Source organism: Crassostrea angulata, chromosome 8, assembly GCF_025612915.1.
Source record: "Crassostrea angulata isolate pt1a10 chromosome 8, ASM2561291v2, whole genome shotgun sequence".
Lineage (NCBI taxonomy): Eukaryota > Metazoa > Mollusca > Bivalvia > Ostreida > Ostreidae > Magallana > Magallana angulata.
Window position 1 is genome coordinate 13324933 of NC_069118.1, and position 72089 is coordinate 13397021.

At 33.6% G+C, this 72089-nt stretch overlaps 3 protein-coding genes across 5 annotated transcripts; 2 read left to right on the forward strand and 1 right to left on the reverse strand.

Annotated features, from left to right (window-relative positions):
- The first annotated feature begins 2519 nt into the window (after window positions 1–2519).
- LOC128159186 (serine/threonine-protein kinase TBK1-like) lies at window positions 2520–15980 on the forward strand. Of its 3 annotated transcripts, XR_008240128.1 has the most exons (21): window positions 2520–2676; window positions 3275–3390; window positions 3776–3916; window positions 5531–5660; window positions 5988–6078; window positions 7247–7337; window positions 7506–7587; window positions 8227–8302; window positions 8505–8615; window positions 9224–9403; window positions 9606–9811; window positions 10008–10158; window positions 11959–12199; window positions 12629–12744; window positions 12909–13025; window positions 13170–13271; window positions 13382–13478; window positions 13899–14236; window positions 14390–14506; window positions 14711–14831; window positions 15067–15980. XR_008240128.1 is itself a non-coding variant. In XM_052822251.1 (20 exons), the coding sequence occupies exons 2-20, from the start codon at window positions 3280–3282 to the stop codon at window positions 14724–14726; spliced, it is 2514 nt and encodes an 837-aa protein (XP_052678211.1). In that variant the 5' UTR covers window positions 2520–2676; window positions 3275–3279; the 3' UTR covers window positions 14727–14940. The 3 variants fall into 3 exon arrangements, 2 of the variants coding, with proteins under 2 accessions (XP_052678211.1, XP_052678212.1); XM_052822251.1 differs by lacking the exon at window positions 15067–15980 and having other exon boundaries at window positions 14711–14940; XM_052822252.1 differs by lacking the exons at window positions 2520–2676; window positions 3275–3390; window positions 3776–3916; window positions 15067–15980 and having other exon boundaries at window positions 5559–5607; window positions 14711–14940.
- Window positions 15981–24652: 8672 nt separating this feature from the next.
- On the forward strand, window positions 24653–34943 carry LOC128160462 (methionine aminopeptidase 2-like). The gene is made up of 12 exons (XM_052823786.1): window positions 24653–24827; window positions 26829–26903; window positions 27383–27442; window positions 29158–29263; window positions 30180–30285; window positions 30426–30481; window positions 31637–31818; window positions 32161–32255; window positions 33063–33159; window positions 33446–33549; window positions 33823–33938; window positions 34361–34943. Exons 1-12 carry the CDS (start codon window positions 24680–24682, stop codon window positions 34611–34613), a joined length of 1398 nt encoding a protein of 465 aa, XP_052679746.1. The 5' UTR covers window positions 24653–24679; the 3' UTR covers window positions 34614–34943.
- A 5394-nt stretch (window positions 34944–40337) lies between these two features.
- On the reverse strand, window positions 40338–54919 carry LOC128159316 (uncharacterized). Its single transcript, XM_052822372.1, has 28 exons — window positions 54652–54919; window positions 54320–54486; window positions 53174–53299; window positions 52893–53045; window positions 52563–52774; window positions 52288–52380; window positions 51590–51913; window positions 48763–49505; window positions 48481–48540; window positions 47748–47858; window positions 47508–47638; window positions 47167–47298; window positions 46713–46781; window positions 46478–46566; window positions 46016–46142; window positions 45567–45669; window positions 45239–45297; window positions 44791–44913; window positions 44458–44540; window positions 43611–43659; window positions 43150–43316; window positions 42865–43039; window positions 42545–42608; window positions 41838–42207; window positions 41645–41705; window positions 41382–41513; window positions 41013–41099; window positions 40338–40906 (listed from the first exon to the last, which is right to left on the reverse strand). The coding sequence occupies exons 1-28, from the start codon at window positions 54782–54784 to the stop codon at window positions 40808–40810; spliced, it is 4242 nt and encodes a 1413-aa protein (XP_052678332.1). The 5' UTR covers window positions 54785–54919; the 3' UTR covers window positions 40338–40807.
- Window positions 54920–72089: the final 17170 nt, after the last annotated feature.

Below are 72089 nucleotides of genomic sequence, written 5' to 3' on the forward strand. Positions count from 1 at the left end.
TGGATGCGAACTCTGTTAGATTTGATAAAATGACTTGATTTGCAAATTGTACTAGTTTGTCTCAAAGCTTCCAATGATGTGTTCGTTTTCCCTTTAATTTTTATAATTATATTCAGGAGTACAGTCATGTACTTCAAATTTAAAAGTACGAATGTCTCCATTTTTTCTAGAAGCATTACATGTATCTTATTTTTAAACTTTTTTTTTTATATTTAAAACGAACACAATTTTAGACACGGAAAATAAAGAAAGAAAAAAACTGGTCACACGGTAAGATCAACTCCATTTCATCAAGTTAAAATACGTAGATAAATTTTATCAGTTAATATTTATTCTAACTTTAGTTAAAGCAGACACAGGTGTACATGTACATGTATATGTATTGACAATAAACAAATTTAACAATAAGATTGTGGGACGACTGTCTTAATTAGATTTAGGTATCCTCTTACATTAATTACTTTTTATAAATATTTTTAAAGATACAAATGTAATAATTGGCGCGGTATATTTAGAGAATGAAAAGTTTCCCAAGGTATTTTATGAAAGTAGTTCTTACGTCTGCATGCTTTAAGGATGTTGTTTACTCAGGGTTTGAGTTCTCAAATCCGGATTGTTAAAAAGTTCAATTTCATGAGTAAAATTTGTTTTAAATACAAAAAGTATTTATGAAATGAATTATTATTGATATAACAATCGATATTTTTACTAAGTTATGGAATTAGGCTTTAACAAAGTCTGACTTTTAGCAAAACAGAGGAAATTCGGACTAAATTTTTCAGATTTTGTTTTCCACTGAAATATTTTTGGTAGTACTATAATATTTAAAGTTAAGATTTTATTTGTTAGTCAACATAATTTTGCATATTTTCTGTTGGTTTTATCTTGCTTTTTCGTTTAGATAACCGTATAGCACACACAACAAAAATATTGAGAATGCTTGAATATGATAAAAGACACCATATCTCAAAATTTTGATCATTGACCTCATATAAATTTTATGCCAGCAGAGAGAGGTCAATATACTTAGTTTAATACTATAAATGTTTTAGCATTATCATCATTCAGTTTTTAGATATATTGAATCAAAAATGGGTAGTAATTTGAAAACTGATAGAGGAAATTCGGACTAGAATATCTATAAAAATTGTGATTGAAAACTTAATGCCTTGCATCCATTTAATGTCACTACCATTCATAAACTGTATTTCATTTGTTAAAGAGTTAAGCAATTTGTATTATTTTCACATTTAAGAAAATCTTAATCATAGGGTAAATTTTTTATGCATTTTTCTTAAATTTTCAAAAAATATTCAATGGCCATTAACTCAAAAAGTAAGTCATTGACCTACTTTTTTGAAAGTGAAGAATAACACTACCATGTAAGGTCTATAACACACCATAGGTTTTTCATTATCATCAGTGGAATTTTTTTATATTCTGAGTAAACGTCATCCTTAAAGGGACTTTGACTTGATTTGAGATGAAAATTTTATTTTTTTTAATTTTTTTTGGTATAAAATGTTTTATTTGTGTAGTTTGAATGATTCACTAAAATCTAAATGTGACTTTCAAATTTGACAAAGCATTAAACAGATCCATATTGACATTTCTAGACATTAAAATGAAAATTTTTTTAAAAAATATTTTAGCTCAAATCGTTTTTGAGTCCCTTTCATTTCGCAAAACATGCAAGACGCAACAAATTAATTAACTCGCTGACAGTCTAAATTATAAGTTTGATCGTGATATGTTTCTTTTATACAGGCACTTGTTCCTTCAGCATTTGTCAAATTTTAACGTCTATGTATAATCCAAGTAAGTTCCTAAGAAATATATTCAGTGTTTATGTAATCATTCAATATTATTTCACAGCAAGGATATATTTTAATGATAACTCCCATCGACTTGGATCCGCCAAAGCGTGTCCATCACCTTACAGTACTCTCATTTTCGCTATTTTGGGCTTGTTTTTATCGAGAATGAAAGTTAAGGTTTTTGATTAATTTTTCAATAATAACTTGTCAGTTAAAATTCAATTATACCTTACGGACATCATCACACATGTGACGTGTTGAAATACCAAAGGTGTAAGCAAGTACTCTGATGCAGGCATTTTGTAGTTTATTTGCAAAATGCCTTAACCTATAAGTATAGATTCGACTTCTATCTCTGACATAATTATTTTGAATTTTAAAAACTCGATGTTTTATTTGAGTATTTAAGAATAACACTTATTTTTTCACGTATGCAAATTAATAAAACATGCTTTGAACAGCAAGAGTAAACATTCGGAATTCGTATCTTCAGAAAGATCGATATTGCAAATTCAAATGCGTGTACATATGCATAAACACGAATAAGCATTATTATATACCGAAGGTCTTTCCATACTTTCCACAAAACAAAAGTAGGTTAATCAGGCACGAAACGTAAATATATGTCAGTCATACTTCGAATGTTAATAATTCTGTATAACTAGACTAATACCCTGAAAGATATTGTTATACACTTAAATATTGGATTGTTTATATCTAACCCGGAACAATTACAGAGACGTATAAATGTCTATAGGTGGGTTTTCCGAAGGGGAATTCCCTATTTCAATGGCCATGATGCGAATCTGAGGCAGGCCCAAGTATGTCTGAGGATATTGCGGTGCGGATTGTCTAAAAGGTATGGAAAGGAGTACTGTTTTAGGGGCTCAGTTTCAGTATGTAATCAAGCGGAACGGGGATGGGGTTTTATGGGAAAGAGCCCCCCCCCCCCCCCCCCCAGCCTAGAATGTTCTTACCGGTTGGTTTTCTCAAAAGTAACATGCATCTATTGGTCTTTTGGTGCGTGTGGTCACTCAGATTGTCCCAGATTTGTTTTGATTTGTAAACAACTGAGCAGCTGCTAGCTAAGGGGGCGTCACAATGCATTCACTGTCATGCGCGGATCTAAGGGGTGGGGACGGGGGTCTGGACCAGACCCCCTGAACAATTCAAAATCAGAATATCCTCAGACCCCTCCACCGCCTAAAAAAAAACTAATTATTTCTCGGAATCCCCTTGAAAATGTTCTGGATCCGCGCATTTATAAGTGCCTATTTTTCGCAAACGTTAACTGTATGATTTTCCAAATCTAAATTCTAACTTTATTTTTAACACATTTTCATTATTTGGAAATTTAAGGACATTTCTATCCGCGTGACTGTTACAATTATAAATGCAGTTATCTACATACATTTACTGTAAGTTGATACATGTATTTTGCAATGATGTCTGTTTAGGCGATATGTCCTCCGTCCCAGACAGAACTTACAGTTCCTGTCAGAATTATTCCTGGAGCACTACTGACATACTAGGGCGCGGGGCGACAGCTGTTGTATTCAAAGCCAGAAATAAGGTATTCTTACCGAGTTCTACTCCTATACATCTGTTTGCTCTCTCTCTCTCTCTCTCTCTCTCTCTCTCTCTCTCTCTCTCTCTCTCAAAATATGAGGCAAAACATCAAACGCTAAAGACCTAAAATTCTATAAGGATTAGCAACTTACGCAATGTCACATTATTATAAAAAAACAAGTTGCAGGTCTGTAGCTCCTGGTCAGAAAAAAATCGGATGGTCCATCCGAATTTTTTCCGACCGGGAGCTACAGACCAACAGCTACCCCCCCCCCCCCAAAAAAAAAAAAAAAAAAACTAACAGAATTTGACGGACTTTTCTCCTCCCAGGTTTTGTATTCTTCTCACTTGTATTTGTGTCCATGCAATATTACTTTCGATTTCTGCAGACATCGGGGGAGGTGTTTGCCGTGAAGGTGTTCCACGATCGTGTCTCCACCTACCATTCCTCAGTTCCCGAGCGTGAACTAGACCTCCTCCGAAGAATGAAGCACCGCAATGTCATCGGCATACTTGGGCGAGAAAAAGAGGTAAAAAGAAGCCATGCAAAGTTTGGACTTTGCAGTTTATTATTTTTTTTTTATCACAACGCTAAAAGCTGCATTTAAAGTGAAGATACAAAGTAGCAAAGTGCAATAGCCTATTTTTCGGTCATCTAAATTTAACCAGTCCTTGGCAATAAACAGAGCTATCGTCACATGATTACTTGGTAATTTGAGTATAAGTATATTTATTTACCTAAGATACCCTAGATAAAATAATTGTTTTGTAGACCTCTTCATATGGACCCGAAACTGAAAGTCTTACAATGAGGGCACTTAAACAAACACTTTATTACAGAAATTAGCATATTATACAGGCTGAACTCGAAATAGATGGTATATATATCAGCTTGTAATATTTCATAGTAATAAATAATTTATAAGGTCATTTGATACTTTTGTTTTTACCGGAAACAGCCAAAAATTTCAATTTTTAACATAAAAGAAATATAGAGTTGTGTTATAAAAAGACATTTATTTTCGATCCAAATCAGTTGAAAATTTGCCTAAATCTATTAGATGACATTATTATTATTTTTTTTTTGCAGTATATGGTTTATTGAATGGGGAAAGTTGAGGAATTGAGTCTTGTATTATAATTTTTTAAGTTTAAAGTATATATCAAATATCAAAACGTTGCAAAGGACGAATACATAGATTAAACATGTTATGTAGTACTTTATGTACTTTTTTATCTCGTATGTTTGCCTGTTGATTTGTGATTTCGATGTATAAATAAAAGTTTCGATAAAGGTTAAGTGGTTAGTGTTAGAAGAGGGAGTTTCTGGAAATCAAAAACGCAGAATTGACATTTCCAGTTAAATATTAGGTTAGTGATATTTGCCAGTCTCGTTCCTTGGAAAATTCCCAAATTGATTTCCCAAAAATCCTTCTGATCTGACTCGAGAAAAATGTCCAGGTGATTTTTTTTTACTAATCCGTAATCGCGGAATGTGAGCTTAAATGTCCAATTCTTCCTGGTGCTGTGATAAAATTTACTTCCGCATTCCCTCGCCGAGCCCTTAATTTAATTTCCATAATTAACAGCAAGTATTTTCATAAATTTCAATATGTTAACACATACTTCTTACTTGGTTGTTTTAGCTCTGGACACTAGATTAACGTTGAAATTAATTATGGTCAAAATATCTAAAGAATTTTCATATCGATTCAGTAAACCAAATAATTAGAAGAAACGGACCGTAAATATCTGTATAGCTGTCAGATTCAAAATTTTCAAATTTTCAAAGAACTAGCTTTCTGTCTTTAGTATTTGATTCAAAATGGGTGTGAAATGCATGATACATTACGGTGCCTTAATTTTAAAGGGACATGGTCACGATTTTGGTCAAATTCTATTTTTCTGTTTTTATTATTTGAAATGCTTTAGGATTGCATTTCTAATGATCAAATGAAATTTGGGTGCCAGTCGTTGAGTTTTAAGCAAGATACAGGGCTTTCAATTCTTCGTCATGTAAACAAGGCTCGTGCTCTGTTTTTGTTTACATAGGTTCAATATACCAGTAAAAATCTTTTTAAAGCTGGTTTGTCTATCTTATTATTCATTTTAAACATATTAACGAAGCAAATTCAATTCTTCAGATAGGTACCGGAAATGACGTCATCGTGATGGAATACTGTTCGGGTGGAAGTCTATACTCGATGTTGGACAAACCTAAGTATGCGTTCGGATTTCCAGAAGAAGAATTCCTTATCGTTCTACATGACATAAGTAATTATTAATCATAATAAAATGTAAATAATGTCGAAAGATATGACAACACAAATGAGAAAATCCGCACCTGTGTTCATAACTGTGGATAACCAATCAATAGGAATATTGCATGGTTTTGTCAGAAAAGAATGCTATCATGTCATTTAATTTAAACCACGTTTCATTCATTTTTAATCAGTAAACAAAATTTCACGAAACGTTTAGAGAAATTCAAAATAAAGTTTAAAGCTGAAATATTGATGTCTCTTCATGCACTTTTTCCTCTGTTTTGATGATCAGTTGATATTGTTATAGCTGATTAATTAATAATTGTTAATTGATAAGGTGACGGTGTAGCATACCTCCGAAAAAATCAAATTATACACAGAGACATAAAACCTGGGAATATCATGCGGAAAATAGACGAAAACGGAAGGTAGGTCTTTCATAGAATTAGTTCATTGATCATGCATGCTCTGAATTTCGTGGAATTATAAAAACGCGGCAAAAATTTATTTTTATGAATAGTAATACATTCATTAAGTGCCCTTAGTTGTTCAGTAGTTTTTCCCAGAATTTGTTGTTAACCTTAATACACTGTGCGTCTTATACTTAGAATAATGAGATGTTTCAGAGAACTACTCGTATCTATGTACATATTTTTGTACAAATGTAACATTCTTGAAATGTATATAAATAGATACATACTGATGTAATATGATATATATAGATCTTGATATTTTTTAAGACGTTGATATCTTTTAAGACGTAGATATCTTTTATGCTATTGGATCAAAAAATGAAATAAGGACGTTCTTGAGACCTTTCAAAAATGACATAGTTTTGGTTTCGTTTTCGAAATTTAAATGAGCTGTCAAGATATAGGTTAGTCTCTGTAATGTCCTACAAAAGAAACAAGGTCATGCTTTATTTGGACTTTATTGACAGAAATCGATATTGCGGCATCTACTTTTTTTTTATTTCGGGCAACACAAAAAAGCGTTTTATAATTTTGTATAGATCTAGCTACATGGAGTTCTAAATGGCTTTATTCAAGCTGCAAGTCAGTAGCTTTCGGTCTGGAAAAAATTCGGAGCTACAGACCTGCAGCTAGGCTTTTTATCTTTGCTATTAGTTACACTTTGTTCAAATTCGAGCTATATTCGAGCTATATTTTTGCATTGTTGAGTTCTGTACTTTACTTTGGTATTGACGGAGCTTCTGGTAATATACCGTTTAGAACAGAACAAATCTTGTCGAAACAGTTTTGTTTCTATATTTGAGATATCTGGGTATCTCGCAATTCTAACAATAAATGTTAACGACACCCCCCCCCCCTTCCCCGGTTTTATGGCAACAAAGAGTGCACCGAAATACTGCGGAGAAAAGTACAAATACAGTTTTAAAATTTAAAAAAAAAATCCCTTAAATCTAAATCAAATAAATAAATACTTTTTAAATTTATTTTATTCCTCCAAAACTATCGCGTGTTCTAAAGTTTCTTCTCTGTTTAAAGTGATATTTTAAATTTTTGTTGCATGTTTAATTAAACCTCTTGAGAAAATGTTTATTCAAAATTCCTCTTTTTCTCGCCTTACTTGTAGGTCAGTATACATGCTGACTGATTTCGGGGCCGCTAGAGCTCTCGAAGAGGAAGAAACGTTTACGTCCATCTATGGAACTGAGGAATATTTGGTAATAATAGACCTTTAGTAGTTCTTTTATTTCCGGACAGCGAAATAATTTTTACGTTAACTTTTTCTTTTTTGTTCTCTTAAAGATTTAATTAGATTTATTGAACGTTTTTCATTTTTGAAATTGAATATAAAAATTAAACATTGAAATAATCATTTTTCTCATCAGGACCCTAACATGTATGAGCGAGCTGTGTTACGTAGAACAACGGGAAATGTGTACGACGCGGACGTTGATTTGTGGAGTTTAGGTACTACATTTTAAAAATTCAAATTCTTAGTGCATGGTCGATCAAATGTTCCCAGTACACACTTACTGTATTTGTACTTTATATTCGTTAATGCACTTTAATGCTCGTTCCTTTCTCCATTACAGTAGTTAAATGGCATGCAGTACACATGCATGTCCATACATTATACATACAGTTCGTCTAATATTTGAAACCGTCACAGGTGAAACATGTGACGGTTTCAAATTTTACTTGTTACTACCTCTGTCAAATTGTTGTTTTTTGAAGTCCAAGCAAGACTACTGTGCATTGCATTGGGCGACATAGTCCAGGCTTTTATTATGTAACATATGTACTTAACGCTGATGTAGGTCTCCAGGCAGAACTTGTTCGATCGTTTTATGTGTTGTAAAATTTTATGCCATCAAAAAAGCATGCGAACTTGTGGGAATAAAATTACTTCAAATGTCAAATTCTATCTAACGTGAGTTCCTACCGTTGGAAATTGCACACATATATGCCACCTTTGTGTATGAATTAGCAGAGGAGGTACGAAATGGGTGTGTGTAGATAGACAGAAAAGAAATATCCAGTGACATGCTCATTAGAAGTAAGAGAATAGATCTTTAACAAAATATTTGTTTCATCTCTGCTGTACAGGTGTCACCATATACCACGTGGCAACAGGTTCTCTCCCCTTTCAGCCCTACGGAGGAAGAAGCAATGCAACTACTATGTAAGAATATAATCGAATACGCTGTATTCCCACAAAACTGTGTCCGACACCAAACATAAATAATTTGTAAGAGGTCATCAGATGGATAATGCACTGATGCTAAAATAACATATTATATACCAGTATATTGTAATGTTACTCTTATAGAAAACAAATCCAAAAATTATAAGACTTTGATAATTTTTTTAAAATGTAAATATAGGCACTACATCACAAGTGAGAAAAAGTCTGGAGTGATATCCGGAAAACAGCGATCGGAGGGCGGAGATATAGAATGGAGCACTGAACTTCCAAGGACGTGCTCTCTATCAGCGTACGTATGGCCCATACCTGTTTAAAAGGTATCAATATAATTTTATGAATTACACTCCTATAAAACTGTTCTTTGGGCATTGCCTTTCAGTTCTTGCCTGTAACGTACGGGAAATCCCACTTATTTGGACAATATCTTTTACATACATGTATATATCAAAAGGTAACACCTTCACACGTTTAACTTAGCAGTACAGACTTTGTGCACCACAACAATTTGGGCAATACCTCTCAAACGTAAAAACTACCGAACAATATAAAACGAGGCAAACTAAAACATTTCATGTAACACTTATTATATTCTTAATCACGTTTAAGTGCAAGAGTTTGGACTCTTGTGAATTGTAGTTTGAATTCGACAGGTGTGCGGGACATTTTCAAAACACTGAATGAGAAATTGGGAGAGTAATATAAAACCCGCTTCAATATTTTCACTTTCAAGCTTGATACAATTTTATTATCAACGGCTTGGTATTACAATTCATCTGCAGGGATCACTTCACCGACTTTTTTAAAAATATATTAATATCATCAACTATACTTATGCAAACAAACACAGCGAGTTTTTTTTTTTTTTAGAAAATTGATCTTTTTTATAATATCCCACAGGTCTCTAAAATCCTTTGTAACCCCAATGATAGCAGGCCTGTTGGAAAGTAACCAGAAAATGAGATGGACGTTCGATAAATTCTTTAATAGTACCAATGATATAATGAATAAAATCACCGTAAAGGTCTTTGATTGCTCAACTGGAATCAATAATAAACTCTACATCGATAAAACGGACCGGTACGTATGTCATGATGCAATTCATTTATTTTGAAGAAAAAAGAGATGACTGTAAATTCTGAAATTGTCTTAGTATTTGCTATTATGATAGCAATTTTAAGAAACTTCAAACTTATGTAAAATAGATTCAGTTTGAATGAAATGCCTTTTAATGTAAAACGGTGCAGATCCATCTTAATGCTGGTGTGGTTTTTTTCTTCAGATACGCCCAATTTCAAGAGGCTGTTGCAAAGACTACAGAGATAGCAGCTGGAGAACAGTTAATTTTATTCCATAATAGAGAACTTAGTGAAATTATTGAAGGGACTATACAAATGCAAAACTGGCCCAAAAACTTAATAAGAGGTCAAGTGTATCTGTATCAACGAGAGAAACTCGACCAACAAAGACTTGTGTTACCGGAAATACGTAAGACACGTGACACATACGTAATCATGACATCACTGTTGTGTTTTCGATTGGATTATTTACTTACAAAATTACTGTCGTGTTCGATGCATACAATTTTATCAAATATGGATCTGATTGATTGCGTACAAAATGCTTTGTTTTCAATTAAGCGTTGAATGTGTTGTTTTAAGTAAAATGTTTTTTATCTTTAAAGCACCTCTACCACAATTTCCTTCCAAAGTTACGCTCGATCGAGATTGTTATGTAGCTCATAAAATGGCAGCGATATCTTGTTTAATGGAACGCTATATTGCCATGTGTATAATACAACAAGAAATCATGTTGCAATCTGAAAATTACCTACGGTAAGTCTTGTGCAATAGATATCCTGGAATTCCGACATATAAATGCAAGTTTTTTGGTCCTTTTTATTTGAACAAAAACATGTCAAAATGGTTGGGAGGATAGGAGGAAATTCCCTATTTGGTTTCTTTAAAGGACACGACCCGGGAAGTTTAATCATTTATCGAATAAAAGACAATATTCTTCTTCCTAGTAGCAAGACATTGGACGGGAATGGCTTATTTCAAAATTTCTTTATCCTTTTTTTTTTTTTTTTTTTTTTTTTTTTTCATTACAAATGAGACGTTACAAGGGATTTTAAAAAATAACCACTTGAAGTCTATTGAAAAGAAGGAAGTGGTTTTCTTGAGAAATTCAATCATGCGTTAGTACTCGTACATGTACATCATTACATTTGTATATCTCGGATCATGCCTTGAGTGAAGTTTTGAAATCATATTAATTAAAATTAAACGTTTCATTCTTGGTTCGTGTCGCATGACATTATTTTCATGACATATCTTTCATAATTGTGAACCATTAAAGTAAAGCTATTACAAATGGTGAAACAAATGCAACATTATATATATATATATATATATATATATATATATATATATATAAAAGCACTAAAAATAACCAACGACACGAGCAATAAAGTAAAATATTGTCAAATTTTCGGGACAACCCGTCCCTTCTTCAGGACAACAAAATAAAAACTACATAAGAAAGAAGAAAAACATCTACAAAACTACAAACTAAATAATATATAAAAACTAGATAATGTATAAACACCGGATCAAAACGTGGCAGCTACATCTTTATATTTAAAAATTCGAGCCCGAGAAAGAAAAATCCCGTCCGACGCTAGTTTTGTAGATGTTTTTCTTCTTTGTTATGTAGTTTTTATTTTGTTGTCCTGAAGAAGGGACGGGTTGTCCCGAAAATTTGACAATATTTTACTTTATTGTACGTGTCGTTGGTTATTTTTAGTGCTTTTTTATATCTCATCTTATAACCGTGTATCTTTTGATCCGACACTTTAGATAACGAGTGTTGTTGGTTTGCTAGTGCTTCTTATATATATTGAATATTAATGATATACCGTGAGTATTTACCAAATATGTACATTTTTTTCTTATGTCCATATAAGCATATACGTTTTAAACATTTGTCTTTATTTCATAAATGTTTAAAACTTCTATGCTTATATGGACATAAGAAAAAAATGTACATATTTGGTAAATACCCACGGTATATCATTAATATTCAAAAATGTAAAAATTTTGCATTTGTTTCACCATTTGTAATAGTTATAATTTAATGGTTCACAATTCTGAAAGATATGTCATGAAAATAAAGACAATTTTACTTCTTCCTAGATGCAAGACATTGGATAAGCTCTACCTTTCGTACTTGACAAATGAGATATTTACTAGTGCTTAATAAATACCACTTGAGTCTATTTATCACGAACCAGGAAGTGTTTCGTTTAACTAAAATCTTGCATTTATATATAATTATGTTTCGGGTCACGCTTTGCGTGAGGTTTCAAATTCATAATTGGTTCGGGTATCATGAATACCATTAATTTCACGACATTTTTTTTTTCATAATTGTGCACGATTAAAGTATATCTATAACAATTACAAATGGAAAACAAATAATATTATAGCATTAATAAACATCGATTATATGTTTCCCAAATTTGTACATGTTCCTCGTGTTCAAATTTGAAAATTCAGAAATAATCATAATTGTAGTTCTAAACCGTCCACGTACCTTCTATTTTTTAATTTGAATTTTATAAATGTATTTTCTAGGGACTATATTCTAAGGATAACACGAAAAATAAATAATTGTATACCTGACATGTGTAAGATGCTGCAGGAACACAAATCCCGCCAGAATGTGTTCTACAACTGTTATGATTCCCAGCTTAGGATGTGTGTAATATTGAGGAAGCCGAACCCGACCTCCACCACAGATGCCGAATTCTTGCGATTGTTTGATCGTCTCCATGAAGTAGTCGAGGACAAAAATCCCTGGACAGTACTGAATAAGGTAAAAAATAGATATGATTTATGTATGATTTTTTTTAAAGGATATACAGTATCTGAGTTATATCTGTAAATGTGTATTCTACAGTAAAATTATTTCTTGCTAATTTTCGTTTAGGGTAGGTTTTTGTATAAGACATAAGGCACGTAAAAAGCGTCATTTGTAAAACTATGTCAAACTTTTCTATGAAGTATTTCTCTTAAACAGACCATAGAGACAATTTTCTTTCTAATTCTATACTAAAATATGTGACTCCTTTATCCTACATTTATTTTGAAAGGATATAGTAACTCCAAAAATCATCAGAAACATGAAATACTTTATTTTCATATACATTGATTTAAAATGTCAAATAATATAAGTATTTATTTACATAACCGATAATTTACCATTTATAGTTCATCATTACTTTACATATAATCCCTTTAATAGGCCGAGTCCAGGTCACATGAGTGCAAAGTTTACATGGAGGTTCTAATGCAGAAAATAAAAGAACAAGAGGACGAGGCTATTGCGGTGTGTGTCGGATGCTTGGAAGAGGATCATTGGTATAGTGTTTGATATTCAATAGTTAAATATGAAAATATAAAACAGTTATAAATACTTTTGAAAGTAGCTAACAAAATTTAATGTGTATTGTGTATTGTGTAAAAAAAGTTTACGAAGTGAGCGTTAAATATGGTTGGAAAAACTTTCATTGCTATTTTTTTAGCATGCAGAAAGCTGAGTATATAAATTCTAAGGTCTGTGATATCCATTTGGTGTTTCTCCGTCACAAGAAGCAAAGGATACTCCCGGAGGAAGAAAGCTTTGGTCACGAGGCCGATAGGTTTGTCCCAGAATGCAATTTACCATCTCACGTATTCGTTTTTTTAAACTAACAAATTATAGTTATGTTGAATATTCATATTTTACATCAATTTTCTTTAAATCTATTAATGGAGGCAATGAGCTATATTCTTTTTAATTGTAGAGCAAAGCTAATGGATCTATGTGTTCAGATTGTCTCCCTTTTACAAAGCCATTGTTTGTTGAATCTTACCAGAGTTTATAATGTAGTTGGGAAACAGTTATCGTAAGTTTATCAATCTCACGTCTAACTGCATCGGATACATACATACATACATTTAATCGGAACAAATTAACAAAGATTAAATGGATTTTATTTAATTCTATTCTTTTTAGATTATTGTTAAAAAACTTACAAAGAACTAAGAAAGTGGAACAAAATATCACTTCCGTCACCGAATGTTGTGAAAAACTGAGCAAACGGATGGAAAGGGTACGAAATTATTAACTCTCGATATTATCGGCTTTTAAAAGTTTGGGCGTATATAGGAATCACCCTGTCCATATGTCTGTCCGTCCATTCGTCTGTCTTTCTGCCTGTCTGTCCCTCTGTCTGTGCAATCGTGTCCGGTTCATATCTCTCTTACGGAGAAACACTGAAATTTCTTCCTTCACACAAAGGTTGCTTTTGACCTAAGGGTGTGTCATGATTTTGACTGAAGGGTTTTTGGGCAAGTTCAAGGTCACTGGAAGGAAAAGTTAAAAATTCGTGTCCGATCTATATCTTAGCGGGGATAACATTTCTGAGCTTGCTCACAGTACCTCTAGTTATAGTTGTTAATTGTAACGCCGTGATATTCGTATTTTCAAAGGGATCTCAGGTTATACTTTCAATAACGTTTGTGTATTTCAGATGGAAACGGAATGTAAAGACCTTTCCTCTAAGTTAATCCCTGCAGTGCATTCATTGATGATAAATAACAAGTCCATTGGTCAAGGAATACCAGAGACGACCGGACAGAAACCTGGCAATTCCGGAACTGATTCGGGGTATGGTACAAAGGAAGTATCCTCCACATCTGGAATCGTTTCCAAACAAGCTAGCCAGATGTCCAGTGATCCTGGTTATTATTCTCCTCAACAATCCTCTATAGGACAATCTGCTCTTTCAAAATTCAAGGAAATGACGACATCGACATCGCGATTCCCATCCTCGGGCTTTATTAGTATTGCTCATAAACTAGAGTCGGGGTAAGTTTACCTAATGCATGGGTTGTTAAATGTAAATACATGTACGTGTTTCACTTTCCTGTGTCAAACTGAATGGAAATACTAATAATATTGTTAAAGCATTTTCAGACTCGAGTTTTAGATATATGCAAGTTTCTTTTTATACTATTACAGATTTCAGTCTCTAAACAAAGACAGCATAACTGTAAGTCAGAATTTAGAAGAAAATACCAAGATTTTGGAGGAACAAAATAAAATGGTTGCACAACTGAGCCAATTAGGACTAGCTGGGTAATAACACATATCTTTTCAAAGCGATTAAATTTTTTAAAAAATCAACAGATTAAAATGATTCTCATACGAAAACGAAAAAAAAACCCAACAACAGAGAATCATTCCTTAAAATTGTTTGTTGAAGATTTGTGAAAATACAGAACAACTTTTTACATGTTATAAAACCCTTACCCTTTTCTCTCATTGTCTGTTTCATTACAGTTCGGAAGACACATAGGCCTTAAAATATCTAGCAAACTAGACAGGAAACGCTCATATTTCCTTTTGCGTAGATGGTCAAAAGATTGCATCGGAAAATCCCAAACAGACCTGTTTTAAGCCAGTAAACTGAAAATAAAATTAAAATCTTAAACAATATTAATATTAACTTGTAGTTTCTTTTAAATTATGTTTGATTAATACTTCGATGAAAATTTGGCTGCAGGTTTATTTATAAAAATATAACAGGTGAAAGAAATAACTTTTTCTAATTTCGGAATAAATGATAATCTCTGAGCAGATACAAAAGGTAACACTTCTCTTTTAGTGAAGTATATTCTCAGTTTACTGTTTTGAAGCCTGATCTTGAATCGAAAGTCACAACGGATAGAAGAAGGAAAAATACAATGAAAATGGAATAAAATCAGATGCGACGTATGGCATATAAACATGGGAAGAAACCCCAGAAGACATTTAAGTCATCTAAATGTCGCTTTCTTCCAATTTTTCAACAGTCTAGTCTAATAAGCTGAAAAAATTAATTGATTATTAGAAGATTGAATACTGATTCAATTGCTGGTGGGACTTTAATCCTTTTATTTGTATAAACATACTAGCTTTCAAAATACTGAAAAAAAGAAGCTAATGAATGCACCAGTTTGTGTTTGAATACACCAACAAACAAAACGTTTAAATTCAAAAAGGATTGACACCATCAAGCAATAGGTTTTCTAAAATGAAAACGGAACCAAGCAGTATAGAAACATTCAAAGCTTATTAAACATTACGGAATACTTGGGACATTAAAATATGCGGTATCCATTGATTCCATTACACCGATACATCTTCAATATAAGGATATTACACTGTGTAATAATATACTTGGAGTTATGTTGAAACAACAACGATATGGAAGGAAAGAAACCATGATGCATACAGAGCAACAGTTCAACACCAACTGGTTTGAAATATGTTGATATGTCTCATTCCAACAGCAATAGATTACAAAGTAATCAAGTAAACCAGATACAATATTCGATACAAATTAAAACTTACCATTGACCAACTTATTAATCTAGTGACCGCCTATTCACTTGATCATTTTGCGGTATCTAATCGAGTCTTGGAAACTAGAAAACAGACAAAGGAACAAGACAGAATATGATATATATGTATTTGTATATAGCGATTTATCTATCAATTATTTATGCATTAAGATATTGTTGATGAAAAATTCAGGTTATACATTTGAGTAAAACACAACATTTACATGTATATACGAGGGTCAATCAAAAAATACGAAGACTTTTGTCATAGCTATGTTATTTAACGTCATATCATTACTAAATTTGGTAGACATAATTTAACAATAGTTTCAAAGAATTTGCAAGAAAAAAAGTTAATAAATTCCTTTATTTCTTAGAATTATTTAGAATCTAATCCTGCAAAAACGAGGTCACGGCGCACGGTCAAAATTTGTGTTATGTCAACAATAAACCATATAATGTTGAAAGTAATATCTCTATAAAATGGGCTTAAAACCAAATAATATTGAAACCTCAAATTAAGTTTTGTCTTGGTATTCTATGTTCCAAATAATGACGGGATATATTGTTTTGTCGAACAGATATTAGTAACTAAAGACAGATAGTCCTCTTTAGCATTGACTAAAAACATCGACGTCGCCGGACGTCACGGCGCAACGAGAGGTACAAACAAAATGGATTTAACCCAGGAAAAAGCCGACACAAGCTGTAAAAATGCTCAATGGTGTAAAAAATAACACAACAATTATTTGCAAGTTTGTATTTAACTGTAATAAATTTTGTGGGGGTGGTGGTAATTGTATTTTGAATATAAAACAGTCCGAAAGAGAGTAGATTATCTGTAAATATTTGGTCAAAAAATAAGTAACGTCAACCGACATTCAGGGTTATCGTTACTGTAAACCAAGAGATAGAAGGTTAGAAAATGAAAACTTTGAAGAACTAACTTATGATTCTCGAACAAATGTGTGCAAATAAGATGTTAAGTGGTTCAGAGCAATTTTAAATTGTAAGGAGAAAGGCACAAGAGACTAAGCGTGATATAAAGATGGGGTTTATCTATAAACTGTGTGTGTTTAATATTGACGTCATGTTTTGAACGTTAATACCGTGCGCCGTGGTGACAAAACATGTTGTTTTTAAAAAGGGGTAACAAAAATACCGTTTCATCAAATGGACTAAAACTTCGCATATCAATAACATAAGTGTTGGTGCACAGATTAATCTGTTGAATATGACTTTCATGAAAGATATATGATATACAGCCACATTGTCTTCGTATTTTTTGATTGACCCTCGTAGTTTCTAAATGAAAAAAAAATCATTTTGAAACTATAAAATGTTGTATTTAACTACCGTTTTAATGACAATTGTAACTCTAGTTATGAAGAAACCCCCAGTTTTGTATATGTATATGTGCTTGAAAATTAAAACAACTGTGCAATTTTATTGAATTAAACGCTGGCTGTGATATAAAATTAGTTTGGCAGCAATACTTAGCAGAAATATTCTAAGTATGATTTTTACACGGGTACAAACTCCTTGAGAAGACTTTAGTGTGCAGACTTGTTATATAGTCTATAATTAACGTACTAATCAGATTTGACCATTTCATGTAAAGAGATCAGAGGCGTACCGGCATGTTTTTTATATTGTTCAATTTTTTTTTTATTTTCAAATTTATATTTGTTTGTGTGTGTGTGTTTGGGGGGGGGGGGGGGGGGGGGTTACGTGTGTGTATGTTGTGATTGTGATTATTTTGATGCTTTGAACACCATGAAAGCATATTACGCTAGCATATAAGTTTGTGAAAATTATGTCATTGTATAAATTTGTTATCATTGTGCTCAATGTTTGTATTATATTAATTGGGAGAACATACTAAATGTCACTTATTTTATGCATGTATCTTCTACTTTAAAAAAATATATTGTTGCCAAAAAAAAAAAAGAAAAATACAAAAAAAAAAGAATGAAAAAGAAAAGAGAAACAGACCCCTCCCCCCCAAATTAACAGCTGGTTATTTCCTTAGTTGTCGAAATGTTTATATGACTGTTGTCATAATTAAAAAAATTATTTTTTCATATTAAAGGTTCTGGTTTTTTTTTTAAAGTTTGGTTTAGTGGAGCAATGTAAATATTATGCTGACGAGAAAATTATCAATAAATCGGGAGTTTACCTTTTAGGTTCATAAAATACGAAAAAAATTAAAGTCATCTAATGTACATTTTCATTAAGCATTATAACTAGTGATATAAAACAATTCATTGAATGCTTTGTGCGGTTCATATATTCTCTAAAATTGATAATTATGAAGAAGAAACCCCGTACTGTGCAGAAAATGTAATTTTAAGTAACTGTCGATTTTTTATGAAATCAAATAAAACCCATTAATTAAGAACTGTTAGAAATTTTAACTGTAAAATTGTAATTTATGTATCAATCTATTTTTAGATAATTTAAAAAAAGAAAAACAAAAAAAAAAAAAAACAAAAAACGTCCTTCTGTACAATAGTTAGTTGGGTTTTTTTTGGTTTTGTACGTCTTTCTTAAGATTATCAAGATTGAACAATTTGTTTTAATCATAGATGTTGAAGTTTCAGATAAATTTAGCAGCTGAATTAGAAAAAAAGTCAAACTATATAACTCACATTGCTTTAATTAAGAAACTTAATAAATTATGAATCTTTGGTTACGGTTGGGTAACTCATCGTACGTCGTGGGGTTCAGTCAATTTAATAAACTTATTGTAAATTAAGCATGCATATGTATATCGATAAAATCTAGCTTGTAATGACACTAGCAACTTAAGTGTCAGTCATATTATCGCATCATAATGCATTTACCTGAGTAGAAAATTCATCAAGTTAAATAACTGTAAATTAATTAAATACGTTATATGAACATACCACCAATAATTGTTAATACGTGTATATTGCATTCAAATGACAGCATGTAGTCTTTGACGTTGTTTCATATTTACGGGCTCTTGGTGATAAACGAAGATCAACAACGCTAATCCATTTAAAGTATCCTCCGTCAAATTCGGTTACTCTCAATTTTGGTTTCGAAACAGTATAGTCTCCTTCTGAACTAAATTAAAAATAAATAAAATAAATAATAATGGTACTGGATATATTATGAAATTCGTAAAGTAAAAAATCAGATTCTTGTTTTTTGAAGACCTTTACTTTGCACATAAATTAATTTATATCTGATGATTGCTGTTCCAGTCCTAAAGAAATTCAGTCTTGTGTTTGAACTTCAATGGTTCTCTTCGAGTTAGTCAGATCACAAGGCTGTTACCAGATACATCCATGCTTGTCTATCTCTAGACCTGTCCCCATGCCCAGTTCATTTCTTTCTCAAATGATCCTCTCTAGGTCTCTTTTGGTCTTCCCTTCTATCTCTTATCGGTTGGCGTTCACCTCAAATTATTACTGACCACGTATTACCTAGGACATATGAATGTTGTAACTTCTTGTACAACTCTTCATTTGAGATGTTCGGCCAAAACGATTCAGCACCGGACAATACTGGGGCCCCAAGAGTGGTTCAAAGTTTGACATAAAAATATATAGGGTAACTGTTTAAAAAGTAAATGTTTCTCAAGAACTACAGTGCTACAATTTGTGAGATTACTTTGCATACATCCTCCTATGGTGTAGATTCTAAATTGTTTAAAACGGTACCCCCGGACCAATACTTTGGTCCCAAGAGGGGTTCAAAGTTTAACATAGAAATATATTGGGAACATGTTTAAAAATCGTCTTTTAAAAACAACAATGTAAAATTTGTGAGACTATTTGTAAGCATCCGCAAATAGTGTAGATTTTAAATTGTTAAAAAACGTGACCCCCGGACCAAATCTGGAGACCAAAGAGGGATTCAAAGTTTAACGTAGAAATATATTGGAAATGTTTAAAATCGTTTTTTAAAGAATACAATGCTACAACTTATGAGATTACTATGCAAGCATCCTCAAATAATGTAGATTTTAAATTGTTAAAGTCTTGACCGCCGGACTAATACTGGGACCTCAAGGGGGTTCAAGGTTGAACATAGGAAAATGTAAAAAGAAAAAAAAAACCCTGATGGAGCTTATAGCTATTGTTCAGGTGAGTCACTGATGGCCCATGATCCTCTTGTTTTTTTTAAATAATGGATAAATGTTTGATGTATTAATGCATGAAATTCAATTTGTTTGTAACAGGAAATGGAATTTTATGTCATAGAGACTTTTGGAAGTACAGGAAAAGGAGTTGTCCATGACGATATGGAAACATCACATTACTAATGAATACAATATGAAGAACTTCGAAGCTGGATACGTCCCTCTGAGGTTAGAACTTATTAAACCCCCTTTAAAGAAGAGAGAGCATATTGCTTTATTGCTTTCTGTTGGTCAGTCGTCCACTATCAGTTTCCGTTCATTTTCTTCGTTACACATACTGAAATGAACTTTTGTATACAGAATTTCTTAGTAGGTCAAGTTCTGTTTTGGGTACTATCAAGCAATTTTTGACATAGTTATACGCCTTGGACTTCGAAAACATTCCAATTATTTGCAGTTTCCGTTCATTTTCTTTGCAATGGTTGCACATACTGGTATGCTATTTGGATTTATTATAAGCGTATCTTGTTCAAGTTTGGATTTCGGTACGATCGAGAAATTTTTGATAGAGTTATGCTTCTTGGACTTAGAAAAATTCTTATTATTTGCTTTCTATTCATTATATCTACAAAGGTTCAACAAATTAAGTTACTGATATATCATGAAAAACATGTTTTTTTTGTCGAAAATGTGATGTAGAAGACTGTTTCTTATATGGTCTTAAATTGAGGTACCTGAGTTACATGTCCACAATCACAATATGTTGACTAAGACATGCTAGACACGTCATTCTTGATAGGTTGATGCATATCAAATAGTACCGGTGAATGACCTCTATTGACTTTAAATTCAAAAGGTTCATTTTATTCCACGCATACTGCCCGTAATATATACTGCACATAATAAAGGTTTGTGACCCAATGTGTTTAATTTTTGTGATACAAAGTAAAATTAAGATGATAAAATGCCAGTTGATCAAAGCTAGCGCTGTTTTGAAAGTTGGTCCTTTATTGCAACAGAATCTAGTACTGCATATATACAGGAAAATATTCACCCACTTTATTTTTGCACTTTTGCCCTCGTTGTCAGCGTGCGAATTTAAGACCGGGCGAATTTCAATGTCTCAAATTACCTCTCATTAATCACAACTTTTGTGACTAATGCAAGATGGGGAGAAACCGTTTGCAAGAGTAGAAAGGCGGAATGACACAGGATGAAATTAACCCTCACGTGTGTACAGTATATCAGTAATTTTATAAATTGATGAAAAGAGTACGTTTTAATATTAGGCAAAATATATTCTATTTTGCCAGTCGTATTTAAGTTTTTATTACTTTCCATCAACAGGGTACAAAAGTCTAAACAGCTGCTGAGCGTGATAAACCAGAACTTTGGGACATTAGCCTTCTGTTGGCGCTGGCTAGACCGACTGGGACAGACTAAATACCTCATAGCACTCAAAAACCTGTGTGATGTGGGTATCCTGGACCCCTACCCCCCTTTATGTGACACCAAGGGGTGCTACACGGCCCAGTTTGAACACACCATCCTCCTCAGACCCACATGTAAAGAGGTCATCAGCCGTGGTGACGATTACTAGAAACAAGGAGGAAGCAACCCTGCTTTATCTGTTCCCTGATTAGTATTTTATTCCTTTAAAGATCTTTAGTTGTTTCATTTATTGTTTTCTTCAAGACTGGCAGTTAATGATATTAATGAAAAGAACTCTTCAGATAAACGGTTAACTTTGATGCATGTTGAAAATTGATAAAACAGGAAATTTTTCAAAAACGTAAACATTTTTTTTTAAATAATGTCAGGAAATCATAATGGAGGAAAGTGATATAATAGGTGATTGAAACATAATTATGCAATGCAGAATAAAGAGTTATCAGAATTGTGTCTAATGTTTTCTATTTATTTTTGGTTAACTGTGTATCATTAAGTACAAGGCATCTATAACACACTGACGTGACTAGACCCATCACGCATAACACACCGACGTGATTCGACCCATCACGTAATGATTCCCCAGAGACTGAATAAAAATGGATACAGATTGTTTTCAAATTGAAAATCTCTTATCAAGAAGGTCAAAACTAGACGTTTCACTTGATACCTCAAATGATGATGAAAGTATTTTTGTATGAATTTGCAAACTACTGCACATTGATTAAATAACTTTGCAGCATTGTGATTTCAATACTTGAAAAGCAACTATCATGTCTATCAAAGCTGTTTTTAGAACAACACGAAATTGAATAAGTGTATGCAATATATTAGTGGTCACAAAATACACACTGAGTTTGAATATTGCTACAAAATATTTATTTTTAGAATGAGCTTAAATTTAATTGTCTGCCTTGTTCGTGCTGAATTTCTCTGGTGACACTAAGAATAACTAGTCTGGTAACAAGATTAACTTCAAAATACACGACTTGTATCAAAATACTACATGTATACAGAGGAATAGTTCCGAAAATTATATGATTTACGTCACTCCCTAAATTCTTATACCTCCACGTCAAGGAAGCTACTTCTCCATCTTTTGTTACCGATGACATGGTCAATCGGGCTTTTTGGTATGGTCATTATGATGCCTTGATGTCCTGTGAATATCTTTATGCCTAAATATTGTACCGTCGATTATGAAGTCCATTTTTTTTTTACCAAAATTTCACAACATTGATCTTTCCATATTTTATCAAATTCCAATTGATTACTTCGAGCTAGGTGTATCTCATATCTGAAAGCTTGGTAACATTGGTGAAAGCGAAACGTAAGAACGTATCAATTTGTTTTTACGTTTTCTGTAATATATATGTAGTTATTTTGACACAAACAATTGAAGTGATAAATTTTTACATACTTGATGAGTGTGTGTGTGTGTGTGTGTATATATATATATATATATATATATATATATATATATATATATATATATATATATATATATATATATGTGTGTGTGTGTGTGTGTGTGTGTGTGTGTGTGTGTGTGTGTGTGTGTGTGTGTGTGTGTTTTAACAAAAAGATTTCTTTCCCAAAATATTTCAAGTATTGTTTATCTTTTTAACTAAATTATAAACTGGTTCAAACGATGTTAATTCTTTCAATGCTATGAAAATGAAAATATTCCAAAATTTCTCCTTTGTAACGCACACTTAAGCTTGCAGTCCTTGAATACACAGCTAAAATAAAGTCTAAGGGAGTTTTGCATTGCAATCGACATTAAAGTACCTCCAGGGATGATTACGTTAAAAAATTGTGTGAGGTATTCGGAGTTGATTCCGAATGATTAAAGGTGTAAGTTTTTCCCATTATAAATCTTAAAAAGTTTTCGTTTTCGTTCATGTGGACTTTTCAGCGTAAGAATAGATTAGGGGTCAATAAAAAAATCTGTGAATTTTTTTCTTAGATCGATTTCATCTGTACTTCTTTAAAGGATATGCCTTTGTGTGTATTCTCGATAAAATCCTGAACAATTACGGAAACAGTAACTTTGGACATTCTTATAATGAAAACATGTATTATATTAGTCTTATTCGGTATATTACATAGTACGATTTTTTGTTAGCCTGACGTCTCTCTAAATATGACGGACAGCTTTAGGTGATTGTAGAAATGGAAGTAGTAATATGTAGAAATGCATATGTAATAGCCTGGTGTGTCCGTAGAGAAGTTGAAAACTCTGGCTAAGGGTTCGGTGTTTATTTAGACAATAAACAAGAGAACTATTAAAGTTCAAACCCTGTAATATGAAGTACTTATATATAAATTTATAACAAATCATGTTATAAGATACATATAAATTAATCAAATTTAAAAAGTTATTATATATATTGAATTATAATTTACCTAAAAATATTATAAATATAATAAACATGACAGTTTGAAAAACAATAACTTGTACTTACAATTATATAAGATTGGTTATGGTCTAGTACAACTAATACGTGTAAATTACTGGCTGTAATCCAGACACCTGACGTTATATATTTTTCTTATAATAAGAATAAATACCACATACCTAACAATACACAAGGTACCCTAAATTCTCCGCCATCTTGGATGTATTATACAAACTGTCCAGCAGGTGGAATTTTTACTTAAAACTCATCAGTACTATTATGGCGATCTTCTCCGTCTCCCGATCGGTCATACCACATTTAAGCTTACAACCGATTCAACTAGAGCAATAAAATATAACACAACACACTTGTACTGTATTACAAGTGATGAAAATATTAATTATAAAATATTTTGATATAAGTAATGAAATAAATATCACATACTGAAGGATAATCAAAGAATTTATGTATGATTTGAAAATAAAAAAATATACATTTGATTCTAATCTTTTACCTAATATTAATTGCGATGATAATAAGTGTAAAAAAATATTTTAAAACGACACCCTACTTAATATATAACACGTTACCTCGTTATGTTATAACTGCTTATAATTCATATGAATTTTAGCAAATAAACAATACAATACTTCATTAGATGAAAATGTTTGTCCTTTTTACATCGTCACGTGAGTTCTGCGATTATCATGATTATAGCCATAACGCTGTTCCATAGCATAAAAATGCTAAGAATAACTATTTAACGAAAAGACTGGTCCAGAAAATCTCATTAATTTTTGTGTTATTTAAGCTTTCCTTTTTTTGAAAATAATTTTACATGACAAATAATTGTATTAATTTTGTTTAAATCTAATGTTGTTTAAACATTTAAAGTTCTTTTTATAGGCTTGATACATTTATTACATTCTGTAATGTAATTAGTTAAACCTTAAAAAAAAGCATGGCCGACAGAAACTCTGTTGTGGATGAGACTGTGAAAAATGAAAATGAAGAGCAGGAAAATGAAGACGAAAATGAAGTTGTAAATGATGTAGAAGGAACTGAAGCCCCAAAAAAGAAAAAGAAGAAAAAGAAAAAGAAGAAGACAGGTAAGTTAATGGAACCGTAGTTCGAAGTTTACGACTTTTGCTGTGTCAGTGACAGATTTCTTGTTATCCCAGGTTTGCATATATAGATATGAGAGGAAAAAAAATACTATACATCCTTTTGAGTTTGTATCCTATGTGCTTACTTATTACGAATCCCCCCAAAGAGATTGTATCTGGAAAACGATTTCTTCTCCGAGACTTGTAATGTTTATTTTTAATTATTCACACCAAAATTTTATTTGATGAATCGATAGAGAATCTTTTCTGAAATATGAGTCCACAAAACATAGATCAATATCGGCTTTCAGTTATTTTATATGACTTTTTTGTATTTTTTCAGTGAAATAGGAAAAACCGTTTTGAGGACAAACAGGGTATTTTAAAGCTGAAAACTTGGTGTTAATTACTAATAAGTACATGCCAAAGATTGTTGGTCAAGTATTTAAATTTTTAATTTAAAGAAAAAATATCTCTCAAAATTGTAATTCTTTTATAACTTTTTCATCCATGGATAAAATTCAAAGAATAGCACATAGTCACATAAAGTACAAGAAAGAATAATCTTACCGTGACCAGGCTACGCTCAGGTCACAGTAAGAATTCATCCCATATACTTGCAATGTAGCAGCTGCGAAGATTTTAAGTCTGTTAAAAAAAATTCTGCAGGGAAAAAAACACATTTTTATACATTACAAACCTTTTTGAATATGCATATGTAGTTTAGTCCAAAAAATATCCATTTAATGAGTCGTACCAAGGCATTTTATTAAGTACACGTTTGAATATGCCTATATATTGGATGAATTCTATTGTTAAACCGGGTCCGTAGGACATCTGTCATTTTAATGATAGAACATTCTATCTATTAAAGTACTTACTAAACAATGTTATTTTACAAAGAAATTAAACGAAAATGCGAAATTTTAGGAAAATTGTTATTTATCAAATTTGAACAGATTCCGATTGAAAAAAACTGATCCTGATCAGAATTATTTTAAAATTGAAATATTGCAAAATTCTGAGTAATTGAATGCAGATATGAATTATAAAGTCAGTAAATGACCAAACCATTTTACAGCTAAACAACCTGAAATTTTTGCTAAATTGTGATACATTCTTTCTTCCTATGATTTTGTTCCGGATTAGTTTAATTACAATGGAATCAGTTTGATTTTAAGATTTTCCAATTTTTCTTTAATTTTACCATTTCATTTCAATTTCTTATTGAAATATGATTGCAAAGCAATTGTTTAATGCGAGTACCAGTTTATTTGCAGTTTTTATCCATAACTTCAAAAATAATCTACAATTCTTGTTTTTCATTTTAATAAATATTTTTAAAAAAAAATCATTTAGGTATAATCATTTCTTAAAAATGATCCTTCATCGATCCATCAAATAATGCATTGGTGTGTCAAGCCGCCTTAAAAAAAGTAAAGGGACGACCCTGGCCATCTTAGATTTATAGGGGGTCTTCAGTTTGCACAATGTTTTAAATAAGTTCTCCAATTTATCCAATGATTTCTGTCGAGATCTAGGTTAGAAAATGATCATATTACTTACCCCTATCATCTGACTTCATCTGTATACCGCAGAATAAACTTATCTTTACTTTTCTTAAATGTGCAATTGTACATTGAATGTTTTTAATGCATTACACAGAAATACACTTAAGATTACTAATTTTAATCATTTTTGTCTCTGGGAACAAACAATAAAGAACTTCACTCTCTGACAGTCAAGCCCTTGTGATTCTTATGAGTTTGTATCCTATGTGCTATCTGGGTACAAAACCAAAAAACTGGGTAATTGATATTGGTGAAGGTTTTTGGACATCTGTTATTTTGCTTGGTTCATGTACATCTGATTAAAAGTGTGATATAATAGACTAAAAAATCTCACCCTTACAATCATCAACATTTAAAAAAAATGGAAACAAGTAACATGTAGATGTATTACCAAGCCATTACATTTTTACTATTTTTTTTACCTTTATTTCAGAAGACTTAGATGGAGCAGTCAATGGAGTTGCTGATGATTTGGAAAAACAGAAGATCAATGATGCTCAAGGGGAAGGTACTAGGTTTATACTCTTGTAACTTGGATAAAAATAGGTGACTGTTGCCAACTACCGATACAACAACTTGAAACATGTTATCAATCTCAATTTTGTTGAATATTAATCAGCATATTTTTGAGTTAAGACCCACAATCAAAGATCTGTTGGCTCAAGTTGTTTTGCTGGAAATTGCTGGAAACAATTACGTCTGTTTTTGAATAATTATAACATATATAAAAAATTCAGACCTCAGTTTTCTGATTCATGCGTGAACAGATTTTGTTACACAGACAAACAGATTTTTATGCAACTTATGAAAAGCTATGGAATACTATGATGTCTCTGTATAAGATAATCAATGACCATATAAAACATTTTGCTATTTTTATGCATTCTAATTATAAATGCTTTGTATGAGTGATCTGATTTTAAGAAAAAATTGTATTTGGCTTTATAATTATAATCTGATTTGTAATTGCAAAGAGTCTGATTGTAGGAGCCAGTGAAGAAGCTGGTGAAGGACAGAAGAAAAAGAAGAAAAAGAAGAAGAACACAGGTAAGAGTGCCATATAATGTCTGTACAACTGTCTATTTTCCCTGTAATCAGTGTTTTATTGTGAAAGTTACAGTTGAGCAGTAATGTCATATACCACCCATGGCAAAGTGAAAGGCAGTTATTAAGCAGTTTCTTAACCTTAACAGTTAAAAAACCTTAACAGTTTATAGTTAAACAGTTTTTCAACCCTCTCAGCACTGCTTAGGGGCACGCTGGAACCACAATAAACCCTTTAATAAAATAAGCAGTTTTATAAGCCTTAACAGTTGATAGGCAGTTTCTGATAGTTCTTTAGCAGTTCATAAGCAGTTATTTTGGAAAGATTTTTTTCATTTCTGAACTGCTTATTTACTGCTTTATAAACTGTTAAGCTACTGCTAATTTATTGCTTCATTAACTACTAGTCAACTGTTTATGAACTGCTTACAAAACTGTCAAGCTGTCCCACATTTTCTGAATTAGTTGCCCAAAATTATTGATGGAAATTTTTCACAAAAATACATTATTACACAAAAATACACATGATACATGTACATTGTACCAATTATTTCCCAATGAAACTAGGTAAATGCATTAATTTAAAGCCAACTTGAATCTACACTGCATGTTGATACTGCATGCATGCATGTAACTTGCTTTTAGCATATAGTTGACATAAATATATAAATTATATTAATTATCAGACTAATCATGACCTACTTTGCTAGCTATTCTTGAGATTTAAAATGTTTTCATGTAATTACTCTGATATTACATTTGATTGACCATTCCCTGCATTAAAGGGTCAACTCACTTTCACAGCTCCATTAATTGGCTTAAAGTATATCAGATCTTAAATAATTTAAGTGATCTAGCTAACTAGGACAATCACATAAAACTGTTCACTGAAAATTTATTTGAAATATTTTACCTTAAGATTAATACGTGTATAAATATCCATAGAACATATTAAATTTCATAAACTCACTTGAGTTTGCTCTGAGACACATTTTCTATCTGAATATCACATGCACTTCAAACTGCCCCTCATGGCACTGATACATTCAAAATTTGCAACCCAACTTCCTGTTATCTCTGATCTTGATTCTGAGTGGTCAGTTTATCTGGCAGTGGCCAGTGACCCAAATTGGTAACTCGGTTTGAAATGATCGAATTCTAGAGTCATGCAAGTCCCCTGTGAGGTGTGTATTAATTAAGCTATAACTGCTTATATATTGCAAAGACTGCTAAGAAAACTGCTTAGAGTAACTGCTTATACTTTTACCTAAGCAGTTTTGATCTGCAACCATAATCCTTACTGCTTGGTACTGCTTAAAAACTGCCTAATAATTTGAAAACTGCTTAAGAACTGCCTATCTACTGCTAAAATAGGCAGTTCACTTTTCCATGGGCAGGTACCTATATAAGTGTTGTAGAGATTTAGACTCTATTTGCACTATTTGATTGTGCATATAAATTTCTGAATGCTAAAATATATCTCTAAATAAATCATAGACCTTTATTTTCTCAGCTATTATGGATGCACATGCTCAAACAGTTGATAGCTGATGCTTTGTACCATAGATAATTGAATAACCCATTCTTCTCAGCACATCACCCTATGTACATATTGCATTTGCACAATTACTTTGATGTGCAGTGTACTATTGTTTCCCTTTACATATTTTGCCTCTTAGAACTACAACATGTATGTATTTTATATCTTCATCATATAGGACAGAAACAACAGACTAGTCCCCCAACTATCCCAATATCAGAACTGTTTCCTGACGGGAACTACCCAGAGGGCGAAATAATGGAATACCCAGTGGTGCAAGACAGGTAACTCCTACCATAACCACTGTACAGAAAAACAAGACATGATCATTGAAGTCCATTCACTGAAGCCTAAAAAAACTGGTTCTTTCTGTTCTGATAGCCTTAATCCTATTTATTGTTGCTCAATATTTCATTTTTATCATACAATTTTTCTTGCACTGCAGTTGTGCAAAAATTAAAGTTAAATTCTTGATTTTATTATTACAGTAACAGATAATCCTGTATTTAAAATGTTTTCCTTATAGTCTAGGCCATTCCATCTAAATTAATGTAAATTGCAATAAGCTGATGAGTTTTATGTGTCAAGATGCTCAGTTATAGTGTGATCGCAATTAAATTGATTTAATTGTAAATTCAAAAAGAGACAATTATTTCTACGACTCATAGTAAGAGGGTTTTCTGAGTTTAGAAAATGTATAAATTTCTTTATTATATACCCATTAATTTTCCCTTATTGATACTGTCAATTTTACGGAGTGTGATCTGATTTTCCCGATCACCACACTGTGGTTTTCCGATTCCGTATCACCACTCTCTGAAACTGATGACATAGTACGCATTAAATAACGCCTGTATTTTAGCGCGTTTTAAAAGAGTTTGTTTTAAAATAGCTTTGTTATATAAGTAAACGTCATACAGTTGATTTTAAAAAGATAGTTTGTGATTAAAACTTTTAAATGGACAAGGTTATATGATAACTTTATCACTATAACAGTAACTTGATCAGAAGAGCGGGATCACGTCTTGTTGCCAGGCACAGATATCATATCAAACTTGACACTTTGCGTGTCGTTTGATCTGATGATCTGCCCCTGGCAACTCGACGTTATCTGACCCTTTGGATCAAGTTACTGTTATAATAATATATATTTCTTTTGTTAGACACATTATGTTTATTTCTGTATATATATTTTTTTAGTACAACAGCTAAAGACAGAATGACAAATGAAGAGAAGCGAGCTCTGGATCGGGCCAACAATTACATTTACCAGGAAGTCAGGCAAGCTGCTGAGGCCCACAGACAGGTACTGCAGAGATTTCTGATGTCATTAGCAGAAAATTCATTGTTTTGTATTCATTTATTCAAGGTTGGATAAAGCAAACAGAATTTCAGGTAGACACAATTTCAATATGAGTGAATATTATTCCATTCTTTTTTTGGTAGACAAGAAAATACATGAAAGAATATATTAAACCCGGAATGACCATGATTGATATTTGGTAAGATTTAAGTTTATATCATGTTATTTTATTTTGTAGCACTGAATTTTTTAGCCACTCAAAGCACAGTTTACAGTTACTGTACTTCTCATTACCACTGTATCACTATCATGTGTACAGTCGCACCTGTTTTAAGAGGCTACTTGTGGGACAATGAAAAAGTAGCTGCTTAAGACAGGTGGCCTCTTATTCCAGGTTTCAATTAATGAAGAAAAATCATTTTGGCTCTATTGCAGAGATTTATTAATAGCATCTGTAATCGCCGCGTACATGGAGATGGTGAATACACAGCTCAGATTGCTGAATAAACAGTTTATATCAGTTTTAAATGGTTGTTTAAATTCAATTTATTTATCAAGGGATTAAGAGCAAAACATTAACTGCTAAATACGCCCAAATAATAATTTTCAATTGATTAAATTCGGTAAACAAACAGAAGTAGCATTCCCTAAAAGGCTATGTACTAAGCTACGATAGCCAATGTTTTAAAAAAAAGTGTCAAAATTTCATTGGGATGTATAATTAGCACCCCATTAATTCTCTAGAAAAAAAGTGCATATTATCGGTGGATTGCTGTACATGTTAAGCTGTTAAGTACAAGACTGGCCATTTAATAACTTTGTAATGAAGTGTATAAGTATTACATGTAGATATATAAACAAAACAAAACAGGTGTTGTAATCAATTACCGGTATCTCATTAAATCTCAGCAGACTTTAAATTACACACTAAATTATTTGTCATTAACTCATTATCAGCTGTCGAAGTTTGGCTGCTTTCGATACGGGGTCACATTTCAGAACAAGAAGTCATGTGACAAAATAGACAAACTGGCTGTTGAAACCATGAGACCTAAAAACACTGGTCGCTGGCTGTGTTAGACAAGTGGCTGCTTAAATCAGTTAAAATATAGTGAAAAACTAAACGGGCGGGATTGAAACTGGCCGCTCATGATGAATGGCCACAGATTAAAGGTGGCTGTAACTGCAGGTGCGACTGTATTTTGAAATGAAGGTTTTACTTTCACAGCTTCAAACATCAATTACAAAGCTGGGTGGTGGGGAGATAAATGTAGATTTCAAACTGAAAACATATGTAAAGCAAGTTCAAAGATATTGTAACCATAAACACAGCCACTGACTACTCTTTGTGCAGTGAGACGTTGGAAACCTCGGCCAGGAAGTTGATCAATGAGAACAAGCTGGAGGCGGGGCTTGCGTTCCCGACAGGGTGCTCACTGAACCACTGTGCCGCCCACTACACGCCCAATGCTGGGGACCCCACTGTCCTTGGGGTTGACGATGTCTGCAAAATCGACTTTGGAACACACATTAATGGTAGCCATTTGTCACATGTTAGCTGCAGAATTAGAGCTCAATGGGAAATTTGGGTTGACGGACCGTGGAGCGTTCGTCCATACAAAAAAAAAAAACTATATTTATTGTGGACAACAAATTGCGTGAGGATTTAGGCCTATTAAACTTACTTAGGAATTTATTCTGCGAAAATGTTTATTGTGGAGCTACAGTTCTGCATCTAATCATATTTGTAAAGTATCTTTTAAAAAAGAATTGATTATTTTTTAGAAAATTTTCTGTCATCTATGAAAGCCAATTTCTTATAAAGGAACGTTTTGTATATTTTATATTATATTTTAAGGATTGTCTTTTCTTCTTTAGGAAGGATTATAGACTGTGCATTCACCTTATCTTTCAACCCTAAATATGACAGATTACTTCAAGCTGTCAAAGATGCAACAAACACAGGCATTAAGGTAAAATTGTCAAATGCAAGCTAACTTTTTTTATTCATGAACTTTAAAAATTGGTTTAGGGATAATAATATTATTAGATACATGGTTTGTAGTTGACCAAATATTGGTTATACATGGTCAGTAAAGAGGGCGGAGCTCGAGCCCCCATATGGAATTTACTGACCATGTATAAACCATATTAGGTCAACTACAAACCATGTAACGATGATATCTTACAAACTGCCTTTGTTTTAATGATAAAAAGTAAATAAAACAATAAAAATCAAGCTTTTATAACAATATTACAAGTTTCAATTTGAGTACGAAACCTGACATCATAAAACTCTTACAATGAAGTCAGAATGCTCAAGGGGAGATATATTTTGTACTGACTATGTATGGGATAAACAAGGTCTCCATGTGACTGCATTTCCTTACAATTTAGCAGGAAGTAAGATATTTTAGATTATATGAAGTCTCTCCAGTGTGTTTATACAAGAGGTATCGGTTGTGTCAGTAGAAAAGTGAGTTAACTCTCGTGAAGAACTTTGACTGAAAACATAAGAGATATATCCTATAAACAATACACATCGATCAGTTTCAAAGACTGAGTAGTGAACGCCCATCATTTTACATAGTAACAAATCAATGTTGATCTTGTAGTTATCAAAAAAAATTACCTATCATGATACGATTTATGAAAAAAGAAATGTTTGAAAAAAAACTTGCATATTTTAAGTTCATATTCTAAGTGATTTGTTGTGGTAAATTTTTATTCTATGAAATTTGGTTAATATTAACTTTTTGAGCATGCGTGTTTTTGTATAGGAGTCAGGTATAGATGTGAGATTATGTGACATTGGGGAGAGGATCCAGGAAGTGATGGAATCTTATGAGGTGGAATTAGATGGCAAAACTTATCAGGGTATTTTGTATTGTTTTTAACTTCATAATGGTATAACATGATTTTATTTATCTGATGAAAAGCATATAGTGCACTGCATTTAATTTAGAATTTAATTCAGCTGTTATTAATTTTTATTTAATATATATATGTGTACAGGAATTGATACAAAAATTAAAAAACAATGGATGATGTATTAGAAAAAAACCAGATGATTAATGATAAACAAGGTGGATATGAATTTGTTTAAAAATAATGACAGTCATGGTTTTAAAATAATGTAGTATTGTATCAATTTTTGCATTAGTCAAATCCATACGCAATCTCAATGGTCACTCCATCAGTCCCTATAGGATCCATGCCGGGAAAACCGTCCCCATCGTAAAGGGAGGGGAGGCCACAAGAATGGAGGTAAAAAATATCCTACTAGGGCGCTTTCTTGGGAATAAACATCTCGTGCAATGTTTACAATTGCATATTCTTTAAAATTGAATTTCTGATACAATTAGGATAGAGTTGCAGTTTGAAGAAAATCTTGATATATCAGCCATTTCTAGCTTCCTTTATTGCTCAAATCTAATTTTTTTGTTGTTGTCAATTAAATTATTGCCTTTCTGTTTTTGTTTTTAAAAAAATGAAGTAACATCTGATGTATTAATGCATGAAATTCAATTTGTTTGTCAGGAAATGGAATTTTATGCCATAGAGACTTTTGGAAGTACAGGAAAGGGGGTTGTCCATGACGATATGGAAACATCACATTACATGAAGAACTTTGAGGTTGGACACGTCCCTCTGAGGTTAGAACTTATTTAATTTTTGTGATACAAAGTAAAATTTAGATGATCAAATGCCAGTTGAAACTGGTTTGAAAGTTAGACTTTTATTGCAACAGAAGCTCCAGTGCTGTATACAGAGAAATATTTGCCCCCGTTTGATTTTCGCATCTTTCACCCTTGTTGTCAGCAGGCAAATTTAGGACTCTGCGATTTCAAATTTCTCAAATTATCTCTCTTTAATCACTACTTTGTCTAAGTGAATTCAAGATTGGGCAAAACTGTTTGCAAGAGTAGAAGGGAGAAAAATAATACAGGGCAAAAATAACCTTGTATACAGTGTATCATTATTTCATTGATTGATGAAAATACTACATCTTAATATTAGGCAAAATGTATTCTGTTGTGCCAGTACTAATGTATGTTCTATTACTTTCCATCAACAGGGTACAAAAGTCTAAACAGCTGCTAAGCGTGATAAACCAGAACTTTGGGACATTAGCCTTCTGTCGGCGCTGGCTGGACCGACTGGGACAGACTAAATACCTCATAGCACTCAAAAACCTGTGTGATGTAGGTATCCTGGACCCCTACCCTCCACTGTGTGACACCAAAGGGTGCTACACGGCCCAGTTTGAACACACCATCCTCCTCAGACCCACATGTAAAGAGGTCATCAGCCGTGGTGACGATTACTAGAAACAAGGAGGAAGCAACCCTGCTTTATCTGAAACAGATATATGTCTTTCCTGATCATTATTTTTTTGGGGCTTTAAAGAATTTTATTTGTTTCCTGTATCGTTGTTTTTCTCAAGACTTACAGTTAATGTTATTATAGGAAAAGCTGTGGTCAACTGTGACGTTGAAAATTGATAAAACAGGAATACCATATCTCAAAACCATTTTCTTCTTTCTTTTTCTTTTTTTTCAATAATGTCAGGAAATAACAATGGAGGAAAGTGATGTGTTTGATACATACATTATGTAATTATGCAATGCGGAATAAAGAGTTATCAGAAATGTAACAAATGGTTTTCCATTTCTTTTCAGCTAACGGTGTAAAATTAGTTTAAGGCATCCACATGTATAACATACAAACATGACTAGACCCATCACGTAATGATTCCATAGAGACTGAATAAATGGATACCATTGTATTCAAATTAAAGAATCTATTTTATTTCGTTCGTTATACTTACCAGTCATTATATACATAAGGATATCTTTCCCGTATAAACGTTCGTAACTCGCGGGCAAGCGTTTTAAAGAATAAGATTCAAGCGCTTTAAAGACTGAGATCACCTCTCAGACGCTTGCCCAAATCAGTTCATCTTTCGGCGTGCAACAAGAACGTTCGTTTTTAGTATCTCTCTCTCTCAATCGGAGATTTATTTATTTTTTTCCTCTCTCTTCTATGTAAGATTTAACTGAGTTAGGCATACATGGAAGAGTCAGAGATACCCGAAGAATTAAACTCGGGTTCTGAATGCCAAAATAGCGAACCCATAATGGCGTCTCGAACGAGAGGTGCACGGTCGATGCTAGTTCAGATCACGTACAGGGAGGTCGCCGTTCGGAATGCCCTCTTTTTTTTATTTTTATTCGGGCTCGGTGTGCTAGGAGAGAGAGAGGGGGGGGGGGGAGAGAGAGAGAGAGAGAGAGAGAGCTATGAAATAATTTTAATAATCATTTGAGGTCCCACAAAACTTTTTATGATATTATAGTTTCATTTTGAAAAGTTTGTGTGATCAATAAAAAATCAATAACAGCAGTTTTCCGAAAACAACTTTATTCAGTTGTACCGTACGATGTTTAAATACAAAAATAAACAGTTTATCGTTAGCATTATGTACATAATTATATTAGTCTTTTCTAAAATGTGTATTTATTTTCAATGATTAATATGTATATTATTTTCGAACTACCCCTCAGGTACATGCATGGAGATGTGAAAATTATGATTTTAAAACATTCAGTAGGGTGTGTTAAAAGAATTAAATGCCGCAGTGTAGCTTAAAACATACCAATAAATAGTAAACAGCAATAAGAAATACAACAATGTGAAAAAAGTTTTATCTAAACTTTGCGGAAATCTCAATTGGTTTAATCTATGAATCTACATGTAATTACAATCTCATTTAAATGTTAAACATCTGCTACAATCAATAAGTTTCAGGATTATTAATTTGAAGATGAAATACTATATTAATTATATATTGAAGTCTTAGCAAATTTACTTGCGAGCACTGTCTCATTTATGTGTTAACATATATGGAGAATCTACTGTACTCATTTTGATCGCGTACAAAAAGGTTTGCCAGTTATGTACTTCCTCTATTACCTGTTTATCAGTTACACATAATTTCAACTAGCTCGTTTCACATCACGTAAAGGAAAGTCTGCCTATCTATTATTCCCTTTATTACATTTATACAAAAAATTCCAGCATTTCAGATTACGTACAGGGAGGTCTGCCTATGTACTCCCTCTATTACATGTTAAACATAAACTCCACTCATTTCTGATCACGTACAGGAATTAAGGACTACCTATGAACTCCTCCATTACATACCATACAAAAAATTCCTGTATTTCAGATCACGTACAGGGAGGTCTGCCTATGTACTCATTTCACATCACGTAGAGGTATACTAGACCTCTACACGGTGTCTAAAATGTATTATAGTTAAAGTTAACTTATTTCACATCACGTAGAGGTAGGTAAACCTATACACGGTGTCTAACATGTATGGTTGAAGTTGACTTTTTTAATATCGCATAGACACAGGTAAGACTACATACATACATACATACATACATACATACATACATACACACACACATATATATATATATATATATATATATATATATATATATATATATATATATATATATATATATATATATATATATATATATATATATATATATAATATTTATATAGTGTGTGTGTGTATATATACACATACCAAATCTTATTTAAATTAGAACAACACTCATATAGACATCATCAAACATTTTACTTCAAATACATTTCACATCAGGTACAGGTAGGTAAAACTTATATAGACATTGGCATATACCTACACCAAATACTCTCTCATTTCACATCAGGTACAGGTAGGTAAACACTTATACAGACATTGGCATATACCTACATCAAATACTCTCTCATTTCACATCAGGTACAGTTAGGTAAACACTTATACAGACATTGGCATATACCTACATCAAATACTCTCTCATTTCACATCAGGTACAGGTAGGTAAACACTTATACAGACATTGGCATAGAGCTTCATCAAATACTCTCTCATTTCACATCAGGTACAGGTAGGTTAACACTTATACAGACATTGGCATATACCTACATCAAATACTCTCTCATTTCACATCAGGCACAGGTAGGTTAACACTTTTATACACATTGGCATATACCTACATCAAATACTCTCTCATTTCACATCAGGTACAGGTAGGTAAACACTTATACAGACATTGGCATATACCTACATCAAATACTCTCTCATTTCACATCAGGTACAGGTAGGTTAACACTTATACAGACATTGGCATAGAGCTTCATCAAATACTCTCTCATTTCACATCAGGCACAGGTAGGTTAACACTTTTATACACATTGGCATATACCTACATCAAATACTCTCTCATTTCACATCAGGTACAGGTAGGTTAACACTTATACAGACATTGGCATAGAGCTTCATCAAATACTCTCTCATTTCACATCAGGCACAGGTAGGTTAACACTTTTATACACATTGGCATATACCTACATCAAATACTCTCTCATTTCACATCAGGCACAGGTAGGTTAACACTTTTATACACATTGGCATATACCTACATCAAATACTCTCTCATTTCACATCAGGTACAGGTAGGTTAACACTTATACAGACATTGGCATAGAGCTTCATCAAATACTCTCTCATTTCACATCAGGTACAGGTAGGTTAACACTTATACAGACATTGGCATAGAGCTTCATCAAATACTCTCTCATTTCACATCAGGTACAGGTAGGTTAACACTTATACAGACATTGGCATAGAGCTTCATCAAATACTCTCTCATTTCACATCAGGTACAGGTAGGTTAACACTTATACAGACATTGGCATATACCTACATCAAATACTCTCTCATTTCACATCAGGTACAGGTAGGTTAACACTTTTATACACATTGGCATATACCTACATCAAATACTCTTTCATTTCACATCAGGTACAGGTAGGTTAACACTTATACAGACATTGGCATAGAGCTTCATCAAATACTCTCTCATTTCACATCAGGTACAGGTAGGTAAACACTTATACAGACATTGGCATATACCTACATCAAATACTCTCTCATTTCACATCAGGCACAGGTAGGTTAACACTTTTATACACATTGGCATATACCTACATCAAATACTCTCTCATTTCACATCAGGTACAGGTAGGTTAACACTTATACAGACATTGGCATATACCTACATCAAATACTCTCTCATTTCACATCAGGTATAGGTAGGTTAACACTTATAGAGACATTGGCATATACCTACATCAAATACTCTCTCATTTCACATCAGGTACAGGTAGGTAAACACTTATACAGACATTGGCATAGAGCTTCATCAAATACTCTCTCATTTCACATCAGGTACAGGTAGGTTAACACTTATACAGACATTGGCATATACCTACATCAAATACTCTCTCATTTCACATCAGGCACAGGTAGGTTAACACTTTTATACACATTGGCATATACCTACATCAAATACTCTTTCATTTCACATCAGGTACAGGTAGGTTAACACTTATACAGACATTGGCATAGAGCTTCATCAAATACTCTCTCATTTCACATCAGATACAGGTAGGTTAACACTTATACAGACATTGGCATATACCTACATCAAATACTCTCTCATTTCACATCAGGTACAGGTAGGTTAACACTTTTATACACATTGGCATATACCTTCATCAAATACTCTCTCATTTCACATCAGGTACAGGTAGGTTAACACTTATACAGACATTGGCATAGAGCTTCATCAAATACTCTCTCATTTCACATCAGGTACAGGTAGGTTAACACTTATACAGACATTGGCATAGAGCTTCATCAAATACTCTCTCATTTCACATCAGGTACAGGTAGGTAAACACTTATACAGACATTGGCATATACCTACATCAAATACTCTCTCATTTCACATCAGGCACAGGTAGGTTAACACTTTTATACACATTGGCATATACCTACATCAAATACTCTCTCATTTCACATCAGGTACAGGTAGGTTAACACTTATACAGACATTGGCATATACCTACATCAAATACTCTCTCATTTCACATCAGGTATAGGTAGGTTAACACTTATACAGACATTGGCATATACCTACATCAAATACTCTCTCATTTCACATCAGGTACAGGTAGGTAAACACTTATACAGACATTGGCATAGAGCTTCATCAAATACTCTCTCATTTCACATCAGGTACAGGTAGGTTAACACTTTTATACACATTGGCATATACCTACATCAAATACTCTCTCATTTCACATCAGGCACAGGTAGGTTAACACTTTTATACACATTGGCATATACCTACATCAAATACTCTCTCATTTCACATCAGGCACAGGTAGGTTAACACTTTTATACACATTGGCATATACCTACATCAAATACTCTCTCATTTCACATCAGGTACAGGTAGGTTAACACTTTTATACACATTGGCATATACCTACATCAAATACTCTCTCATTTCACATCAGGCACAGGTAGGTTAACACTTTTATACACATTGGCATATACCTACATCAAATACTCTCTCATTTCACATCAGGCACAGGTAGGTTAACACTTATACAGACATTGGCATATACCTACATCAAATACTCTCTCATTTCACATCAGGTACAGGTAGGTAAACACTTATACAGACATTGGCATAGAGCTTCATCAAATACTCTCTCATTTCACATCAGGTACAGGTAGGTTAACACTTATACAGACATTGGCATAGAGCTTCATCAAATACTCTCTCATTTCACATCATGTACAGGTAGGTTAACACTTATACAGACATTGGCATATACCTTCATCAAATACTCTCTCATTTCACATCAGGTACAGGTAGGTTAACACTTATACAGACATTGGCATATACCTACATCAAATACTCTCTCATTTCACATCAGGTACAGGTAGGTTAACACTTTTATACACATTGGCATATACCTACATCAAATACTCTCTCATTTCACATCAGGTACAGGTAGGTTAACACTTTTATACACATTGGCATATACCTACATCAAATACTCTCTCATTTCACATCAGGTACAGGTAGGTTAACACTTATACAGACATTGGCATATACCTACATCAAATACTCTCTCATTTCACATCAGGTACAGGTAGGTTAACACTTATACAGACATTGGCATAGAGCTTCATCAAATACTCTCTCATTTCACATCAGGTACAGGTAGGTTAACACTTATACAGACATTGGCATAGAGCTTCATCAAATACTCTCTCATTTCACATCAGGTACAGGTAGGTTAACACTTATACAGACATTGGCATATACCTACATCAAATACTCTCTCATTTCACATCAGGTACAGGTAGGTTAACACTTTTATACACATTGGCATATACCTTCATCAAATACTCTCTCATTTCACATCAGGTACAGGTAGGTTAACACGTATATAGACATAGTTACCTTCCAACATCAAATACTATTTCATTATACATCATGTACAGATATGTATAGTTTCAATTATGTCATCAATCTTTTATACTGACATATATTAGACACTACTGCCATTACTGCTTCTGTTCTCATTGCACATCTGGGACAGATATTGGTAATTCATCCATGATTAATTCAGCTTGGAATCTATTAACTGTTTCCTGGTTTTGAATAACTTTTATCAAAATCTGTAATAATAAAGAAATTTCTGACAGGTATCACAAAAAGAAGCTATGATTAGAATATTTCATACAATATTTGAACTTGTGTTTTAACTTGCAGTACTTATTATACCTCTGGAATGTAAATGTCAAGTGCATAATTTACATATCTCCCACAGCAGTGTGCAGTTTTCTTTACCTTGCTGGTAAGGAAATCAATCTAGAAAATAGTTAAAGAGATCCGGTCAAAATATCATTCATGAAATACATGTACAATTATATTGTGAAATACATGCCAAAAAATACTCATTGTGGTAATGTTTTGGAGATATTCATGAAATGTTTAAAATTTTATTTGCCTCTTGCATAAACAGTACATTGGGTAATGAGTGACCACAAAACAATTTTACATAAGTATGTTTTACAAAGGTAGACTCCTCTCTTCATTCGTTGTAGCTACAACTTTTATATAAAACCAAAAACAGAATGAATAAAACTTTACCATCTTTTCTGACAAGGCCATGATACTTTTATTTTTTTCTATAAGCCACTGTTTCCTCCGAGAGTGTTTGCCTTTGGTTATCTCCATTCTAAATGATAGCTTTTCCCCACTTTCTATTGACCTGATCAGTTCCTACCATAGAAATGAAATTTTAAAAAGAGCAAAAATTGAATGTTTGAGCACACTGATGAGAACATTGATGAGAACAATTGTACTAAACATTGTAGAATGCCCATGCATGTAGCTTTGAATAGGTTACTGACCTGTATGTCTATTTTCTTTAGGACTTTATGAACATCCTTGTCACTCTGATAAAATGATAGACTGAAATAGATAGATAGATATAAAGATTGACTGCATGCTATCATTACTCCAGCAAAATGATCAATTTATTTCCTATTTGAGGTGTATCCATATCAAAGTACATGAAATAAATTTTAAGGACTAAATAATTACTCTTTAAGCTTGAATGGCATTTGAATATGGCATCCACAGTATGCAGGCTCATCATCTATTTCAATGCAATGCCTATGATAGTTTTGGCCACAGAGAGTGCAAGATATTTTTTCCCCAAAATCTCCCTGGCACACCCCAAATGCAGTGGCTCCACATTTCTCATAAAATCTACGTCCTCTACCAACAAAAAAACTTTCAACCAATGGCAAATATGACATGCTGGAAGCTCCTTTCAGTGTTATCAACAGTAATGGGAAATGATGAGAAAAGACCTGTCTTTCCTCACTGGAATATATTTCTGACCCACTGTTGGTATAGACAATGATATTGTGCTGCGTGATAGAAGCAAGGTTTTTCAAATGCATCTTCCCTGAAAGTCAAAGAAACAATACATACACAAATAAAAAATATATATATCTACACTGTATAAAACAATATAATATACATAAACAGAATTCTACAGTCCAAAATGAATAAATACTTTACTGTTAGTGCATTTTAGTCATGTTAGCTCTTCAGACAGAAAATGCAGTATATAAATTCAGAATATTGTTTACTTAGTACTGGTAACATTGCCAAATTGCCTGTGACATTGTGAAAAGAAAGAAAGAGATAAACAGATAGGTACTAGTGGTATATACGGGTATGTTTTTTTCTACAAAAAACTTTGATTATATTCAAGAAGGTAAAATAAATTTAATTCTTACACATATCTTCAGTATCTTTTGTGGATGTTGAATTTATTGCCTTCCATATTAGATTTTTTTTATCCTTGTGAAAAAAAAAAAGATACATATATATTCATACTACAGAAATCAGAAAAGAAACTTCCCTACATGTAGCCTATGTAGCAAGTAAAATGGTACATATATGTATAATACCGGTATTTGAAATCAATAAACAATACAAAAAAATACCTGCAAAGAATTAAATTCCTAATTAGGTTGAAAGAAAAGTGACAGCTAAGTTTTTTTTCCTAAGTAAACATCATGGACCTTTTAAAATTACTGCAGCTATAAATACTCACCGGACAGTGTCTGATTTCAGAGCAAACAACAGCAAGTTTAAGAAACTGCCTCTTGTAGACATTTCCCCATAGTAAGATACTAATGGAGGCAAATAAACTTTCCGAAGGAGAACATCCTGTATCCAAAGGACACATATCATTTTTCCGAATTGATGCTGGAAGGAGACTTATATATCTGGAAAAAATTAACTTGATGAGGAACAAAAATAAACATTATGAATGGCTATAGGAATATGTTATCACAATGAATTCACTATTTTAAATTGCAATGCATGTATCACATACCCATCACCAAAGTCACCCAAACATTTGTATCCATGAAATTTGGTTTGGACATTATTAGGTAATGCTGGAATTTTAGCACCCACTTCCTCTGCTGCCCTTGTGATGCTATTCCAGCCACAATGTTGCATTGCGTCCATCAAATCTTCACAGTCTTTCTCAGAGAAATCCTAAATTGTTTGGAAGCAGAGTTAATTACTAAATGTATGTGAATTTAAATGACAGACAGTAATGTTATTCTATTGATTATTGATCCTTAGTTTGAAATCCATATCTATTTTTACGACTAAAAAATTATTTTAAATAAAGAAGACAATAAAATAAATGGTTTGTGGAAAGAAATATTCCTAAGAAAAAGATTGTGAAATTTGCAGATTTAAAGTTTAGGTATTAATTTTGTTTTGATAAAATATTTAATTCCTGATGTTCTTTAATCCACAGAAAAATTCCAGTACTTCACTTACTGATTTAAACACAGCGTCCTTGAAAATTTGGAGTATATCAAATGTTTTTCTGCAATATATAAATTTATCAAGTACAGAAAAAATGAAATAAACAAATGAATAATTAACCTGTTCATTGCATAGCAAAAGATTGCTTGTATAAGCTCAACTTTGTTCATTAATTCTTTCAATTTACAGAGCAGGAAGCTCTGAGGACTTAAACCAAAGGATAGTACAACACTATGAAGGATTCATGAAAAGTACAAAACAAAAACTGATAGATAAAGCTTTGTTGCCCAAAAGGATAATCAGGGATCAACAAAATAGTTAGTCTAGTATTCAGTAAAGAAATCATGCAGTTACATGTGGATCTTTTCAATTGGTCCTGAATTTCACCTATCCAGTAAAAATATCCTCCTACTCAATACAACTTTTCACTCTGCCTCCTAGATGCGCAGGAGGAGATATAATGCATTTTTACTATATAACTCTAACACCAGAACCCCATTCCTCAGGGCTTCAAGTTCAGTAGAGGGCTCAATGCTTATAATATCCAGGTCAACAGTTTGATTGACTTCTTGCTATTCAGGTGGAAAGACAGTACCGGTATTTGAAGATTACATTAATTTTGATGGTTTGGGACTCTCAGTCCCACCCCCAGGGGTGCAGGAAAATAAAATTCACAACTTTTGTTTCCCTTTATCCATAAATGCTATGTGTCAAAATTGGTTGAAATTGGTTGAGAAAAAAAGCAGAAAATGTCTGAGTGTTAACACATGTCCCAAAAAAAACCCAGACAGCAATATGTCAAGTACTGGTAAGTGGTTTGGGTAACTTAAATATCTATACATATACATTGTATAAATACCTGTTTTCTTGAATATCTGTGCTATGCATCTGGTTTACATTTTTTGCTTGAGGAACCTTCATGGTAACACTATCTTCTGACACCTGTATCAGAATAAATAGTTAAAAATAGTAAAGATGAAAATTGTTGGAACTGCATATATTTAAAACAAATTTCATTCAAAGACATTCAGTTGGTCAGTATTAAATATTCTCTCTGAATTCTAGTTTTAACACCTTATTAAACTCTAAGCAAGAAGAAGGGTGACATAGCTAAATGCCAAATCATTGCAGTCTTTATAAGACAAAAGACCAAGATTCACAAACATGTTCATGTTTTATGCATGAAACTAACTGTCTCTCTCACACAGGCAAGACATTGCCTGCAGGTAAAATGCTCGAAACCATCCCCTTGAAGAGATTCTCCAACACAATGTGGCAACTTGTGAAATTTCCTGTCACACTGTCTACAAGTTATCTGTAAAAAAAAAAGAAAAAAAGAAAAAGGAAACACAATTCAAAATGTAAACCACTTCTCTGACAAGACTGTAGATCAACTGGTTTGTACTTATAAGATTAAAGGAACGGAAAAGTAGCACTTGGAAAAACTTTGCAACAGCAATAAATAGAAGAATGATTATTGGTTTAGTCTCTTGATACACGACGGACACCTTTCCAATGCATAAGCTCTTCTGGTTTCTGATTAGCAGAGCTATAAAAAGGTCACAATTCAAATGTGGGTTTTTGCAATTTCGTATTTCTTTGCCTAATGTAAAAACTCAATGATCTAAAAAGGAGAATACCTTATTTTGCCTTTGTTTCATTTGAAATCCACATGCTGGACATTTGTCTTTGATGTATACTGCAAATTGAACAAAAAAAAACCCATACATTACACTTTATTGAATTGAAAATTCTTTGCATGGAAAATTTAGAGCTTCCATCTTGTAGCATATTTATACTGTGAAATATATTTTGAGAATCAATAGCAGCTGTTTATATATAAAATCAAACAGACATTCATGAGTACATATTAGGCACATTATAAAGTGTTAAGCTTTTTTCTGTCAATTCTTATATTAAGTTGCACAAAGGTTAAATTTATTTAAATTTCTGGGTTGATTTGCATACCTTGGTACATCAACAGCTTATTAGCAAGCCTCACCCTGGTATTCCTCAGTTCTTCACTAGTAATGTTTGAAATACTCTCTTTTGTAAAATATCTTTCACAAAACTAAGAATAAGAAATATAATGTCTCTTTCTTTACAGGGTATAAAACCATACATTGTAATTGTAAGAGAGCATCTTATTTTGGCACTATTAGAATATGATCTTAGCAATAGTTAAAAAGAAATACTTTTAATGGTTTAATTAAAAATATGGTCTAAGAAAATAATAAAGAGTTATAAATTACTGTAAATATGCTAATAAATATGTGTTAAGTTCTATAATAAAATCATTAGACTTTCTTGACTTTAAACACAAACCAATACAATACACAAATTTATATTGCATGTGTGCATTTTGAATCAGATTAATATTAAAAGAGATTTATTCATAATTATTTTATGTTTCCTACCAGAATTATATATACACCACAATTATGCCCATCCAGCTGTTTTGTGTGAGGAACAGTTTTAAGAGTCCATTTCTCCCCTGACTTGCCTACCTCCAGCCCAAGACTTATTCTTCTGTTGAAGAAATGGCTGAAATTAAAAGACCTTAGACTTTAAACAAATAAAAACGTGAATGAAACATTTATAAATATGTGTTAACCTCCCAATTTTTGCAATGTGGTAAAAAAGGTAAAAGTAGCATAACTATTTAACTGAAGTAGGAGCATTTGTGTTGCACTGCAGTAAAGACTTTTTTGTTCAATTAAGTGATGCTTCTATTAGTCTATTAATAAACATTTACAGAGAACTTGCACCTTACATTATATACACCTTATGTATTCTTTAACAAAAGATTCATTAAGTTATAAACCTTCCTTTCATTTTAGTGAAGTTCAATGCTATTTTCAATTCCTAATAGAACAAACCTCCAATTTTCTTGTATGTGCATCTTCTGTGGAAGGGTCTCACCAAGAGGATTATAGAAGAATATAGTTCTTGTCATTGGCTCTATTACCTATTTATGGGTATGTAAAACACATTTAAATATGATTGAAAAATAAAACATTTAAATACATGTGATCTAGCTTTCACCTCACCATCTATCAATACAGTCTCATACTGAAATTAAATGTTACTCTACATTTAGTAAAGATTAATTACCACAAGGTCCCAATGTCCCATCTCTTGGAAATAAGCCCCAATTATTACTTGATAGCCATGTAACTGAACCTAAAGACAAAAAAATATTCTTAGGATACAGTAAGTGCATGCATGCAAGCTCACCAAAAACATGTTTCAAATGAAAGCATTTCAAGACAATTTTGTTTTACATGGGCATATCCATGCATCATCAGTATTCAAAATTTAATGCTATCTTTTAGACAAATTTTTTTTTACAGCTAATATTTAATTTTATGCAGGTATGAATATACACAACAGGAAAATAAAAAAATTAAATTTGATTAAAAGAATCCAAGTCATTTCATTTGCTAGCTACACTGTATATTACCATATTTATTTCATAAAGAAAACAAGAAAAAATTAATATTAGGAATCATTCATTGATAAATTGGAAACATACAAGAAAATGTGCAAAAAGAGATTTGCTACATACATCTCTTAAATGCATCTTTTGAAGACAATGTCCATCCAATATAGATGTCATTGTTGAAGTGACCATTTTATAGACTTTGTTTCCCTTGTCTGTTTCTGCCTCGGCAATGGCCCCCAAACATGCGTCAATGACCTTAAATAAATAAGTCATTGATACCTCAACAGAAATTGATATTTCTCAATTATATCTTTTTATTATCTTCAATCAATACTTGAATCAGCATCAATTTGATAACAACAAGTACTACTAAGTGTAATGAGAACCTTAAAATATTATATCAATCAGTTATTTTGTTTTTAAGATCTGCTATATTTTCCTTAGTATATTTTATAAATTTTTACTTGGTCAGTCAACCAGTTATTCCCCTTCAATGAGATGATGTCCTCATCAGTTAGGTTAGTATCACCACACCTTGCCATGACATAACCTGTTCTTTCAGCCTGATCCCAGATTTTGTTCACTTCTTTTTGAACTGAAAAAATAATGTTTCTTTTTCACTGAATAATTTGGCATTTAATGTTTAACCTTTCAGCTCTCTTCAGTTTAACAAGATTAAAAAGGATAATATAAGCTGAGCATACGCTGTATTTCATCTTTTGCCGTTGTAGTTAAATCTTGATATTCTTCAGACATATGGACATCAGTTTCAGATGGGGTACAGACATCTTTTAGCGATATGTTTGTTGTCTTTGCTGTAAATTAACAAATATGTTTAATATTGCTCTTAAACTTATTACATGCATAGAAATTTTATAAGGTGCAACATTGTAACATATTAAATACCAATACATGTACATGTACGAGCTATTACATCACACATGTAATAAGTTTTACTATAAACCCTGATGAATGCTGAATCACATTGGAAACAGTTACTAGCATATCACCAAAAGGAAACAGTTATAACACCTATTTGATCATTTTCACCTATTTTGTTATGCATTGTACCTCGGGTTTGAGATTACATGAAGTCAGTTGCTAGGCAAACGTAAACAACAGAGGATATAATTCTTGACATCATGAATGCATTTTTAGATTATTTGTCCAAACTCAAAGGTTTTACACATTTTTTTATTTTAAATATACAACATGGCTTCTCAGGTGACTATACCAGGATGTTTGCCCTCAGTGAGAGGGATCTAAACCCTTGTCATTGGGTGACATAACACTTCAGGACTTTCCTGTCACCTTGGGGCAAACATTCTGGCATGTCACCCTCTAAACCATTATATGTGATATTTGTATAATGCATAATTATGTGCCACTGCTACATGAATATCAGAAATGTACATTTTATTTATTAGAAAAAAATACCTTTCTGCTTCCTTGATTTTATTTTTTTGGGCCTTGGCAAATTTGAAACTTTTCTTCTCTCTGAAAAATAATCAATACAAGCAATGATTTGTTGGCTATTATAATACAAAATAATATAGCTTTATGATACTTTCTACTGAATGATTATTATAAAAAATACTAGTAATTGATTTTTAAATAACATATATAGTTAATATTTAAGCAGATGATACATGCATTTAACAGTACGTGTACTAACTAGAACTTATTTAATTTTAACACTGTCTAAAATAAAAGTCATACTATGTGAGACATCATCCATGTTTCTGATCCTTTTTCGTTTTGGTGTCATTATTACAGGAAGGTCATCATCCTTTGGCTCAATTTCCTTTAATACATTAGCAACTTGTTTCAGTTGTTGAACAATGTTGCTGATATTGAGTCCACAAACATTCATTATGCTGCCTTGAATTTGTTTAACCAGCTCTCTGCACTGAAGCCAGTCTTTGGTGTTTGATGGGGCATCTGTTAACCGGCTTTCTCTTTCTTCTGCATCTGTGCAACTGTTGGGTCTTTCATCTGGAGATACATGTACTGGAATTTCTGGAGATGTTTCTACTGGACATGATTGTTTAATTTTTGACTCAAAATTCGGAATGGACTCCAAAATTTCAAAGTCAAGATTAAAGTGGGGGGCATCCCGGTACTCAGCTGGTAAAAAGTCCCAGTCCCAGCTCGGATAATTGTGAAATACTGCAAGCATGTGCTTGCATGGCAGGTGATATTTCTGCCAGTCATAACAAGTGCAGGATGGACATGGTGTTTCTAGATTAATATCATACACACTTCCAGAATCCACACTCTTCACCTGAAAGTTTCCAGATGACCTCTCTCTTATGTTTTCCCCTGGTATCACCAGTACTTGAGGAGGCATTCTTTTCACACAGTGTCCTACAAGCATTCTTGGTCTATTTTTCAAAAAACTTGGAATGCTGGTGATGTAGGCTTTACAAGAATCCAAGCTTCTTGCATTGTACTGAATATACCTGCAAATAATAATTAATGATTTTATTATACATGTAATAAACTATTTTCTAGTGCAAAAAATTATCTTACGTACTGATAATAATCTGGTACAAACCGTGTGTAACTTTCAGGAAAGACTTGCGAAAAAAGGACATTGACAAGGTTTGACAATGACTTGTCACTTGTGTGAGAAAGGTATTCTTGTTTTAATTTTAGGTGTTGTCGTTCAAGTCCATTTGTTGTTGACACTCTGACATTGAACAAACTTCTCCTAAACAAGCTTACCCATCTCTAAAAAACATAATTATATCCTAAATACATGATTTTAATGACAAATTAAATTTCAAACATGCAATTTCATTATTCTTTTCAAAATGTTATACATTGTAAAAAAAAATTATACGTTGTTACCTCATAATTAGCTAGCCAAATGCGCTCAAACCATTGTTGCAGCTTCAATTTGTTTTTCCAAATCTTGCTGGAATGTAAATTGTCCAAGTTCTGCTCAAATTGGTTTTCTGTTGTGGATTTAGCTATTTCTCGGAACCTACATGTACAAGTAAATGTTCTAAAATTGAGAAGCAGTTACTAGTATATATCACATGTATATATGATGACATCAGTGATTAGATAAATTTTGCATATAATTCCATATCTTTCATGTCAGATTAATAAATAACAGGATATTTGTGGATCTTTATAAGCATACCGTCAACACAGAATTCCTTATATTATTGCTGCGTCAGATAATTGTCAGAAAAGTATATATTAAAATAAAATAATTTTTCAAATCACATATTTAACTATGACGCATTTACATCGAAAGTATCTCATCTTTGTACTCTGCACAACCATTGACGTGTGACTTGAGCCACCTGTCCCAGGCTTGTTCTCTATGGAAGTCACATAAATAAACGTGGCAATCTGCAAATTCAAATAATTATGATGAGATAAAATCAAAGACTTCCACATGAATATCTGCAATTACCAATGTCTACCCCATTCTGTTTATTTAAAAGATCTGCTAAGATGGTTATTATTATTCTATAAGGACCTAAAATGTAAATATATTGCCTTTTTGGTCCAAAATATTCAAATAAAGTCTTAATATTTCAAAAACAAAGAAACATGTTATACACTGTTTATACTCGATCTGATTTCTTTTCCTTTTTAGATTAATAAATATAATCATTATTACTGAAGATAATATGGTGTTTTACACTAGCAATAGATGGTTTTCTATTTTTTTTTTCCACATTTTAATAAGCACTAACCATTATCACTACATCTAGGGATGGATTAAGTAATTAAGGCATAAGAATATTAACTGTATTTTTAAATTAACTGATACATATATTTATTTACATTGCATTGAAAAGATATATCTAATTTTGTCTGCTTTTATCCAATATTTATTAATATTTTTTTATGTTAAATGCTACATCTATGAGAACATCTACCATGAACCATATTTAATTATAACACCAAATAATTTTTTTCTTGTATTTACTCCATCACCAAACTTACCAGTAAATTTAAATATATAAAACAAAAGGTGTATATGTGAGAGGAAAGTTATGAAGTCTGCTGACAACAGTGAAAAATGAGTTCTGCATGGATGAGACGTATATGTAAATACAAAATTATAAATACATCTGCAGGTTAAAGATGTCATAGAAAGCATATTAATCTTGATGATATTACTAACAGAATGATCTAGAATTGATGATTTTTTATCATCAATGCTGAAACACTCTGAGATGAGGTGAGATTTTGTGAAACGAAAATATATATATACAGTCTCAAGATGTTGGATGAGAGCACACACAACGAAAAGCCCACACACTCTGACAACAATTTAAACAACTTACCAATACTCTGCTGTAATAAACAATTTGTTAAGAAAAAATGAAATATTGAACACAGTGAGTTATTCTTGACCCCTTACTTTCATTGACATTTATTTAATATTGAATAAAAATATTTGTAATTCAAAATGTATACATGTATATATAAAAATGAAGTCATTTTTAAACTCTTAATTGTTCACCAGTAAGGAAAACTAACTTGCCATACAACAGCAAAATATCAAAGAAATAAAAACACCATCTTTTTACCTTCAAAAGTTTCCTCTATAGCACTAATTTCAGATGTATCGAAATCAGTCATAAAATATTTGGGATGCCAATTTACATTCCAGTCCTTAAAATACTGCAGACCTCTCATTATTGAATTCTTTGTTTCATTTGCAGTAATGAAGCAGCCAACAATGGTGTAACCAACATTGGTGTTAACACACACAAAGAATGCTGGCAGGTCATATTTTGTTGTTTTATAGGTTGCATCCAACAAACAGATTTCTTGACCATACATATTGAGTAATCTTTTTTGCCATTCTGTTTGGCCAACAAATAGGAAATCTTCAGTTCTGTAATAAACAGTAGTTTATAATGAATTCATAAATAAAAAGATTAATCTCTAAAACGGCGATGATAGGAATTTAATAATGGTTGTTATGCTGTACATTCCTGCAATTACTATTCCCACATGATAATCATGTCTGATTACCTGCATGCACAATTAAATATAAAAAAAAAAATTAAGAACTTCTTTGTAAGATGAGTAAGTTGCAGGGATTTAAAATGTTACAGTTTTAAATGAGTACGAAAATGTAGAAAAATGTCCGAGTAAATATACCTTCCTTTGCAATTACATTCTAGATCTTTTGCAGATTAAAACAATAGTTTACTAAAGATATCAAATTACTAATGACTGAATAAAGAACCCACGGCATGCACATACTCAGAGATATCAAGGTAGAAACTGTCTTTGTCATTCACAGACTTATATTCTTCTAACAACAACTCAAGATTTTCTTTATCATCCTTTGAAAATCTACAATAGAATTTAATCAAAATGATTAAAAACGTACACACATCATATTTCCCATTTTTCTTGCATGTCTTCTAAATATGCAAATCAATTAAGTATACATTTCATTGAATACATGTAAATTAAATTGATTTTTTATATAAATTTGGGGAATTATATACGATTCTGAATATACATGACCTAACCTTGTTTGATTTTTATAGGAATCCATCACATTTCTAATGTCTTTATCTAATGGATAGAAGCGTCTATTCTGGGTAGATGTATTTCCAAGATCTTTTTTACTGAAGCTCTTAATGTGACGCTTCATTTCAGCTACTTTGGTGACACCCTCATCCATTAGACATTGAATTTTCTTTTTAATTACTTTGTCAATAGGCTGACAAATCCCTGCAAGCTTAAGAATAAAAAAAACAAACATTGTATTAAGAAATAATGAAGCCAATATACCTAGAGGTCAAATTTTCAAAGCATATCACATTAACAAATTTATCATTTGTATTTTTTTAAAATACTTGTCCAGTAACATGGTTCCTATGATCATCCAGAGAGGGAAAAAGAATATGGATCTCCTCTTCCCATGTCACTGGATCTTTTTTATTCTCAAGATCAGTTTTCAGTCTTCGCGACTGGTCTTTTCTTTTCCAGATGGAGTCTGGGCCATTGATCTGAATAAGAAAAATCATCCAAGTTACTTAACATCTGCTCAAAATATCTGAGAGAATTTTCTAATATAAAACATTAAATTTGGTGACTCATATACTAAGTACATGACAAAACAGAATTTGTAACTTACCTTATATTCTGGAAAAACACATATTCTTTTTAAGTGAATTCTTGCAGGACAATCCTGCTTCTTTGTGTTTTGAACCAACGTCCTGCCTTTTTGTATGTAGGAATGGTCTTTTTTTCCTTCCACGGTCTAGGAATAAAAGCAATCTCCCAAGTGATACATTTTCTTATGAACCACTATATGAAGACGTGCATTTATCACATGTTTATCTCAATATGCGGTGGATATCACTCATGGGATAAATTTTTGATATTACACTGTGTGTTCTTACGCCACGTGACGTCATAATTAAACATTATGTAGGTTTAGGTGATGATTGACGTAGAATGAAAATGTAACAAAATAATTCAGTTGAAAAGTGTGAAGTTATAAATGTGAAGCATTTCATGCTGTTTAATTTTTTTCATAAATTGATAAAAATATGTTAGAAAATGAAATGCTTGTTTGTTAATCTTCAAGGAACTTTTTTCCATGCGTAAAGTTGTTGACGTCTTGTAGTAAATGTGTTGTGTGGCTCACAATTAAAATGTTTACAGAAAAGATTAAGGTTTAACAAAAGACGTGGTAAAACATGTGATAAAAAGAATCTCTCATGATTTGCGATGGTATATGATTTTTAACCAACTCGTTGTGTGTTTTCTATCCCCTTGCCAAGGCTCGGGGATAGAAAACTCACAACTTGTTGGATAAAAATTATATACCATCGCAAATCATGAGAGATGCTATATATATACAATAACTGATAATCAAACTTCTGAACTAATGGCATTGGAAATGCTCAGAAATAAAACTGTATGTATGCATGTGTATCGAACTGAAAATTTTGTTTCCATTCTATCAATGGAAAGTCTTTATTAATTAAATGCATAAACATTAAGAGGTCTGAATATCTAAACATCAGCTGACTTGTAGTTCTTTACCTACTGTCATAATATAGAATGAACTTTCAATTCAAAACCCTATTTGCCACCGTAGACTGACCAAACATGCCTTGCTGTGGTCTAGATTCATTTCATATACATTAGTTTTCAAAACATATCGCAATACAGTTAAAATCCATGTAAATATATTGCAAATTTTATATTGCAATACAAAATTCCCAGCCGATACCCTGCCCTATACTGTGTGTGTAACAAAATTTTAAGATACCTTTTCCAACTGATACTTTAGCTTTTTCGTCACATTTCTGTCAGGTCCAAACTGGCACTCTCTTACATCCCAACCTAATATTATGAATGGGGTTCCATTATACTGAATTTTTGGTCCTTCCCCACGACTCACATCCTCCCACTTCACTCTGTGTTTACCTAAGTCTGCTAGTAAAATAATATGCAATAAATGGTATTTTCTCAATGTATAAATTTCAAACTTGAAAACTGAATAACTTGTTTGTATATTAAATATATCACTCTGAATATCACACAGACATGAAAACATTTTCTATATATTAAACATAGTTAACATAACAAGGCACTTGCCACTGAAGACCTCTCTGAATCCCTTATTACGACGGAAAACAGTGAAACTAGTTACTGTTTCAACTTCGAATTCATTTATCCGTTTTTCGGCGTCTTCCAGGGATGCAACAACAACGTGAAGCGGAGCTTCTGCCATACCACTACTGTAATTTTACACTACATGTGTGCATGGTGTGCATGATAACGACTTTCGAAATAAAGGTCACAAAAATCAATTAAATATTGGTGCAACATCATATATGACGATTCAATTGTTACTTTCTGGGTTGCCTTTTTAATCATGACTAAAGTCAAGCTAGCACGCACTAACTTCAACGCACTAACTCCGTTCTAAATATGCTTATCGACTAGTTTTTCGATCCCGACGGGAAAATATCCCTCGGTAAATAGGCGCAAGGCGCCTAAACTAGGACTTGTGACAATTAGGTGACCCCGGATTCCTGAGGGTGGGGGTCCTGCCCGGGGGTGACCGGTCTCAGAACCTTCAATAATTATGCCGTTCTTGGCCCCACGGCGCCCTGAATAATCGTTATAATAACTATATTATCATATTATATAGGGACATAAACAAGGCGCAGGGCGCCTAAACTAGGACTTGTGACAATTAGGTGACCCCGGATTCCTGAGGGTGGGGGTCCTGCCCGGGGGTGACCGGTCTCAGAACCTTCAATAATTATGCCGTTCTTGGCCCCACGGCGCCCTGAATAATCGTTATAATAACTATATTATCATATTATATAGGGACATAAACAAGGCGCAGGGCGCCTAAACTAGGACTTGTGACAATTAGGTGACCCCGGATTCCTGAGGGTGGGGGTCCTGCCCGGGGGTGACCGGTCTCAGAACCTTCAATAATTATGCCGTTCTTGGCCCCACGGCGCCCTGAATAATCGTTATAATAACTATATTATCATATTATATAGGGACATAAACAAGGCGCAGGGCGCCTAAACTAGGACTTGTGACAATTAGGTGACCCCGGATTCCTGAGGGTGGGGGTCCTGCCCGGGGGTGACCGGTCTCAGAACCTTCAATAATTATGCCGTTCTTGGCCCCACGGCGCCCTGAATAATCGTTATAATAACTATATTATCATATTATATAGGGACATAAACAAGGCGCAGGGCGCCTAAACTAGGACTTGTGACAATTAGGTGACCCCGGATTCCTGAGGGTGGGGGTCCTGCCCGGGGGTGACCGGTCTCAGAACCTTCAATAATTATGCCGTTCTTGGCCCCACGGCGCCCTGAATAATCGTTATAATAACTATATTATCATATTATATAGGGACATAAACAAGGCGCAGGGCGCCTAAACTAGGACTTGTGACAATTAGGTGACCCCGGATTCCTGAGGGTGGGGGTCCTGCCCGGGGGTGACCGGTCTCAGAACCTTCAATAATTATGCCGTTCTTGGCCCCACGGCGCCAAGAATAATCGTTATAATAACTATATTATCATATTATATAGGGACATAAACAAGGCGCAGGGCGCCTAAACTAGGACTTGTGACAATTAGGTGACCCCGGATTCCTGAGGGTGGGGGTCCTGCCCGGGGGTGACCGGTCTCAGAACCTTCAATAATTATGCCGTTCTTGGCCCCACGGCGCCAAGAATAATCGTTATAATAACTATATTATCATATTATATAGGGACATAAACAAGGCGCAGGGCGCCTAAACTAGGACTTGTGACAATTAGGTGACCCCGGATTCCTGAGGGTGGGGGTCCTGCCCGGGGGTGACCGGTCTCAGAACCTTCAATAATTATGCCGTTCTTGGCCCCACGGCGCCCTGAATAATCGTTATAATAACTATATTATCATATTATATAGGGACATAAACAAGGCGCAGGGCGCCTAAACTAGGACTTGTGACAATTAGGTGACCCCGGATTCCTGAGGGTGGGGGTCCTGCCCGGGGGTGACCGGTCTCAGAACCTTCAATAATTATGCCGTTCTTGGCCCCACGGCGCCAAGAATAATCGTTATAATAACTATATTATCATATTATATAGGGACATAAACAAGGCGCAGGGCGCCTAAACTAGGACTTGTGACAATTAGGTGACCCCGGATTCCTGAGGGTGGGGGTCCTGCCCGGGGGTGACCGGTCTCAGAACCTTCAATAATTATGCCGTTCTTGGCCCCACGGCGCCAAGAATAATCGTTATAATAACTATATTATCATATTATATAGGGACATAAACAAGGCGCAGGGCGCCTAAACTAGGACTTGTGACAATTAGGTGACCCCGGATTCCTGAGGGTGGGGGTCCTGCCCGGGGGTGACCGGTCTCAGAACCTTCAATAATTATGCCGTTCTTGGCCCCACGGCGCCAAGAATAATCGTTATAATAACTATATTATCATATTATATAGGGACATAAACAAGGCGCAGGGCGCCTAAACTAGGACTTGTGACAATTAGGTGACCCCGGATTCCTGAGGGTGGGGGTCCTGCCCGGGGGTGACCGGTCTCAGAACCTTCAATAATTATGCCGTTCTTGGCCCCACGGCGCCAAGAATAATCGTTATAATAACTATATTATCATATTATATAGGGACATAAACAAGGCGCAGGGCGCCTAAACTAGGACTTGTGACAATTAGGTGACCCCGGATTCCTGAGGGTGGGGGTCCTGCCCGGGGGTGACCGGTCTCAGAACCTTCAATAATTATGCCGTTCTTGGCCCCACGGCGCCAAGAATAATCGTTATAATAACTATATTATCATATTATATAGGGACATAAACAAGGCGCAGGGCGCCTAAACTAGGACTTGTGACAATTAGGTGACCCCGGATTCCTGAGGGTGGGGGTCCTGCCCGGGGGTGACCGGTCTCAGAACCTTCAATAATTATGCCGTTCTTGGCCCCACGGCGCCAAGAATAATCGTTATAATAACTATATTATCATATTATATAGGGACATAAACAAGGCGCAGGGCGCCTAAACTAGGACTTGTGACAATTAGGTGACCCCGGATTCCTGAGGGTGGGGGTCCTGCCCGGGGGTGACCGGTCTCAGAACCTTCAATAATTATGCCGTTCTTGGCCCCACGGCGCCAAGAATAATCGTTATAATAACTATATTATCATATTATATAGGGACATAAACAAGGCGCAGGGCGCCTAAACTAGGACTTGTGACAATTAGGTGACCCCGGATTCCTGAGGGTGGGGGTCCTGCCCGGGGGTGACCGGTCTCAGAACCTTCAATAATTATGCCGTTCTTGGCCCCACGGCGCCAAGAATAATCGTTATAATAACTATATTATCATATTATATAGGGACATAAACAAGGCGCAGGGCGCCTAAACTAGGACTTGTGACAATTAGGTGACCCCGGATTCCTGAGGGTGGGGGTCCTGCCCGGGGGTGACCGGTCTCAGAACCTTCAATAATTATGCCGTTCTTGGCCCCACGGCGCCAAGAATAATCGTTATAATAACTATATTATCATATTATATAGGGACATAAACAAGGCGCAGGGCGCCTAAACTAGGACTTGTGACAATTAGGTGACCCCGGATTCCTGAGGGTGGGGGTCCTGCCCGGGGGTGACCGGTCTCAGAACCTTCAATAATTATGCCGTTCTTGGCCCCACGGCGCCAAGAATAATCGTTATAATAACTATATCATTTATAAATACCAGGGTTCACGTCAAAACATGGCTGACGAAAAATAATCCCAGAGTTATTCCATTTACATCGGGTTATTTGCCGATGGCAGGGACTGAATTTTTTATGAGATAAAACTCAACACGTTAGAAGTCTGAGAGTCTGATACATTCTTAGTTTTTAGAAAAAAAAATCAAGATCACTAGAGGACGGTGTGGGGGAGGGGGTGGTAGTGAAAAGGCCCTGACTTGATTTCAAATTTGAAGGTGTGTGTGTTTCTTGCTACCAATGTTTTATTTATACAATGTAATTTTATTTGATAAACTGTTTACGGGAATATTTCAAAAACTTTGTTTTGATTTTACATGCAAATAAAGTTTTAAATATTTGGTAAAATTTTATATTTCATGCACTACAATATTTAATATTGTAGTGCTACCTCCAATCAAACTGTTTTATCCTTAACACTTATGATGTCTGTATATGAGATCATAACTTAAGTTATTTTTCATCTTTATGACAGAATCGTTTGTTAATTAGATGGTCATTTTATTTTTGGAAAGATTGTAAGCGCATATATATTTTCCTTTTGTGTGGTGTGAAATGGCTCGTTATCAAACACTGGTTGTAGGGTCATTCGAGTAGTCAGAAGGATCAATTCCATTCAATTCTTTATGTCTTTAAGCATTACAGCTTATCAGAGCAATACATGTATATATATATATATATATATATATATATATATATATATATATATATATATATATATATATATATATATATATATATATATATATGTCCAAATAAAATAAAGGACATACAGATTTTGTCAATGCATAAACATGATGACCTTTGCTCATCTCATTCCTCTCATTCACTTACACGCACACGTACACCCTCTCATGCATTAAAAATAAATGGTTAAGGTAAGGTTGTATATTAGAAAATAAAGGAAGACACATTAAAGAACATGTAGAACTGAGGGGGGGGGGGGTGTTATTAGTATACTCACAAAACAGACATCTTTGAATTGCATAACTTTTTTGTGGAGCTGTGTTAAAAATGCTTCCTTTTTTTTTTACTAATAAAGAGACGTTAAATGTTAATCAATTTCTGGTATATTTAACTTGTTGTAAGAGCTACAAATTCACAGAAGAAAACAAATTGGCTTGTTGTAATGCATTGCTCTTCTACATGTAAGCTTTCAACAAGTTAAATCATACGGCAATCAGTTGCTTAAAATAGAAATATCCCTTTCAAAGTTTATATAAATTATTACGATTGAATCAGAATCCATTCGTTTATACATACAGTTGCAACTCCATACACCTAGGAAAAGTTCCTTTTTTTCCCCCAAATAATTTGCGTATGAAATACATTTATAAAAAACACGTGAAAAAGAGTTCATGGGAAATATAAAGAACATGTATGCACGTACATAAGTTTATACGTAAATCCGGCAATAACATCCGAGTATAAATCTGCAGGCAAAACTCATCAATGGCACTTAGCGGGATTCAAACCAGGGATGCACTCGGTCTGTTCAAAAGTCAAAACATGACCCACTCGGCCATTGAGAGAGATAACTGACGTTGCAAATTTTCGATATTGTTTCCTTTTGATAAAAATATTAACGAACTATAGCTTATGAAATACACGGAAAACCTGTAACACTTAATTTGTATCTTTAAAAAAAATATTTTTTTCTTTTCCAAATAGGCCCAAATAGGCCCCGTGGCACTGAACGTAGATATTCAAATAGGCCCAAAAAGGCCCTGTGGCACATAAGTGATTAAAATAAAAGAAATTAACAACATGATATATAAAACGTAAGCGCTTTCATTACATATACATATATATATATCCAAAATGTGCAGTCCTTGGTATAGGTAAATATAATTTAAATGAAAGTCGATGAAAACACGTTTTCAATCACTCTTTAACCACTTCTGTGCCACAGGGCCGATTTTGGGCCGATCACACAGTTGTCCAGAGTGCCACGGGGCCGATTTTAGGCCGATTTTAACTTTACACTTTTTCCATATGATTTATTAAATATACGTCAATAAATATAAAAGCATCGTATGTTATTATGAACAATAAAGTATCCAATTGTAATTTATTGACATATTAATTTATTATTTTGATTTTTAAAAGAGATTTATTGCGCTAGAATTAACGGATTTCTTGATACATAGTTACACAAACTAAGATCTTTTTATCTGCCATCAAAATTTGCATAATTATTATATCAATTGTTGAAATAAAAGTTAATGTGTTTTTTTTTATTGCTAAACATTACACTAAAACAGCATATGTTCATGTGCATTAATTTTATTAATTCATCGTAATTAACATATTGTTGCATAATTTTGTTCCGATTGTTTGTTTCTCAATAACTTCAAAAATTCAAGCAACAGATAATATTATTGCCCTAAATTATTTTTAAAATGTTTACGCAATGCATGCATGTATATTATTTTCGAAACATATAATTCTTAAAAATAATATCAACATTGAAAAGAATGACATAAATGACTTCCATAACGCGGTATTTTGTTATAACGTCATTTTACGTAAATGACGTCATAATAACACGTGCGTTCTGCCTTGCGCCGTACAAGATGGCTGGAGTGTGGTTCCGTGTATTGCCGCCTGAACCGGTGCAAAATAAGCCATTCACTGGGAACCCAGGGCCAAAGAACATGCCGGCGAGAAATGCATCTCCGTTGGAATATTTTCTTTTATTCTTCAACCTAAACCTAATACGAGAAGCTGTGCGTCAAACTGATAGGTATCGTATCCCATAATTTTTATAAATGATTTGGTATTGCATGATGTAAGACTGTACAGGTCATATACTTCGTGTACAAAATTGTATAGGGCGTATACTTTGTGTGCATAATTTCGTGTATACATTGGACCATATATAACCGATGATACATTGTGTATACTTAGTGTAAACGGTCTATACGCTTTGTACATTGGGTATACGTCGTGCAAACGGCCTGTACAGGGCGTATACTTTGTGTGCACCATTTTGTGTATACATTGGACCATATATAACAGATGATACATTGTGTATACTTGATGTACAAGGCCTGTACGCTTGGTACGTTGGGCATACGCCCTGTATAGGACGTATACTTCGTGCAAAACATTTGGTGTATACATTGGACCATTTATAACCGATGATACATTGTGTATACTTGGTGTAAACGGTCTATTCGCTTTGTACATTGTGTATACTTGGTGTAAATGGTCTATACGCTTTGTACATTGTGTATACTTGGTGTAAACGGTCTATACGCTTTGTACATTGGGTATACGTGGTGTAATCGGCCTGTACAGGGCGTATACTTTGTGTGCACAATTTGGTGTATACATTGGACCATACATAACAGATGATACATTGTGTCATTGTGTATACTTGATGTACACGGCCTGTACGCTTGGTACGTTGGGCATACGCCCTGTATAGGACGTATACTTCGTGCACAAAATTTGGTGTATACATTGGACCATATATAACCGATGATACATTGTGTATACTTGGTGTAAACTGTCTATACGCTTTGTGCATTGTGTATACTTGGTGTAAACGGTCTATACGCTTTGTACATTGTGTATACTTGGTGTAAATGGTCTATACGCTTTGTACATTGGGTATACGTGGTGTAAACTGCCTGTACAGGGCGTATACTTTGTGTGCACAATTTGGTGTATACATTGGACCATATATAACCGATGATACATTGTGTATACTTGATGTACAAGGCCTGTACGCTTGGTACGTTGGGCATACGCCCTGTATAGGACGTATTTATCGTGCTATTCCAGAACTTTAAGTCCATGTGCTGCCAAATGTAAGGCCATGCGAATTTTAGCATTTTCCTTGCAAAGAGTCTATGGTGTGACGTCATCACATTTTTAGTTGACATTTCTATATTGCTGCTGAAGTGGTCGGATCGTCTTGTGTTCAGTCGGCACTTATTCTCTAGAGAAGCCACACCGTTTAGTAAATTCAATTAATCTTTCCATTATTAAACGCTCGTATTTCTATCGTTATATATTTACAGTGTATTCTATAATTGAAAGTTGCATGGTGTAGATTCAAATAGATGTCATCAAAATGAAAAGGCAATGCGGACCGAGAAAGAAACACAAATTAGATTATTGTGTTATTGGCCAATATTTAAGACAATTTTGTACAACCACAAATGACAATGACCTTACTGACACCGGTCCTTACGGACAAACAGCAACCTCTTTGTTTTGGTCAAATTCGATCAAAAATAGGAAACATTTACAGGTTGTCTGGAAGGAGAATAGGGGTAATGTACAAAATGAAGGTGAGTTGGTGTCTACAAATCCAGTTAAAAATGATAATAAAGATGAAGACAGCAATGACAGGAATGTTAATACTGGGTTTGCCAAAGCAAATGAAAGTCAGAAGAAGTATTCAATCGGCAGAAAACGAAATAGACTCTCCTTTAATCGGAATAAAGAAACTATAAGCATCTCCTCGGATGAAAGTGATGACCATATCACGAGATCAACTCGAAAATTAAGGAAACAGAAAACTCCTTTCACCCCATCAATCAAACCAAAATCACCTACTGTATACTGTATTTGCTCAAAACATTACACAGAAGTAGACAGCGGTAGGATGATTGAATGCCAGGGTTGTAGGAACTGGTATCATTGCTCATGTCTTTCACTACCGGTATTAGAGTCAGAAATTTCCGGTAAGCATATATTCTTCAAATGTGGCCGAAAGACATGTAACAATGGTCAGTTTGACTACAAAGTAAAGGGAATAGCTATAATGCCAGACACGCTTGTTCTGCAGAACATGAACAGAACGGAACTCTTGATCGCTAATGTAGAAAACAGATCAAAACGTATTCAGAGAGAAATTAAAGAGTTTTCAGATTCCAATGAATCTTTCCAATATCGAAAACTATCAGAACAACTAACAAGGTGTCTTTTAGAGCTAGATAGTATTGATACACACAAGCAACACCAAATGAGGTCTTTACGAAAAGCTACCATTGACAATATTCACTTGATTATAAAAGAACTAGATGCGTCAGTAGTTAGTAGCCAACATTCCAAACGCAGGGATACAATTCCCAAGCAAGAGGAGTCTGATGAAAACAATATTTCAAATTTTACTGCTAGAATTAATGAAACATCCCCATTTCGCTTACCAGACCCTATAGAAGAAACTGTTGCTGACATGAACGTTGAAAATGTATCGCTGGAATCTGCAACTCCGCTTAATTCCTTTGAAGAGAAACAAACAGATGTCGAGGAATGTCAGTTAAACCATGCAGAAATAGAACAGATCCTTAATGTCCAATTGCCATCCTTCTTTACCATGACATTGCCTACAAGTAGTTCTTTTATATTATCAGATGAAGATATGGTGCATCTGAATAATTCTCAAAATGGCCGTTGCTACAAAAAAGGTCACTGGCAACACATATTTGCAAAAGGAATAGCAACGTCAAACAAGCATTGCGTTTTTATGTTTGATAAACATCAAATCAGCACAGCTAAAAAAAGGAGAAAGAGGCGTAATGTGCCAATGTTCAAATGCAAAGGACACTGCAAATTCAAGGATTGTTCAGTCAAGGTCTATGTTGAAATGTTGGTTCCTAAAATGGTAAGTGTTTTTTATTCTGGTAACATGAAACACAAGATTACCGATCAACATGCCAGACCAATAAGAGCCACTCAAAGAGAAATACTGAAGGAATCTTTCAAAAATGGCGGTAAACCCTTGAAACATTTCTTAGAGGCATTTGAAAAAAAAGACACGGACCAAATTATATCCGGAAACTGCGATAATGTAGGTAAAGACGCACACGTCTTCCGACAAATATCTTCAGAAAGCAGGCAGATTGGTCGAATGGACAAAGATTTAATTCAGTCATTGCTTACAATTATGAGAACGAGCAAGGAAAATGGATTTGGGTTTATTCAGCAACTTTCAGTAAAACCTTTCACTGTACAGTATTGGTCTGAAGAAGGTCTACGGCTATACCATAGCTTAGCAGAAAAAAATATTGTTTTCTGGGATGCCACAGGCAGCGTTGTCCGTAAAAGCGATGATGGTAAAAGGTTTCTGTACTACGAGCTTGCCCTGAGGCATCCAGTCAAAGGAAAGATGGGCATTCCTGTCTCTTCTATGGTGACAGATGACCAAAGTTTGCCATCTATCTTGAACTGGATTGCACGTTTCAGACACGACGAGAAGAAACTCTTTGGGCATGGAAATGTTTCCCAGCCGAAAATGATTATAAGTGATGAATCGTGGGTTTTTATAATTGCTGCATTGAAAGAGTTTAATACAGAGACCCTGGCAGAATTTTTGAATAGGGCATGGAGAATTGCTAACGAACATGAACCAAAAGAAAGGAAAGACAAAACAATTGTTCATCTTTGTACGGGCCACTTTATGAATAAAGTAAAACGGTTCTGTTTGCAGAATTATAAACGCAATATAAAGTTTGGGATGTACCTTGTAAGTTTATTGCTAAATTGCAAAACCTTAAAGGCAGCAACAGAAATTTTACATGATATTTCTGTTGCGTTGCTATCAAAAAATATTACAAGTGCTAACAGACAATTTATTGATCGTTTGATGCAAAAAATCAACAAATTTGACACAAAGGAAAGTTCTTGTTCAGAATTGCCAGATGACTCTGAGAAACATTGCGAACAACAGAAGCCAGGTTTTTACACCGAGGAGGCTTTTATTAGTTTAGCTGGGACGTCGCCATTCAAACAATGGGCATGTGGTATAGTGGAAAGAACGCGAAACAGTTTACACATCTCTGATGAAAAGTCTATTAGAAATCCTTACTATTCTGAGGTCTTCTTGCAGCAAATACTCGACAGATACATCCCTATATTACCACTATGGGGGTCTCTGATCTTACCAAGCGATTCTTCAAATGCAAAACATCATTCTATATACAACACTGGTGACATATGCAAGACCCAAAGTACAATAGAAAACAGGTTTCGTATTTTGAAACAGATATCACTTGGAGATAATAAAAACAGACGTTTAGATGATTTCTCTGAGGAACTCAGAAAACATACTGTTTCAATTCAACGTCTGGTTGTAAAAGACACTTTAAAAGCTCCAAGTAATCTCAAAAGAAAAAGGTCTCAAAGTACTTTAAAGGAAGCATGGAGCAAGAAACAGAAACCTTTGAACATTTCAACAGAGACAGGAGATTTTCAAAAACCCCCTACTAAGGTTATCAATCTCCCAGAGGTAGTTACCCTCACAGAACACAGGGATTTGTTCAGTGGAACAAAAGTGTGTCCGATTGACAACTTGGGTTCTACCTGTTGGTTCAACTCGGTAATGCAAGCTGTGAGCGGATGCAAGATGTCTGAATCCTTGCAAAACCACGAAATGATTATTGATGTAGACAAGGATTCGTACAACACACTGAAACGTTCTGTCATTTCTCTTTTAAGAACTATGTCGAAAAACAAGTGTACAAATACCAAGGCCCCTAGAGAACAGGTAAGGCAAGCTCTGTCTGACATCGCTAAATTCGAAGGAGAACTTGGTGCAAATTTGGGGCAACAGCATGACGCAAATGAATTTTATTTAAAAATAGTCTCCCCAATAGCCAAAGACATTGGTGAACAACTTCAAATCCAACAAGCCTTTAATTGCATTGACTGTAAATACAGAAACTGTATAACAGAGTGTCTTGTCAATTCTATTGGGCTTACTGTACCAAACGATGCATCCGATGCGTCAATATCCTCCTTGTTGAACTACTATTTTGAACATGAAATTCGAGAACAATGTCAAAAGTGCTCAGGTTTATTGTATTTGCAGCAAGAATTGACTAAAATCCCTACAACTCTTGTCCTCACCGTGAACAGGTTTCAGTATAATGCTGCAACCTCAAACATGTCAAAGCTCAAAAAGAGCATTCAAATTGACCGTGAAATAGATCTTTCAAAACATGTCAAAGGTGTTTCAAATTGCAGGTACGTATTAAAAAGTGTTGTTTGTCACCACGGACGATCTATTAATTCTGGCCACTACACGACAAATCTTATTGCAAACAATTCAATTGTGAAAGTTAGTGATGCAAACCTGTCTGTTGGTTCCGAAAATGAAATGCAAAGAGACTGTTATGTTCTGTTTTATGACAGGCACGTTAATTTGCCTGATTTTGTCAAGCCAGCATTAGAATGCATAGGCAACACATTAGCAAATACTGTTTCTGCATCATGCCAAAACCAAAGTACAGTCCAAGAAATGTTTATTCCCGCTCTTCTAAAACAAGGAGACATAGACACGGCTGTATCATTGATTTCCAAAAATGTTGACGCCTTTACTTCAAACAACTATTTCAATATGTTTGAGGTTGTTTTGAAAACAATATTTGGTTGTGGTAAAGAGGCTTCTTACAAAGTCAGTGCTCATAGCTTTCTCTTGTCCAAAGTCCGTGTAAGTGTTTGCAATGTATGCAAAAATAAAATGATAGAAAGAGATGACAGTTTTTGTGTGTTGAAACCACTAACTTTATTTCAAACAGATATTGTCAATTCCTTTGCTGCTTCTACGAACATGTGTAGCCATTGCCAAACACCTGATGTAAGCTCAGATGAATATATCTGCAGTTTACCTGAAAGCATGATTTTGTGTCCCCAGCAAACGATGAAAGCAACTGATATGGCCTTGGCAGAAATAAATTTGGAAAGTAGTATGAAAACAGTTTTTCCGTTAGTTAGCAGGCAGTATCAACTGTTACTCACTGTGGTGAAAGACGAGGGGATTGTTAGAATAATAAAGCATGGACCAACAAATAATACCAACAATGAGTCAACGCCATGCGTGTTGAAAGAGACAGCAGAAGTAGTTGCGACAGTTTACGATCTGAAACCGAAATCTGCGTCATTCACAATAATGCCGACGTCCAGACTTAAGGAAGATTGTTTTACACCTTTACGAATTCCAAACAAATCGTTCAAAGATAGTTTACACAACCAGGATGTTGTCCATCAAAATGGAACAATATCTCTAGACACAGCCCTGTGTATGGCAAGAGACACATACTGGCTGTCTAGTGATGATGTTAATAACTATATGAAAATGTTGTGTTTGATGGCCCCAGAAAAGGTACATTTTGTCGATGCCGGTTGGTTTAGCCATAAAATCTTAAAAGATGAAACACTGACATCCTCCGTCTTCAGTTTAGAAAACAGCAAACAAAGTTGGTTTGGCAAATCTAAAGTTGTTGTTCCTGTAAATCTTAGAAACGTTCATTGGGTGTTAGTTGTTATTGACATCAAAGAGAAGGTTATGTATTTTTGTGACTCAAAGGGAGACCCACCAAAAATAATTTTACTGCAAATAACTCGGTATATTTCATACGAGTTCTTAATGAGGTTTGGTAGGAAACTAGACCTGTCAAAGTGGAAATATATCGAGTTCTGTAAGGAACTTAATTTTCCCATACAGATAGACGATAGCAGTTGTGGAGTTTATATTTGCGAGATGGCAAAATCAATCCTTTACAAAAAAAGAATATATCACCACAACAAATTGGCGACACGAATGAGGGCTCAAGTTGTACGAGAATTGTACTCCGGTTCAATTGAGTTTTAAATAGATGGAAACTATGATGCTGATTACCGTTGTATAAGAGATTGCTCGCCAACAACTTTAATGATCATGTAAAGAAGTTAACCATAGGAATTTTCCAAGAAACTTTTTCACGTTTTTGCGAGTATAGAAAAATGTATGATGGTTTTCCCGTATTGTAAATATTGTGTGACGTAGCATTTTCTTTAAAACCAAACAAACAACGTAACAGTGGAAAATCTGGGAAAACAGTATATGACTCTATTATTGTTATCATTTAGTTTTGTCTCTCTCAAAGAAGAGCTTATTCTTAGCCATAGTGTTTTTTCTTTGCTTGCTGAAATAAGTCTGTGATTTAGGTGTACATATTTTAAATGTGATTTTAAGACGGAAAAAGTTACGCATATTCAACTGTTTTTTTCTTTCTTGATATTGTTACTTTGTCTTTGTCACTGCGAGACGGAAATACAATATAGTTAAATACCTCAATTGTTTTAATCGCACAGATTATTTGTTACTAAACAATAATTAAAAGCATTCTGTATTTGCTAGTAAGAGTACTAATGTTACTTTGAAATATTTCAAACAGTTCCGGGTAAAACTAACTAAGATGTAACTATTTGATAACCATTTGCTTTTATTTTTACCAAAGATGTATATGTAGTTATGCGATATTGTCTGATAAGGACAGTGAACGTTACTCTTTCACCGTGCATGCATAGTATTACTGTTTCTTTTTTGCATGAAAATTACGTTACAGCTCATAAGACTATTGCTAGTTCACTCCTAAGAACCTTTTGTTATCACACAGATTTGTCCCTCTCGGGAAAAGCTCATTCTTTGTTTTGCTAAAATTTAGACTGAGATTAAGGTGTGTGTATATATATTAGAATGCCATTTTGTAACAAAATTAAGAATTGATCTTTGTTATTTTGCTGAGCACAGTTACATTTTTGCCTCTGCTGTTACATTTTTGCCTCTGCTGAACTAGATCTGGTTTAATAACCAAAATCAAGATAGTGAACTTTTCTAAATTGCACGAAACATGTTGCTATACAATAAAAGCATTTAGCATATTCAAACGGGGATTAAGGTTACTTTGAAAGAACTCAAACAGTGACGAAGTAAAATTAACAAAAAATGCCAACCCATGCCAAACAACCATTTTCTTTTATTTGCTTCTTCTCTAAATCAAGGATGCTTATATATTTTTTTAACCAAAGATGTACAGCATATATAGTTATGCGATATTGTAAATATGTGTTTGTCTAATAAGACAGGGAACGTTACTTTTTCACTGTGCGAGCAAATTATTATTTTGTATTGTCCGTTTTAGGTTGAAGTGTACTCCAGTTTAAATGATTTTTTATGAAAATAACAGTACTGCTCATATGGGTATTGCTAGTTCACTTCTAAGAACCTATTATTATCACATAGTTTTGTCCCTCTCAGGAAAGAGCTCATTTTTGTTGGTTTTGCTAAAATTTAGACTTAGATTAAAATGTGTATATATATATTTATACCAGTATATTAGAATGGCATTTTATAAGAAATGATCTTTATTATTTTGCTGAGCACAGTTACGTTTTTGTCTCTGTTGAACTGGTTTTGGTTTAATAACCAAAATCAAGACAACCAACGTATCAGTGGAAAATCTGGGAAAACAGTATATGACTCTATTATTGTTATCATTTAGTTTTGTCTCTCTCAAAGAAGAGCTTATTCTTAGTTGTAGTGTTTTTTCTTTACTTGCTGAAATAAGTCTGCGATTTAGGTGTACATATTTTAAATGTGATTGTAAAACGGAAAAAGTTGCCCATATATAACTGCTTTTTGCTTTCTTGATATTGTTACTTTGTCTTTGTCAGTGCTAAACGGAAATACAATATAGTTAAATACCTCAATTGTTTTAATCGCACAGATTATATGTTACTAAACAATAAATAAAAGCATTCTGTACTAGTATTTGCTAGTAAGAGCACTAAGGTTACTTTGAAATATTTTAAACAGTTCCGAGGTAACACTAAGATGTAACCCAAAAAACCATTTGCTTTTATTTTTACCAAAGATGTCTATATTAAAAAGTTAAATCCTTCCCAAGCCAATCATGGCTTATAAGGCCGGTGTTGTATAGCAGTTTTTTCCCCATAGTAGCTTCTCCCCCCGGAAAACCTACTATATAGTAGCCTTTCCCCCTGGGGGAAAAAGCTACTATATAGTAGCTTTTCCCCCATAGTAGGGTTTCTCCCTCACGTTTTTGGTTCAGATTTTATAAACAATATTGATGGAAATCCGTAAGGATTATAATTAATGTTTCTACACTCCCAGGTTGCATACATGTATAACTGCATTCATCTATAAAGGTTAAGTTTCGTTTTGCCGATTTTTTATTTTTATAGGCTATGCTGAACATTGAACACATGTGTAATGGAATTACACATGAAACTTAATTTTAGTAATTAATTGAACAAAAAATACTTGTTTTACAAGTTATACACTTATATGCATAATTCTGTGTTCTGAAATTTTACTAAGCGAGTATGTTTTAAGAATTTTTTGATAAATCTATCAGACTGTCTGTGAAAATTTCATCCAGGCTAAACCTCTGTTTTAGAGAGATTTTGTTTCCAATGTTTCAGAGCCCGATTTTTAAAATCCTTTTATAATGATTATAGTGCATATTCTTTAGGGTCCAATGTCTCATAAACTAGAGATGACCATATCACCATATTTTCATAGTGGCAGTAGTTTACCACTTGTAGATGACTCTGAAAATTTCAGCCCTCAGGGTAGGGGCCCTTGATGTTTCAGGGCCCGATGTTTAAAACCGTATTATAATGATTGAATAGTGTTCTATAAGTGGGGATCCGAATCTCATATTCTAGAGATGACCACTTAACCATATTTTCACAGTGATAGTGTTATACCACTAGTAGATGACACTGAAAATTTTAGCCCCCGTGCAGGGTAGGGACCTTTGTTGTTTTCGAGTCCGATGTTTGAAATCCAATTATAAAGAAAATGTATTTTTTAGGGCCCCATATCTCAAAAACTAAAGATGACCACATGAACATATTTTTACGGTCATTTAAAAGTAAAAACATCATTTAAAAATACACAATCGCTCATATACTTCCTTATCAAAATGATTGAAAATTACGTTTAATTCTGCTTTTCTTTTTTAAGAACTATATATAATATGATTTAAATTTGGCCCCCATAATTCGCAATTTTTGTGTTTCGGGTAGAATAAAATGTTATGTTATTTTTTAGAAGAGTTGATTTAAAATATATTTTTTACCTATTCATTTGATTTATTTGCACTCACTTGCAGTATATGACGTCAGAAGTTACGCTATTACTACAATTCAATCAAAATCGGTCAAAAATTGACATTTTTCTTATCCGTTTACGAATGGGAAATATAGAGCGCATGCTTGAACAAAGATATTTTTTTGTTACTTATTAGTATTGGCTATATATATATCTCTGATTAAACTATTTTGTTTGTTCAAACATGCGCTTTATGTTTTCTGAAAGAAAAACTGCTTGAAAACAAGCTGTTTTATGCTAAAATTGCAAAATTGGCGGGAAAAGGTTTTCTTTATGATGTCATATTTCTTAAATGTGAGCACTTGAATCAAAATGAACATTATGTATAAACATCACATATAAATCTGTACAAAGAAAAAAAAAGAATTGAAGTAAAACGACGATGTTCATTTTAGGGGACCATCTTAGGCGCCCATATCATATATAGTCCAAAGTTTACGAACAAAATTTTTTAAAAAGGTACGCGGGTAAATTCATTATTCTTCAAAACATTTAATCAATTCATAAGATGACTAATGATATAATAGATAACTAGATAAATAAATCAATAAACTTTTATTCATAAAAGGAGCAACCGAAAATCAAAAATAAATAACCAACCTAAACGCATACATGTATACGACTTTTTTTTACTTGTTAGTTGATTAGAAGACCAAGCTTATATTTAAAAAAAAAAAGTCAGCTCACCACAATAGATGTGTTTTGGTTTTTTGGGGGTTTTGGTTTTTTTAAATTACCCTTGTTTATTTGTTCGAAGAAATAATATGGTACACAAGTAAATCTTTATTGCAAAAATATGAAACAAATAGAATTATACGATTTTTAGGTAAGTGAATCGTATATCTTGATTTATAT

What these genes read in the sequence shown, in the direction of transcription:
- LOC128160462 (XM_052823786.1), top strand. Translation starts at nt 24,680, where the DNA reads ATGGCCGACAGAAACTCTGTTGTGGATGAGACTGTGAAAAATGAAAAT. An exon ending in GAAAAAGAAGAAGAACACAG is followed by an intron (nt 27,443 to 29,157) that starts GTAAGAGTGCCA and finishes TTCATCATATAG; the next exon opens with GACAGAAACAACAGACTAGT. An exon ending in GGGAGGCCACAAGAATGGAG is followed by an intron (nt 33,550 to 33,822) that starts GTAAAAAATATC and finishes TTTGTTTGTCAG; the next exon opens with GAAATGGAATTTTATGCCAT.
- LOC128159316 (XM_052822372.1), bottom strand. Translation starts at nt 54,784, where the DNA reads ATGGCAGAAGCTCCGCTTCACGTTGTTGTTGCATCCCTGGAAGACGCC. An exon ending in GGGATTCAGAGAGGTCTTCA is followed by an intron (nt 54,487 to 54,651) that starts GTGGCAAGTGCC and finishes TTATTTTACTAG; the next exon opens with CAGACTTAGGTAAACACAGA. An exon ending in TGAAACAAAGGCAAAATAAG is followed by an intron (nt 44,914 to 45,238) that starts GTATTCTCCTTT and finishes TTTTTTTTACAG; the next exon opens with ATAACTTGTAGACAGTGTGA.
- LOC128159186 (XM_052822251.1), top strand. Translation starts at nt 3,280, where the DNA reads ATGTCCTCCGTCCCAGACAGAACTTACAGTTCCTGTCAGAATTATTCC. An exon ending in TGCTTGGAAGAGGATCATTG is followed by an intron (nt 12,745 to 12,908) that starts GTATAGTGTTTG and finishes CTATTTTTTTAG; the next exon opens with CATGCAGAAAGCTGAGTATA. An exon ending in GTAGTTGGGAAACAGTTATC is followed by an intron (nt 13,272 to 13,381) that starts GTAAGTTTATCA and finishes TATTCTTTTTAG; the next exon opens with ATTATTGTTAAAAAACTTAC.